This window comes from Triticum urartu, chromosome 1A (assembly GCF_056163025.1).
Source record: "Triticum urartu cultivar PI428250 chromosome 1A, HENAU_Tu73, whole genome shotgun sequence".
NCBI classification, from domain to species: Eukaryota; Viridiplantae; Streptophyta; class Magnoliopsida; order Poales; family Poaceae; genus Triticum; species Triticum urartu.
The window spans coordinates 117,782,620-117,854,420 of NC_141873.1; the positions used below are offsets into that span (position 1 = coordinate 117,782,620).

Here is a 71,801-nt window from a genome sequence, read left to right on the forward strand (position 1 = left end):
ATGAGGGCTATACGATTCAGTTCTATACAATGACTAGTAGGACCGGCTTATTCATGCTGATTAAACCGGCCCTTGGGGGCTACACATGCAAATTGAAATATTATCAGCATCCGATTTAGTTATAAACTGGACTTGGAGGGAGTCTAAGGCAGAAGCTTATAAATCTTTTAAGTCTATAGATCATTCAATTTTATCATAATCAGAAGACTTGGAGGCTGGCAGGGTATATAACTTGTATAAGCCGGAGAATGAACCTCGTATTTTTGGTGCATCTGTTTGACCATCTCAATTTCTGAATCACGGCTAGAATGCACTTGACTGAGATAACCAGATAGCACTTCACTAATACTCAGATGAGCATACTGGGCAATGTCAAACCTCACTTTCTACCTTTCCATAACTTCTTGTTTGACAGAGTGTCTTGCTAGAACAGTTGGATTCCCCGGTTCGACGAATCTGGTACCCATGATTAAAACATCATCGCCGTGAGTCTCTGGCGGGTTAGTTGAGCTTGACGGTTCAATAGTTGATGGATCTAGAATGGTTTTGTCAACAGATGGCTCAGGTAAATCCGGTCGAGCGTTGATAACAGGATCTTCCGGAGCTTCAGAGTGTTCGGGTACAAGGATTGGCTGCTCCGGTTCAGCAGTTTTTGGGTCCTCGGCCGGCTTTGTCACCTTTGCTTTTTTGGGCTTTGCTTGACCACTAAAGAAATTTGAATGAGTCAATATAGTGATGCGGATATAAAGGTACAGAAGAAGGATAATTATCTTTACCCGAGGGCGGTCTTGAAAGCCGATAATTGAGTTTGTGATGAATCACCAGAGGAGGAACGAGAAATCTCCTGCAAAGAGTGGAATCAAAATTGAGTGATTGATAAAAGTAACTCATTGGTAAATACAATGGGTTAAAGTCAAAAGGAACCTCATTTTGGCATTTCCGAGGAGTATTCGGTAAGCCGGAGGGTAAATCGTCATCTCCGCCGGTCTGGGTCTGGCGGAGGCTCTCATGTTGCTATCGTTTCAAAAGAAAATGAGGATCTAAATAAGCCAAGGGGTGTGAAAACCTTACTTTTGGGGTTACCCACCGAAGTTTCTGCCTTGGTAAAGGTTCTGAGTCGGAGGAAATAATAGTTACCTCTTCTTCGACTGCCTGGCTGGTCCCCGTGTCATCTTGGCAATAGTCAGTGTCAATAAGATTGTTAAAAAACAGGCCAAGAGAGTCAAGGGCTACCTCCGACTCAGAGTGTCATCCAGCTTGAGTAAATCAGAGGCAGTTGGTTTCTTCTTAGATTTTCTGACGGTTTTCTTGGCGGCTATCATAGCATCTCTAGCTTTTTTGGCAGCCTCATAGTCATATTTGACTTTCCAAAAGTCGGATTTAGCATGTGGAAGGATAACATGTTGAATTTCATGCAAATACTTAACTGATGAAGAAAAAGAAGTCAAAGGATTTACCTCTGGCGCTGGGTTAAGCTTGCAGAAAGGGTTCAAGCCCACTTGGCTGCAGTCTTCGTATTTGCTGTTAACAAGAGTAGTTGACATCTCAACGATGCCTTCTTCAGTCAGTCGTAGAGAGCTATGGCGTAGAGGGTCATCTATTCCTCCGGTATAATTACACATCAAGCCGGATCGGCGGCTCAGAGGGATGATTCGCCATGCGACCCAACAGCGGATTAAGTCAACTCCAGTTAAGCCATTTCCCAGCAAAGCTTGAACTTTTCTGATTGTGGGGACAAGTTTCTTGCGTTCGGCAACAATAAGTTTATCCGGGAGTTGATATTTTGCGTCAAGATGATCAGCGCGATAACCCGGCATCGGATTTTCATCAGACGACGAGGTGTCTTTGCAGTAGAACCATGTTTGATTCCAGTCCTTAGGATGGCTTGGCAATACTACTAGAGGGAAGATGGCATCTCGTCTGCATTGAATTGAAATCCCGCCAAGTTCCAAGCTGGGACCATTGGTATACTCGTTCTGGCGGTTCAGGTAGAAGTATTGTCTGAAGAGCTCAACAGTAGGTTCTTCTTGAAGATAAACCTCATAGAAAACTTGGAATTTATAGATGTTTGATATGTAATTGGGTCCGATATCTTCCGGATGAAGTTTGAAAAAATGCAGAACATCTCTAAAGAATTTTGAGCCGGGTGGCGAGAAGCCCCGGTTCATATGATCGGTGAAGACAATAATTTCACCGTCTCTCTTCAGCCGGGTCGGGAGCGTGGTAAGGCATGACACTTTTTTCCTGTAAGTATCCAACAGTGACAAAGTCTTTCAAGGTGCTCTCGGTGACTGTGGAAGGGACCCAGTTACAAGTTGTCATCGTCTTCGACGGCATGGTGGAAGAATAGTCTAAAAGGAAATAATTTGCCGGTTCAAGTTAGTTGGTGGGATTGCAAGTCAACAATTACAGTGCATGTATATAATGGCGGCTTCAGCGAGGGCTAATGATATATGAAATAAAGATAAGCCGGCGGAGTAAGCTGCCATGACTAAGGTATTCAAGAGTTATCGAAAACAGAATTTGCTAAGTATTGGGACAAACAGATTCCGCAGATTGAGGTTATAAATTTGGTTCTACCGCCATTTAAAAAAGGGGGATAAATTCATCTAAAAAGGTGACAGAGGAAGAGCAGAGGAGCCCTAGAGGAGATCTGTCATGGTGGGAATATGTTCTAGTATAAAAACAAGCATTGAAACTGCTACCGCGCAACATTCCTATAGCTTTTGGATCTAACCTATGGATCTAAACAAAGAAAAAGGAAGGACAGTGACGAACACCGATGAACACCGAAGAACACCAACAAACCCTAATGACAGATCCATGATGAGGAACGGAAGGCTTACCGATGCTATTCGGACAGCGGGGTGGCGCCACGGTTCTCGGGTCCAATCAGGGCGATGCCGCGGCCGGAGTTGAGGTCAAAGACGGAGGTCGACGATGGCAAGGTTCGTGCGGGACGATGCGTTGCGAGGAAGAAAGGAGAAGGAGAAGAACGAGAGATGACCTTATGGCCCTGTTTATAAGGAGACAGGAAAACAAGCAGGCGCGAAAGACGAGGAGACCGAATGATGGTTATCCAGCTAATTGAATGCCTCGATTTTTGGGAGGACATTAAGATAAAGATCCGTTAAAGATGACATCGTGGCGGGTTTCCGAAATTCTTGGAGATGACGTCATGGCGGGTTACAGAGTTTTTGCAACGGATATGGAAGGATTTTTCTAAGTCTTGGAGATTGACATGAACAAGTTCAAATCAACCTGGGGCCTAATGTTGGGGATATAACTATTAGGTATGACCCGCCGAGGAGGGGCCGGGTCATCCCTATGACAATTCATCTCAATAAAGCCCAAGAGCTTACGGCAGTTCATAGATAGGCTTAGTAGAGGACCCAGACCCGAAGGCGGCTTAAGGCCCATGAGTATAAACCGCCATGTATGTAAACTTGTATTGTAAGGCATATGAGAAAGGTCACCGAGCCGGATACGTTGTGTATAAACCGGCCGAGACTCTGAGGGCCGCAGGGCGTCAACCCGTGTATATAAGGGGACGACCTAGCGGTGGCTTAGGACAAGAAACAACAGATCGAGAGTCGGGTCAAGCGTATGTGCTCCCTGCTCATCGAAACCCTAGCAATACCAACTACAAACTGGACTAGGCTTTTACCTTCATCATAATGGGCCAAACCAGTATAAACTCCTCGTGTCCTTTGTCCTGATTAACCCCTTTAAGCTAACCTCAACACAATGGCTCCATGACTAAGTCCTCACACTAGGACATCTGCCGTGACAATTCCACGACAATAATGGTGTGTCCAAATGTCGTAACCGTACTTTATTATATATGATCCATGATGTCTCTTACCGATTTACCACTATCGTTTTGGGGTTATGCATTAGAGATAGCTGCATTCACGTTAAATAGGGCACCGTCTAAATCCGTTGAGACGACAACGTATGAACTATGGTTCGGCAAGAAACCTAAGCTGTCGTTTCTTAAAATTCGGGGTTGCAACACTTATGTCTAAAGGCTTCAGCCTGATAAGCTCGAACCCAGAGAAGTGCGTCTTCATAGTATACCCTAAGGAAACAATTGGGTACACCTTCTACCACAAATTCGAAGGCAAGATATTTGTTGCCAAGAATGGAAACTTTATAGAGAAGGAGTTTCTCTCGAAGAAGTGAGTGGGAGGAAAGTAGAACTTGATGAGGTAATTGTACCTTATCTCAAATTGGAAAGTAGCACATCAGTGAAATCCGTTCCTGTGATGCCAACACCAACTAGTGAGGAAGATAATGATGATGATCATAAAACTTCAGATCAAGTTACTACTGGACCTCGTAGGTCGAATAGAGCATGTTCCGCACCAGAGTGGTATGGTAATCCTGTCCTAGAAGTCATTGTCGGTGTCAAAACCGGCGGATCTTGGGTAGGGGGTCCCGAACTGTGTGTCTAAGGCAGATGGTAATAGGAGGCAGGGGACACGATGTTTACCCAGGTTCAGGCCCTCTTGATGGAGGTAAAACCCTACGTCCGGCTTTATTATTCTTGATGATATGAGTACTACAAGAGTTGATGTACCACGAGATCAGAGAGGCTAAACCCTAGAAGCTAGCCTATGGTATGATTGTATGTTGTCCTACGGACTAAAACCGTCCGGTTTATATAGACACCGGAGGGGGCTAGGGTTACACAAGGTCGGTTACAAAGGAGGAGATATACATATCCGTATTGCCTAGCTTGCCTTCCACGCCAAGTAGAGTCCCATCCGGACACGGGACGAAGTCTTCAATCTTGTATCTTCATAGTCCAACAGTCCGGCGAAAGGATATAGTCCGGCTGTCCGGAGACCCCCTAATCTAGGACTCCCTCAGTAGCCCCTGAACCAGGCTTAAATGACGATGAGTCCGGCGCGCAGTGTTGTTTTCGGCATTGCAAGGCGGGTTCCTCCTCCGAATACACCACGGAAGAGTTTGAATACAAGGATAGTGTCCGACCCTACAAAATAAGTTCCACATACCATCGTAGAGAGAATAATATTTCCACAAATCTAATCTGCTGACATATTTTGATAGCATGACATCGCGCCACGGCCCGGTCATTATTTAAATCGTTTTTCTTTAACCAGCCCCGCACATAACGCGAGGCAGTTTCTTGACACGTCTTGTCAAAGCAGAGATCGTGTTCCCCTTATCACGGGATTCTCATCAATACAAACGTGGGTAACCCAACCGTGCCTGTTGGTATGACTCCTAGATCTTAGGTAAGTCTCAAACGGCCACGAGCAGGATGCCTGATATTCACCCTCTTTATAAAGGGGACAAGGCTTTTTCTTTTTTCCCTCCCGCGCTCAATCGAATCCTTCCCCAGCCTCGAGTTCTAACACCCAAAGGTCAGGTTAGGTGCTTCCGACCTTCAATCATGTCCGGATCCAGCCTTCAAGGCCGGTGGATGCCTTCCTCCGTCACGGAGGAGGACATCAAGAAGTTGATGGAGGCCAGATATCTGACCATCGAAATTTCGCATAGGCTGCCCGCCCGAGGGCAGGTCGTCCCTACTCCCGGACCCAACGAGAGCGTTGTGTTCGTCTCCCACTTCCTCCAAGGACTAGGCCTCGCTCTGGATCCCTTTGTTAGGGGTCTTATGTTCTATTACGGGCTGGATTTTCATGATCTGGCCCCGGATTCCCTTCTTCACATCTCGTCATTCATTGTCGTATGTGAGGCCTTCCTCCGCATTACCCCTCACTTCGGCCTGTGGCTCAAGACCTTTGATGTGAAGCCGAAGACGATCGAGGGGCAGTACGCAGCGTGTGGAGGTGCTTTAATAAGCAAAATTGTTGACGCTCCATGGCCAAAAGGTTCCTTTCCAGAGGTGTCCGGATTGTGGCAGCGGGAGTGGTTTTACATCACAGCTCCCCGAAGTGCCAAATGGGTAGCTCCCCCACCTTTCGCTCGGCCCCCCCACCACAACTGATGTCATGGATCAGTCGGGGGCTGAGCTGGGGTCCAGCCAAGGACGTGCCAATACTGCAGAGCCGTATCCGAGATCTCTTCAAGGGAGATTTCAATCTGGTTATGGTAATGCAAGTTATGCTGGTTCGTCGAGTCCAGCCTTGCAAACGCCGACCCCTCCGCATGTGGGAATTCAACCCGGAAGGACCGCGCACTATTCAACATTTCCTCGGCATGACGCACGAGGAGATGTACAAATCGTTCTTTGGACCCCAAATAGAGTGTCTGGACACCACCGAGGACGTGGGCCTAAGCTGCAACCGCCCCGCTGCCTAAGTAAGTAATCCCATGGCCGAACACACTGTCCTTTTATTTATCATGACATCATTCTGAAGAATCGCTCTTGGACCAGGACTGGATAACAAAGGCGAAGATGATCCGGTGTTCGACCCCCCTTCCTGAGGGCTTGGACAATCCGGTGCTGGAAAAGATGCTCGAGCTAGCACCTTGTCTAGTGCCCTCAAAGGAAGATGAAGGGGGGGAATAAAGAGGGCGAAAGCGGGCCTCCTTTGCTACCTATTCCAACCGAGGGAATGAGTGCCTCCGCGAAGGAGGATAACACAGGGGAAGAATCTGACATTCTCGCCCCCGGGGAAGGAAGAGGACTACCTCTGAAGATCCAGAAACTAAGGTTTCCAAATGGGAGAAGAAATCTCCGCCAGAGGGTCCTGCCTCAGAGGGTATTCTTGCCGCACAATGTCTGCGCGGGGATCAGCCCGCTGCCGAGCTGTAAGTAATCAAAAAGTACTTAATGGTGAAGATATCCTACCTTACTTCTGAAGACAATAATCGATGCTTATAAATTGCAGTCCGGATCGCAGCCCTTCTCGACAGAGTTCATCTTCGAGGGATCTTCTTCTGGAGATGATGGAGAGCTAAACGCCTCCCCCGGACTCCCCAGCTCAAGAAGCGGGCGACCTTGAAGTGTCGTTGCGAAGGGTATCTCCGGATCCACTAGGGCCAGAGGAGAACCCTTTGGCTGCCCGGAATCCCCAGTATCCGGCTCCTAAGGAGAGCGACAGCAAGGGTCCGTACGGTGTGCGGTCGGACGCGCTGAAGGATCTTCTGGGGCAAGCTGCCGTCTCAGAAGCGCATCGTACGCTAATGGGTACAGTAATTGAAAGGATTTCATTCGTTGAAAGCGGTTTGCATGAAGCTTTTATGAGTCTGCTGAAAGGCTTCGAGGTACGTGAAATAATGTATGCTTTTAACAGTACCACATACGTTAGGTATGCCCATGCAGATAGTAGCCCCTGAGACTCTGGTTGTCGTCGAGAACGGCGGCAAACAGAGGATCATATTCCTAGGTAATAACCAGACCGCCTTTATGTGCAGGTGGTTGAAGCTCCGGTGGCTAGCCGGACTGATGGGTTTGCTGAACTAAAGCGGCAACTGGATGTGGCAGATGCCGACGTCATGCTTGTCAACAAGCGGCTTGACGAGGCACAGGGTGAGTGATTTTTCTGGTGATCGTCACATAATAAGAGCAGCATGATGCCAGTATCTTTAATATGTTGTGACTGCAGATGGAGCTGCCACCATGGAGACCCTTCAGGCGGAGCTTGCCCGAGCCAAGGAGCAAGCGAGGAGTAGCAATGCGGCCGCTTTAAAGGCGGCCGAAGAGTTAAGAGCCGAACAGGCTGCGCATTGCGAGAGTAAGGAAAAATAGCCAAGATGGCTGTAGAGTTAAAAGACGTTGTTGATCGTTACTAGCTTCTTGAAGAAGAAAACCGGGCGAACGTGATGGACCTAGAGAAGGCCCGGGTGGCTGCCAAGGAAGCCCGCTCCAAAATTAGAGCGACGAAGGAGGAGCTGAATCAAGCTGCAGATATCGTGTCTGGGAAGCCCTTCTTGTTGCGGATTAAGTTCGGAGTCCGAAGTATGCTCCTCTGGACCAGCTATGGAGTTCTGCGGACGCGTACATGGATTTGGCTGCAAGTGCTGCTAATGCAGCCGAGTACTTCAGGGATCAGAAAGGTCTCGAAGTGGAAAAGCTGTTCTGGTCATAGTTTCACGCTCCAGTCCGTCCGCCACCGCTGAATGAGCGATTGACCGGTTGGGCCGAGCTCCATAGGTTGTCTGGACTTGCCATGAGGTCCGTTGTGGATCACCTGTGGCCAGGAGGGCCAAGGCCGAATAGCTACTTTAGCTTAGTGCAACAATTCCTTGATGTTGTGCCACACATTGATGCTGTAAAGAGATCGGCATGCATAGAAGGTGCGCGGATGGCCCTTGCCCGTGTCAAAACATACTGGGTGGAGATGGAGGCCACCACTGTTGCGGCACAGGGTTCGGCCATAGGCCGAGTGGCTGCCGAGCACTACTTTGAAGAAGTCCTTGAAGGCGCTCATTCGATAGAGGCTCAGTGCTCGAAGAATATTATTTTCCAGTGACATGTAGTCCCATTGTACAAACAATGTTTTTCTGAATTGATTAAGGTTGTATTTATACTTTTCCCGAAAGTACTATGATGCCTCCTATGCGGCCGTTTATGTATATATGTATATAACCTGAAAGTTTGCAGTCGTCGGCTTCCGCCCCCACGCATATAATGCGGGGGTGTTCGCAAAAGATGCATATCCACACTTGATCCAACGTCTTGGTCCGTTAAGGAGGTGATAGCGTAGCGAACGAGGCAATCGAACTATATTGCTTTAACACTTTCACTTAGCCATAGGAGTTTGATAGTGGGGCTACTATATAGCCCCTGGTACTTCTGTGCTCATCCGAATACGGGGCGTGTACGTACATGATCGAGAAATGGCCCTTCGTTAATGCGGAGGAATCCCGAAGATTCCGATTAGTCATCGAGTAGTTGACCAGTCTCTCGCTATATCATGACAGTCAGTTTTCGGCTTTCTCTACTGAGGTGCTCATCCGGATAAACCAGGGCACAATCGCAGTAGTTCTCCCAGTGCTACCTTAGCCGATATAACGGAACGTAAGGTACCAAAATGTGGGAGCTGGGAAAACCCAACATTTGACCAAAGACATGATTCGGAGCTGATGCATATAGGGCCAAACTCACGACGCCGAACACTCCCTAAGGTGTTTGGTCTTTATAACATATATCGGGCTAAACAATGCCCTTTATAAGAAACCCCCTGTGTCCAGGTACGTGCGAAATCCTGGCATGGCCACATGCCAATAACGCCGGCATCCTTCTCGGTTGTGTGGAGTATCCGGAGGATGTGAGCAACAAGAGACAGTAAAAAAGGTTTACGCAGGGCCTTAATCTAAAAAGAAACCTTTGGGCGGGTCCCTGCTGCACGTCTGCGCCTGTGTCTCCGTTGTGCCGTGTCCTGGACGGGTGTAGCACGATTGTCACCTACAAAAGGAAAGAACTTAGGTGAAAGTTGCCGTGCCAAAAAGAAGAGTGAATTATCAAAATTCCAGAGAGGCCTAGTTGAGCCGGGCTGGCCCTGATTACACGCGGGAAGCCCCTGGTATCGTTTTATGAGGGTGCGAAAACCAATCTCATGCATGTATGATGGAACGACGGACTCGTCTAACGGTGTCCATGGTCTTGATGACCTGCCATTTTTCTGGTTGGTGAGGCCGTCTAGTGTGCGTCTGTTAGAGCCGCCGCGTCCTCTTCCGTTTGTAAAGAATGGTTGGTATTTCCGCTAACTGTAATGACGCCTCGTGGACCAGGCATCTTGAGCTTGAGAAAAGCATAATGCGGTATTGCGTTAAAACGAGCGAAAGCCGCCCTTCCGAGTAGTGCTTGAAAATCACTCCGGAATGGAGCGATGTGAAAAGTTAATGTTTCACTCCAGAAGTTATCGGGAGAACCGAATACCACCTCTAGTAGTAGAGAGCCCGTGCAGTGGGACTCTTGGCCTGGTATTACTCCCTTGAAGGTAGTATTACTGTGGCTTATTTGTGTTGAATCTATCCCCATTTTGCGGACTGTGTCCTGATATATCAGATTTAGATCACTGCCGCTATCCATGAGGACCCTTGTGAAATGGTACCCATTTATTATTGGGTCTAACACCAAGGCCGTTAGTCCTTCGTGCCGGATATGTGTATCGTGATCCCTGCGATCAAAAGTGATCGGGCAGGCCGACCAGGGGTTGGGCCTAGGGGTGATGGGCTCTATGGCGCGTGTGCATCGGAGTGCGTGATTGCTTCTCCTCTTTGTCACCTGGATCACGTTTACTATTTTAACCTCTGGTGGGAACTTTTTCTGTCCTCCGGCACTTTGCTAGCGAGGTTCATCCTCGTCTTCGCTTGGTGTCTCTTCCCCCTTTGTGTTCGGTGTTTAGCTTACCGGCCTGCTTGAACACCCAACATTATCTGTGGGTATGATTTGCAGGTTTGTCTGGGGTGCCGTGAATCTGACAGAGTTTGTCAAGAATTTTGTTTAGGCCAGATTGTCCTTCTCTGCTGCCTTTGAAAGGCTTTTTCCGCTGACCTGGTCGAGAGCCCCTGAATCCGGCGTTTATCGCCTTGTTATCTGGGCTACCGTCTTTATTTCGACGCTTGTGTTTTGTTGCGTCGTGGTTTACCATTGCCATCCCTAACTTCGGATGTGCTTGGGTCGCTGGTGCTGCTACGGGCCAACCAGCTGTCCTCACCCGCACAAAAGCGGGTCATGAGGCTTGTTAGGGCTACCATTGTTCTTGGTTTTTCTTGACCGAGGTGTCTGGCGAGCCATTCGTCTCGGACGCTGTGTTTGAATGCTGCTAAGGCTTCGGCATCCGAACAGTCGACAATTTGGTTCTTCTTGGTGAGGAACCTGTTCCAAAGCTTTTGGCCGGACTCTCCGGACTGTTGGATTATATGACTTAAATCGTCTGCATCCGGAGGTCGGACATAAGTCCCTTGAAAATTGGCCCGGAAAGCGTCCTCGAGCTCCTCCCAACTTCCAATTGAGTTTTCAGGGAGGCTTTTCAGCCAATGCCTAGCTGGCCCTTTAAGCTTGAGGGGCAAGTATTTAATGGCATGGAGATCGTCTCCACGAGCCATATGGGTGTGGAGGATGAAGTCCTCTATCCAGACTCCAGGGTCTGTGGTTCCGTCGTACGCCTCTATGTTCACCGGTTTGAATCCCTCTGGGAATTCGTGATCCAGCACCTCATCAGTGAAACATAAGGGATGTGCGGCACCCCTGTATTGGGATGCGCCATGGTGTTCGGACGGTTGTAGTATTCGATGGTGGTTGTGTACTGTAGCGCGCTTCCTAGATCCATAGATAGATCTGGTCGTGACGGATTTTTGACGCAAGTTCTCACGTAGATCGTGTGTTGACTTATGCGTGACTTTGTTAGCCGCTCTATTGCGTTCACAGGGTGGTGGATCCGGTCGGTTGGCCGTATCGCTTTTCGGCTGTATGGGCTCTAAGGCCTCATCGTCGAATTCCGGTAATAGCTTGCGCTTTGGATAGCTATTTAGATGGTAACTTCCACCATGCTTTGTTACTTTGTTCCACTTGCTGTTGAGCGTATTTTGTGCGACCTTGAGCCTTTGCTTCTGTTTCTTCAGGCTTCTCGCTATGGCAATAAGCCTTCTGCGGAGGTTCTCTTGTTCCAAGTGTGTTTCCGGGATGATGGGTGCATCTTCGTCCGGACTGTTTTCTTCCCTAGACGGGGATTGATGAGGCTTATCTTTGGCGTCATCGTGTTCGGATGTCGGATCCGTACTATGTTTGCAGTTTGCGTCTTGATCGTGTTCTGCCACTGGGGTGGTGTAGTTGTCGTCTCTTCCAAAGTCACGTGGACTATTATTATCGCTGTTCTTGCTGTGGCGGGACTTAGAGCGGCGTCGCTGACGTCGGCGCTTGGGTTGCTTCTTGGAGGTGTCATCCTCCGTTGTCTCATCGCCGTTGGCTTCTTTGGGGGTGTCCATCATGTATACGTCATGTGATGAAGTAGCGGTCCAGCGCCCTGTGGGCGGTGGTTCCTGTTCTTTTCCTTCATCGTCGTCCATACCGTTGATGTCTTCGGAGTCGAAGTCGAGCATGTCGGTTAAGTCATCGACAGTGGCTACTAAGTGGGTGGTGGGTGGGCAGCGAATTTCTTCGTCGTCCGCATCCCATTCTAGCCGGACATAGTCTGGCCAGGGTTCTCCTGACAGGGAGAGAGACCTTAATGAATTTAGCACATCTCCGAAAGGTGAGTGCTGAAAGATATCCGTGGAGGTGAACTCCATGATTGGTGCCCCGTCGGTTTCGACAGGCACAGATGTAGACGGCTCAGAGTCCGTGGCCGGGGATAAATCCAGTGGTTCGGCAACACGGCTCTCGTACGGGGTGAAGTCAGTATCCGGCTCTATCGCCACTGAGAGTGCAGCCTCCATGGCGGGGTCCATCCCCCCGCTATCGGATGGCGCGACTTGCTCCGGATTAAAGGCCGGAGTAGCTGCGGATGCAATCTCCCGAACACTGTCCGACGGTAGAGTTACGTCTTGCTCGTCGTGACTGCGCGGCGCGTCCGGCATGGGCTCGAATCCGTCGAAGATCAAGTCTCCACAGATATCGGCCGTGTAGTTCAAGTTTCCAAATCTGACCTGGTGGCCAGGGGCGTAGCTCTCAATCTGCTGCAGATGGCCAAGTGAATTGGCCCGCAGTGCAAAGCCGCCGAATATGAAGATCTGTCCGGGGAGGAAAGCCTCACCCTGGACCGCATCGCTAGCGATGATCGAAGGAGCCATCAAGCCTTATGGTGACGACACAATGGAACTCTCAATGAAAGCATCAATGTCGGTGTCAAAACCGGTGGATCTCGGGTAGGGGGTCCCGAACTGTGCGTCTAAGGCGGATGGTAACAGGAGGCAGGGGACACGATGTTCACCCAGGATTCGAGCCCTCTTGATGGAGGTAAGACCCTACGTCCTGCTTGATTATTCTTGATGATATGAGTATTACAAGAGTTGAACTACCACGAGATCAGAGAGGCTAAACCCTAGAAGCTAGCCTATGGTATGATTGTATGTTGTCCTACAGACTAAAACCCTCCGGTTTATATAGACACCGGAGGGGGCTAGGTTTACACAAGGTCGGTTACAAAGGAGGAGATATACATATCCGTATTGCCTAGCTTGCCTTCCACGCCAAGTAGAGTCCCATCCGGACACGGGACGAAGTCTTCAATCTTGTATCTTCATAGTCCAACAGTCCGGCCAAAGGATATAGTCCGGCTGTCCGGAGACCCCCTAATCCAGGACTCCCTCAGTCATGTTACTAGACCATGACGAACCTATGGACTATGAAGAAGCTATGATGAGCCCAGATTCTGACATATGGCGTGAGGCCATGAAATCTGAGATAGGATCCATGTATGAGAACAAAGTATGGACTTTGGTGGACTTGCCCGATGATCAGCAAGCCATAAAGAATAAATGGATTTTCAAGAAGAAGACTGATGCTGATGGTAATGTTACTGTCTACAAAGCTCGATTTGTCACAAAAGTGTTTTCGACAAGTTCAAGGAGTTGACTACGATGAGACTTTCTCACCCGTAGCGATGCTTAAGTCTGTCTGAATCATGTTAGCAATTGCCACATTTTATGAGTATGAAATTTGGCAAATGGATGTCAAAACTGGATTCCTTATGGAATTCTTAAAGAATAGTTATATATGATGCAGCCAGAAGGTTTTGTCGATCCTAAAGGTGCTAACAAAGTGTGCAAGCTCCAGCGATCCATCTATGGACTGGTGCAAGCATCTCAGAGTTGGAATATATGCTTTCATGAGGTGATCAAAACATATGGTTTTATACAGACTTACAGTGAAGGCTGTATTTACAAGAAAGTGAGTGGGAGCTTTGTAGCATTTCTGTTATATATGTAGATGACAGATTGCTGATTGGAAATGGTATAGAATTTCTGGATAGCATAAAAGGATACTTGAATAAGAATTTTTCAATGAAAGACCTTAGTGAAGCTACTTACATATTGGGCATCAAGATCTATAGGGATAGATCGAGACACTTAATAGGACTTTCACAAAGTATATACCTTGGCAAAATTTTGAAGAAGTTCAAAATAAATCAGTCAAAGAAAGGGTGCTTGTCTGTGTTGCAAGGTGTGAAGTTCAGTAATACTCAAAACCCGACCACAACAGAAGATAGAGAGAGAATGAAAGTCATTCCCTATGCCTTAGCCATAGGTTATATAAAGTATGCCATGCTGTGTACCAGACCTATTGTGTACCTTGCCGTGAGTTTGGCAAATGGGATGCAATAGTGATCCAGGAATAGATCACTGGACAGTAGTCAAAATTATCATTGGAGGACTAAGGAAATGTTTCTCGGTTATGGAGGTGACAAAGAGTTCGTCGTAAAGGGTCACGTCGATGCAAGCTTTGACACTGATCCGGATGACTCTGAGTCTCAATCTGGATACATATTGAAAGTGGGAGCAATTATCTAGAGTAGCTCTGTGCAGAGCATTGTAGACATAGAAATTTGCAAAATACATATGGATCTGAATGTGGCAGACCCGTTGACTAAACCTCTCTCACAAGCAAAACATGATCACACATTAGTACTCTTTTGGGTGTTAATCACATGGCGATGTGAACTAGATTATTGACTCTAGTAAACCCTTTGGGTGTTGGTCACATAAAGATGTGAACTATTGGTGTTAAATCACATGGCGATGTAAACTAGATTATTGACTCTAGTGCAAGTGAGAGACTGAAGAAAATATGCCCTAGAGGCAATAATAAAGTTGTTTTATATTTCCTTATATCATGATAGATGTTTATTATTCATGCTAGAATTGTATTAACCGGAAACTTGATACATGTGTGGATACATAGACAAATCACCGTGTCCCTCGTAAGCCTCTACTAGACTATCTCATCAATCAAAGATGGTCAAGATTCCTAACCATAGACATGTGTTGTCATTTGATGAACAGGATCACATCATTAGGAGAATGGTGTGATGGAAAAGACCCATCCATTAGCTTAGCATATTGATCGTTCATTTTTATTGCTATTGCTTTCTTCATGTCAAATACATATTCCTTCGATGAGATTATGCAACCCCCGGATACCGGAGGAATACCCTGTGTGCTATCAAACGTCACAACATAACTGGGTGATTATAAAGATGCTCTACAGGTATCTCCGAAGGTGTTTGTTGGGTTGGCATAGACTGAGATTAGGATTTGTCACTCCGAGTATCGGAGAGGTATCTCTGGGCCCTCTCGGTAATGCACATCATAAGAAGCCTTGCAAGAAAAGTGACTAATGAGTTAGTTACATGATGATGTATTATGGAACGAGTAAAGAGACTTGCCGCTAACGAGATTGAACTAGGTATGAAGATACCGACAATCGAATCTCGGGCAAGTAACATACCGATGGACAAAGGGAATAACGTATGTTGTCATAACGGTTCGACCGATAAAGATCTTCCTAGAGTATGTAGGAGCCAATATGAGCATCCAGGTTCTGCTATTGGTTATTGAATGGAGAAGTGTCTCGGTCATGTCTACATAGTTCTCGAACCCATAGGGGCCGCATGCTTAATGTTCGATGACGATTTTGTATTATATGAGTTATGTGATTTGGTGATCGAATGTTGTCCGGAGTCCCAGATGAGATCACAGACATGACAAGGAGTCTCGAAATGGTCGAGAGGTAAAGATTGATATATATAGGACGATAGTATTCGAACATCAAGAGTGTTCCGGAGGGTACTAGGTACATATCGGGTCACCGAAAGGGGTTCCGGGCACCCCGACAAAAAGATATGGGCCTAATGGGCCAAGAGGGGAAACGCAACAGCCAGCAGGGGCTGTTGCGCCTCCCATATGGGCTGCACCAGAGGAGAAGGAAAGAGGGGAAGAGAGAAGGAAGGGGAGGGATTCGGCCTCCCCCTTCCTCCCCTCCTCCCTCCTCCTTCCTTCCCCCTCCGGAACTTATGGAAGGGTGGAGGCCGAATTGGGGAGGCGCCTAAGTAGGATCCCTCCTACTTGGGGCGCCGCCTTGCTGCTCCCCTCCCTCTCCCACCTATATATACATGGGGAGGGGCGCTTAGAACACACAACAACATATGTTAGCTGTGTGCGGCGCGCCCCTCCACAGATTACACCCTCGGTCATATTCTCGCGGTGCTTAGGCGAAGCCTTGCGCGGATCACTTCACCATCACCGTCACCACGCCATCGTGCTGACGGAACTCATCTACTTCCTCGACACTTTGTTGGAAAAAGAGTTCGAGGGACGTCATCGAGCTGAACGTGTGCAGAACTCGGAGGTGTCGTACGTTCGGTACTTGATCGGTCGAAACGAGAAGAAGTTCGACTACATCAACTGTGTTGTCAAATGCTTCCGCTTTCAGTCTACAAGGGTACGTAGACACACTTTCCCCCTCTCGTTGCTATGCATATCCTAGATAGATCTTGCGTGAGCATAGGAATTTTTTTGAAATTGCATGCTACGTTCCCCAACAATACCTTGTGTGATCATGTATTTGATCACACTACGCTTAATGTGTGCTTGCATGACTATCTCTATGAACGTTTGTGTATGATCAATCACTTTATCTTTGGTGATGAGTGGATGTTATTTAACTCTTATCATTTTGTGCGCTCCACCAAGATGTATGTGACATGGAAGAGTGAACCATGATCCTAATCGATCGTGCATTTGCATTCAAACACAAATTTTTAAATAATGCACAAATTTAGGGGGAGCTCTTGTGTCGGTGTCAAAACCGGCGGATCTCGAGTAGGGGGTCCCGAACTGTGCGTCTAAGGCGGATGGTAACATGAGGCAGGGAACATGATGTTTTACCCAGGTTCGGGCCCTCTTGATGGAGGTAAAACCCTACGTCCTACTTGATTTATTCTTGATGATATGGGTATTACAAGAGTTGATCTACCACGAGATCGGAGAGGCTAAACCCTAGAAGCTAGCCTATGGTATGATTGTATGTTGTCCTACGGACTAAAACCCTCCGGTTTATATAGACATCGGAAAGGGCTAGGGTTACACAAGGTCGGTTACAAAGTAGGAGATATACATATCCGTATTGCCTAGCTTGCCTTCCACGCCAAGTAGAGTTCCATCCGAACACGAGACGAAGTCTTCAATCTTGTGTCTTCATAGTTTAACAGTCCGGCCAAAGGATATAGTTCGGCTGTTCGGAGACCCCCTAATCCAGGACTCCCTCAGTGGCCCCTGAACCAGGCTTCAATGACGATGAGTCTGGCGCGCAGTGTTGTCTTCGACATTGCAAGGCGGGTTCCTCCTTCGAACACATCACAGACAAGTTTGAATACCAGGATAGTGTCCGACCCTGCAAAATAAATTCCACATACCACCGTAGAGAGAATAATATTTCCACAAATCTTAATCTGCTGACACGCTTTGGCAACATGACATCAGGCCATGGCTCGGTGATTATTCGAACCGTTTTTCTTCAACCAGCTCCACACATAACGCGAGGCGGTTTCTTGACACGTCTTGTCAAAGCAGAGATCGTGTTCCCCTAATTACGAGATTCTCATCAATACGGTCGTGGGTAACCCAACCGTGCCTAGGACTCCTGGATTTTAGGCACGTCCCAAACGACCACTAGGAGGACGCTTGATATTCACCCTCTTTGTAAAGGGACAAGGCTTTTACTTTTTTCCCTCCTGTGCTCAATCGAATCCTCCCCCCGCCTCGAGTTCTAACACCCAAAGCCCAGGTCAGGTGCTTCGGACCTTCAATCATGTCCGGATCTAGCCTTCAAGGCCGGTGGATGCCCTCCTCCGTTATGGAAGAGGATATCAAGAAGTTGAGGGAGGCCAGATACCTGACCGCCGAGGTTTCGCATCGGCCGCCTGCCCGAGGGCAGGTCGTCCCTACTCCCGAACCCAACGAGAATGTTGTGTTCATCTCCCACTTCCTCCGAGGTCTAGGCCTCACTCTGGATCCCTTCGTTAGGGGTTTGATGTTCTATTACGGGCTAGATTTCCACGATCTAGCCCCGGACTCCTTTCTCCACATCTCGGCATTTATTGTCGTATGTGAGGCCTTCCTCCGCATTACCCCTCACTTCGGCCTGTGGCTCAAGACCTTTGACGTGAAGCCGAAGATGGTCGAGGGGCAGCATGTTGCGTGCGGAGGCGCATTAATAAGCAAGATCGCTGGAGCTCCATGGCCAAAGGGTTCCTTTCCAGAGGTGTCCGGATTATGGCAACGGGAGTGGTTTTACATCACAGCTCCCAGAAGTGCCAAGTGGGTGGCTGCCCCTGCCTTCTGCTCGGGCCCTCCACCACAACTGATGTCATGGATTAGCAGAGGGCTGAGCTGGGGTCCAGCCAAGGACGTGCCTATATTGCAGAGCCGTATTCAAGATCTCTTCGAAGGAGATTTTAGTCTGGTTATGGTGGTGCAAGTCATGCTGGTTCGTCGAGTCCAGCCTTGCAAACGCCGGCCCCTCCGCATGTGGGAGTTCAACCCAGAAGGACCGCACACTATTCAGAATTTCCTCGGCCTGACGCACAAGGAGATGTATAAATCATTCTTCGGACCCCAAATAGAGTGTCCGGATACTACCGAGGACGTGGGCCTGAGCAGCAACCGCACCGCCGACCAAGTAAGTAATCCTCTAGCCGAACACACCGTCTTTCATTTATCATAACATCATTCTGAGAAATTGCTCTTTGACCAGGACTGGCTAACAAAGGCGAAGATGATTCGGTGTTCGGCCCCCCTTCCTGAGGGTCTGGACAATCCGGTACTGGAAAAGATGCTCGAGCTAGCACCTTACCCGGAGCCCTCAAAGGAAGATAAAGGGGGAATAATGAGGGCGAAAGCGGGCCCCCCTTCGCTACCAATTCCAACCGAGGGAATGAGCGCCTCCGTGAAGGAGGATAACCAAGGGGAAGAATCTGACCTTCTCTCGCTTCGGGGAAGGAAGAGGACTGCCTCTGAAGATCCAGAAACCAAGGCTTCCAAACGGGAGAAGAAGTCTCCACCAAAGGGTCCTGCCTCAGAGGGTGCTTTTGTCGCACAAAGTCCGCGCGGGGATCAGCCCTCTAACGAGCCGTAAGTGATCAAAAAATACTTAATAGTAAAGATATTCTACCTTACTTACGAGGAAAATGACCGAAGCGTTTATCTTGCAGTTCGGATCTTAGCCCTTCTCAACAAAGCTCGTCTTCAGGGGATCTTCTTCCGGAGATGATGGAGAGCGAAACGCCTCCCCCAGACTCCCCCGCTCAAGAAGCGGGTGACCTTGAAGTGTCGTCACGAAGGGCCTCGCCGGATCAGGTGAGGCCAAAAGATAATCCTATGGTCGCCCGAAGTCCCCAGTATCCGGCTCTTGAAGAGAGCAACCAAAAGAATCCGACACCGTCTGGTATGCGGTCGGACGCACTGAGGGATCTGCTAGAGCGAGCAACTATCTCAGAAGAACACCGTACATTGATGGGTACGGTGATTGAAAGGATTTCATCCGCCGAAAGCGGGTTGCATGAAACCTTTATGAGTCTACTGACGGGTTTTGAGGTACGTGAAATGATATACATTTGTGATAGTACCACACATTTTTAGGTGTGCCCTGTGTAGATAGTAGCCCCTGAGACTCTGGTTGTCATCGAGAACGGCGGCAAACAGAGGATCGTAGTCCCAGGTAATAACCAGACCGCCTTCATGTGCAGGTGGTTGAAGCTCCGGTGGCTAGCCGGACTAATGAGTTTGCCGAACTAAAGCGGCAACTGGATGCGGCAGATGCCGACATCGAGCTTGTTAACAAGCGGCTTGATGAGGCACAGGGTAAGTAATGTTTTCTGGTGAATGTCACATAGTAAGAGCAGTGTGATGCCAGTATCTTTAATATGTTGTGACTTCAGATGGAGCTGCCACCGTGGAGACCCTTCAGGCGGAACTTGCCTGAGCCAAAGAACAAACAAGGATTAGTAATGCGGCCGCTTTGAAGGCGGCCGAAGAGTTAAGAGCCGAAAAGGCCGCACATTGTGAGAGCAAAGATAAAATGGCCAAGATGGTTGTAAAGTTAAAAGACACTGCCGACCGTTGCCAGCTTCTTGAAGAAGAAAACCGGGCGAAGGCGGCGGACCTGGGAAAGGCCACGATGGCGACCAAAGACACCCGCTCTGCAATGAGAGCGAAGAAGGAGGAACTGCGTGAAGCCGGGGATATTGCGGCGGGGAAGCCCTTTATGCTGCGAAGGAAGTTCAGAGATCTGTGGTATGCCCCTCTGGATCGGCTGTGGAGTTCGGCAGATGCATATATGGACTTGGCGGCGAGCGCTGTCAATGCGGCCGAATACTTCCGAGATCAAACAGATCATGAAGTGGACAAACTGTTCTGGTCGCAGTTTAACGTTCCAAAGCGTCCGCTTCCATTGACTGATCAGCTAGCCGAATGGGCCGAACTCAATAGGTTGTCCGGACTCGCCATGAGGTCTGTTGTAGATCATCTGTGGCCAGAAAGGACAAAGCCGAACAGTTATTTTAGCTTGGTGTAGCAGTTCCTTGATGCGGTGCCGCGCATTAATGCGATGAAGAGGTCGGCATGCATAGAAGGCTCGCGGATGGCCCTTACCCGTGTCAAGACATACTGGACGGAGATGGATGCCACCACTGTTGCGGCGCAGGGTTCGGCCATAGGCCGAGTGGCTGTCGAGCACTATTTTGAAGAAGTTCATGAGGGTGCTCGCTTGATAGAGGCCCATTGCTCGAAGAATATTATGTTTGAATGACATGTATTCCATTGTAAAAACAATGTTTTTATTGAATTTATCAAGGCTGTATTTATACTTGTGCCCGAAAGTATTGTGATACCTCCTGTGCGGCCGTTTATGTATACATGTGTATAACCTGAAAGATTGCAGTCGTCGGCTTCAACCCCCACACATATAATGCGGAGGTGTTCGCAGAAGACGTGTGTTCACACTTAATCCAACGTCTTGGTCCTATTAAGGAGGTGATAGCACAGTGAACGAGGAAACCGGACTATAATGCTTTAACACTTTCACTTAGCCATAGGAGTTTGACGGTGGGGCTACTATGTAGCCCCTGGTGGCTCCGCACTCTCCCGAATTCGGGGTGCGTACATGCCTGGCCGGGAAACGACCCTTCGTTAAGGCGGAGGAATTCTAACATTTCGATAGGTCATCGAGTGGTTGACCAGTCTCATGCTATATCATGACAGTCAGTTTTCGGCTTTCTCTACTGAGGTGCTCGTTCGGATGAACCGGGGCACAATCGCAGTAGTTCTCCTGGTGCCACCTTAGCCGATAGAGCGGAACGTAAGGCAGCAAAACACAGGAGCCGGGCAAACCCAACATTTGACCAAAGACATGATTCGGAGCTGATGCATATAAGGCCAAACTCGCAACGCCGAACACTCCCTAAGGTATTCGGTCTTTATGGTATAAACCGGGCCTAAACAGTGCCCTTTGTAAGAAGCCCCTGGTGTCCAGGTACGTGCATTATTCTGACGTGGCCACATGCCAAGACGTCAGCATCCTTCTCAATAGTACTGAGAATCCGAGGGATGTGTATCAACAAGACACATTAAGAAAGGTTTACGCAGGGTCTTAATCTAAAAAGAATCCTTGGAACGGGTCCCTGCTGCACGTCTGCGCCTGTGTCTCCGTTGTGCCGTATTCTGGACGGGTGTAGCACGATGGTCATCTGTAAAAGAGAGGAACTTAGGTGAAAAGTTGTCGTGCAAAAAGGTAGGTTTAAAGAACCATGTACAATTCAAGATGAGTAAAAATTGCCACTTGTTTGCGCGCGTTGAGCCCCTTGTATTTGTAATAGGGGTGTGGCCATCAAACCTGTATGAATTACATATAGCTGCGTCGGACTCGTCTAACCGTGTCCGTAGTCTTGACGACCTATCGAATGCTTTAGTTGGTGAGGCCGTGTTAGTGTGCGGCTGCCAAGGCAGCCGCACTCTCTTCGGCGCGCAGGGATCGCTCAATATTTCCATTTACTGTAATGATGCCACGTGGACCGGGCATCTTAAGCATGAGGGAAGCGTAATGCGGTATTGCATTAAAGCGAGTGAAAGCTTCGCGTCCAAGTAGTGCTTCATAGCCACTTTGGAACGGAGCAATGTGGAAGGTTAAATTTTCACTACGAAAGTTATCAGGGAAGCCGAATATAACCTCTAGTAGCAGGGAGCTCGTGCAATGAGCCCCTGGTCCTGGCGTTACTCCTTTAAAGGTAGTATTGATGTGGCAAATTTTCATTGGGTCTATCCCCATTTTGTGGACTGTGTCCTGATATATCAGGTTTAGACTGCTGCCACCGTCCATCAGGACTCGTGTGAAGAGGTATCCGTCAATTATTGGGTCTAATACCAAGGCAGCCCATCCTGCACGTCGGATACTTGCTGAGTAATCCCGATGGTCGAAAGTGATCGGTTGAGACGACCAGTGGCAGGACTCCGCGGTGATAGGCCTTTGGGCATATTTCTCTGGGAGTGCCGCTTTGTTTCTACCCTTGATCACGTGTAACACGTTTACTGTTTTGACTTCTGGTGGAAATTTCTTTTGTTCCCCAGTGTTTTGCTTGCGAGGCTCATCCTCGTCTTCGCTTGGTGTATCCTACCCCTTATGTTCGGCGTTGAGCTTGCCGGACTGCTTGAAGACCCAACATTCTCTGTGGGTATGATTTGCAGGTTTATCGGGGGTGCTAAGGATCTGACATATTTGGTCCAGAATTTTGTTTAGGCTGGACAGTTCATCTCTGGCGCCTTTAGAGGGCAGCTTTTGCTGACCTGGCCGAGAGCTTCTGAATCTGGCGTTTACCGCCGTGCTCTTCGGGCTGTCTTCTTTATTCCGGCGCTTATTATTTTTGCTGCGTCATGATTTCCCGTTTCCATCTCTAACTTCGGATGTACTTGGGTCGCTGGTGCTGCATCGGGCTAGCCAGCTGTCCTCGCCCGCGCAAAAGCGGGTCATGAGGTTTGTTAATGCTGCCATTGTTCTCGGCTTTTCTTGGCCGAGGTGTCTGGCAAGCCATTCGTCTCGGACACTGTGTTTAAAAGCTGCCAAGGCTTCGGCGTCCGGACAGTCAACTATTTGGTTCTTTTTAGTAAGAAACCTATTCCAAAGCTTTCGGGCTGACTCTCCGGGCTGTTGAGTTATATGACTCAAATCGTCTGCATCCGGTGGTCGGACATAAGTCCCTTGAAAATTTGCCCGAAAGGCGTCTTCGAGCTCTTCCCAACTTCCGATGGAGTTTTTGGGGAGGCTTTTAAGCCAGTGCCGAGCTGGCCCTTTGAGTATGAGGGGTAAATACTTAATGGCGTGGAGATCATCTCCTCGAGCCATATGGATATGGAGGATATAGTCCTCAATCCAGACCCCAGGGTCTGTTGTTCCGTCGTATGCCTCTATGTTTATGGGTTTGAATCCCTCTGGAAATTCATGGTCCAGCACCTCATCGGTGAAACATAGGGGGTGTGCGGCACCCCTGTATCTGGGTGTACCGCGTTGTTCGGATGTTTGTTGTGTTGCATCGTATGCTGGAGCGCACTTGCATGGTCCATAGATGGATCTGGTTGCGACGTCCTTTTGATGCGAGCCCTCGCGTGGATCGCGTATTGGCTTATGTGCGGCGTTGTTTGCCGCTCTATGTTGGCCGTGAGGTCGTCTATCCGGCCAGATGGCCGTTTTAATTTTTGGTTGCGGGGGATCTAGGGCCTCCTCATCGAATTCAGGTAGCAACTTCCGCTTCGAGTAGCTCTTGGTGGGGCGATTACCGCCGTACTTCGCTGCTGTGTTGAGTACTTTACTCCATCTGATTTTGAGTGTGTCTTGCGCAGCCTTGAGCCTTTGCTTCTGCTTTTTTAGACTCCTCGCGGTGGCAACAAGCCTTTGACAGGCATTCTGTTGCTCCGGGTGTCTGTCTGGTGTGATGTCGTCCGGACTATTATCTTTGACAGAGTCGGGTTGTTCGGTTTGATTCTCCGTGTTGCCGTGGTCTGGCGATGGTTCACCCTGCTCTAACGCTGGGTCTATATGATCGTTGTTTCTGCCGAGGCGGGATTTGGAGCGGCGCTTACGCCGCCGCTTTGACTGCTTCTCGAGGGGACAACCCTTTGTTGCGTCCTTCCGTTCCTCGTCGTCATTTTCTTTTGGTGTGTCCACCATGTATACGTCATGTGATGAAGTGGGCGTCCAGTGCCCTGTGGGCAGTGGTTCCAGTTCGTCTCCTGCATCGTCGTCCATATCGTCGATGTCTTCGGAGTCGAAGTAGAGCATGTCGGTTAAGTCATCGACAGTGGCTACTAAGTGGGTGGTGGGTGGGCGGCAAATTTCTTCGTCATCCGCATCCCAATCCTGCCAGACATAGTTCGGCCAGGACTCTCCTGACAAGGAGAGAGACTTTAATGAATTCAGTACGTCGCCGAAGGGCGAGTGCTGGAAGATATCCGCGGAGGTAGACTCCATGATCGGCGCCCAATCGGATTCGCTAGGAACGGGCGCAGGCAGTTCGGAGTCCGTGGCCGGAGAAGGATCCGGTAGTCTGACAACACGGCTCTCGTGCAGGGTAAGGTCGATGTTTGGCTCGATCGCCACTGAGGATACGGCCTCCGTGACGGGGTCTATCCACCCGTCCATGGATGGCGCAACTGGCTCCGAATTGAGGCTCGGAGCGGTTGCCGGTGCGATCTCCTGAATACGGTCCGATGGTAGAGCCAAATCGTACTCATCGTGACTGCGTGGCGCACAAGGCAGGGGCTCGAATCCGTCGAAGATCAAGTCTCCGCGGATATCGGCAGTGTAATTTAAGCTTCCAAACCTGACCTGGTGGCCAGGGGCGTAACTTTCGATCTGCTCCAGATGGCCAAGCGAGTTGGCCCGCAGTGTGAAGCCGCCGAACACAAAGATCTGTCCGGGGAGAAAAGTCTCACCCTGGACTGTATCGCTATCGATGATCGTAGGAGCCATCAAGCCTAACGGCGACGACACCGAGGAACTCTCAATGAAAGCACCAATGTCGGTGTCAAAACCGACGGATCTCGGGTAGGGGGTCCCGAACTGTGCGTCTAAGGCGGATGGTAACAGGAGGCAGGGAACACGGTGTTTTACCCAGGTTCGGGCCCTCTTGATGGAGGTAAAACCCTACGTCCTGCTTAATTTATTCTTGATGATATGGGTATTACAAGAGTTGATCTACCACGAGATCGGAGAGGCTAAACCCTAGAAGCTAGCCTATGGTATGATTGTATGTTGTCCTACGGATTAAAACCCTCCGGTTTATATAGACACCGGAAAGGGTTAGGGTTACACAAGGTCGGTTACAAAGGAGGAGATATACATATCCGTATTGCCTAGCTTGCCTTCCACGCCAAGTAGAGTCCCATCCAGACACGAGACAAAGTCTTCAATCTTGTATCTTCATAGTCTAACAGTCCGGCCAAAGGATATAGTCCGACTGTCCGGAGACCCCCTAATCCAGGACTCCCTCATCTTGCTTATCACATACTTCTCAAAGTGACGATGTATTTCATTCACATTATCATTTGTCGAAGCTTTGATCTATATGTTGTCATCAATTACCAAAAAGGGGAAGATTGAAAGTGCAACTAATCCCCAGATGGTTTTGGTAATTTATAACAACATATAGCTCATTGAACTAATATCCATTCAAGATTAATATTTCAGAAAGTTCAATGAATGGCATGGCATGGAGTAGAGATGTGGACCTCTCAAAATGCTAAGGACACATATTGGCTAAAGCTCAAAACTCTTCATTTTATTTTAAGTGATCCAAGATCACATTGAGAGCCAATACTATTAAAAGGGGATGCGGTGTTGCTTAATGGCTTGCTTGCTCAAATGCTTAGTGATATTGCTCCAAATATCCTCAACCACTTTCTCCATCCAAATATGTCAAAACCCTAGACTCCAACTCGGCCCCATGGATTCATCCTATCTGGAGCCACTGGGTTCATATGACATAGCCACAACTAGAAACCCTAACAAGTTGGTCACACCAATATGGATCTTGGTCTCACCGAGATGGCCTTGCCAACTCTTTGTTATCTGTTGCAATTATTTCGGTCTCACCAAAATAGCGATCGGTCTCATCAAGATGGCTTGACCAATTCTCTGTTGCCCTATTGCTTCACTTCTATCTCACCGAGTTGATGCAATCGGCTCCACCGAGATGAGGTTTACCCTAAGCCCTAGCACACCGGTCCCACCCAGTTGTTCCAGTCGGTCCCACCGAGATTCCTAATGTTCACATTTTAAACTAAAATGTGTGTAACGGTTGGATTTTATGTGGAGGCTATATATACCCCTCCACCCCTTCTCCATTTGTGAGAGAGCCATCAGAACGTGCCTACACTTTCAGCATATATTTTCCGAGAGAGAACCACCTACTCATGTGTTGAGACCAAGATATTCCAATCCTACCGCAAGATTCTTGATTTCTAGCCTTCCCCAAGTTGTTTTCCACTCAAATCATCTTTCCACCATATCCAAATCTGCGAGAGAGAGTTAAGTGCTGGGGAGACTATCATTTGAAGCACAAGAGCAAGGAGTTCATCATCAATACATCATATATTACCTTTTGGAGAGTGGTGTCTCCTAGATTGGTTATGTGTCGCTTAGGAGCCTCCGACAAGTTGTGGAGTTGAACCAAGAAGTTTGTAAGGGTAAGGAGATCGCCTACTTCGTGAAGATCTACCCGAGTGAGGCAAGTCCTTCGTGGGCGATGGCCATGGTGGGATAAACAAGGTTGCTTCTTTGTGGACCCTTCGTGGGTGGAGCCCTCCACGGACTCACGCAACCGTTACCCTTCGTGGGTTGAAGTCTCCATCAACGTGGATGTACGATAGTACCACCTATCGGAACCATGCCAAAAATCTCCGTGTCTCCATTGTGTTCGCACTCTTCAAACCCTTCCCTTTACCTTCATATGCAACATTTTACTTTCCGCTGCTACATTTATCGTTGAGGACTAGGCTCGGTGCGTAACTGAGATTAAAAATCCTATTACTCATACTTAAAAGGCCGTATGCATCCCTAGTTGGTGCAGAGGCGGGGAAGTAAAATTCTCCCCCAATTTTATAAGAACAACCAAGGCTGACCCCCGCGTCGCCCCCCCCCGCTAGGGCGACTCGGGCGCCGCCCAAAAACCTAGCCATCGCCGGCGCGCACTCCCTCCTCCCCTCCCTACGCCACCGCCGGGGGACGCCACCGGCCTAAGCCCGGGGGCCGCCGGCGGTGGCGGAGGACATCGCGTCTCCCCCGCATCTCTGGGGTTGTGTAGGGCCTCGAATCGTATGGTGGCGTGCCTGATCTGATCGGTACGACGAAGATGGCTGCGACGCGGCGGGGTCGGAGGCGGCGCGGGCTGCGGGTGTGGTGGCCAGCCCTGTTCGGGCGGCGGCGGCACACCATCTGCCTTTGGATCGGCGGCGGCGGAATGAAGGGCCTGGTGGTCGCGTCGGCGGCACCTCCGTTAGATCTGTTATGGCCGGTGTAGCCGGTAGTGGTGGTCACCTCTTTCGCCAGAGGTGGTCGGCCTACGGCTGGGTGGTCGGGTCTCGAGATTCGTCATCTAGTTCCGGCACGAGTCGGGGAGACACAGTTACCGGTGAAAACATAGTCGTTGGCGGGCGATGGCGGCATTTTGCGCCGTTACCTTGATGAGGGCATCGTTATGTAAATGCTGTCGACCCACTCGTGCTTCTTCGGGGGAAACCCTAGGATCTGGTCTTCCAGATCGGACGATGACAGTACTACGGTGCCGTTTCTCTCTTGGGAGCATTGTTTGTGGAGCAGCGCTGGAAGACAGAGGCAGGAGGTGAAGCGGCTTCGTCTTGCATGGAGCTTCGGTGAAGCTGTCAAGTCATGCCTGGTCGATAGGTGCTACGCTGAGTCATGCCTAGTTGGCAAGTGCTACGCACGGCAGATCGTCCAGTCTTCGAGTCTGGACGGATGAGCGCAGGGCGGTGGCGCGGTTGGGCGCCATGGTGGCGTCGACGGATGTCCGGACTTGCAAGAATGATGTGGATTTCTCTTCTGAATATGGCCAGTGGTCCGATGATGATGGCGGCTCCTAAAAACATGTGCATGTGGTGTGCGTTTTAGGTAGGCTGCACCGACTGTTGGTCTTAATCGTTATGTGGATGGATCGGTGATGACACCGTTTTTAGATATGAAGAGTGAGAGCATTTCACATTATTGAGTTTGTAGGTGTGACTGGTGGCTTCGGGTGAGTTGATGGCTTTGGGTGAGTTGATGTATGTTTTTGTCGGACCTTTGTGAAATAATTAATAAAGATAGCTGCATGCATCAATTGATGCAGAGGCCGTGGGTTTAACCTCTTTTAAAAAAAAATATGACGTCAGATTTTTTAGCGAAATCTGTTCAAAAATCTTAACCTGTTTGGCATATCCACACATAATAAGCCCCAAAGACTTGAAATTTATAGATTATAAAAGTCAAACGTAAGCAAATTTCGAGCGGAAACTGCCTTTGGCTCCATATCCACGCCCCAAAGAGGTCGAGACTTGACGGGCCCGATAAGGCGCACCGAAAACCCTCGCCTAGCCTTTCCCTGCACGCGGCGTGGGAGCGTATTTATTCGCGAACGAGGTCGAGATGCGGGCACTCGCGGCCGCAGCAGCAACTGCAGTAGTGGCGGCGCCTACCCCCGCGCGACTTCTCGTCTCCGCCCGCCGCGCTGCTCCACGATTCGGTGAGTCCTCGCTCCCGCGACTTCTCCTCCCCCCCCGACCCCATCCGGTTCCACCCCGCTCCGGCCGTTCATAGCGCCGCGCGGTCCCCGCGTCGCTCGGAGTTGCGAGGTCTGATTTGGCAGCAGAAATCCGAGGGGTCATGGGTTTGAGTTTGGTGCGGTTTTTGGTTTAGGGTCCGCGCCTGCGAGCTCCGAAGATTTTACAGGGAATGGCGGATTGTCTAGTGGACCTCTTGCGGGGTTTAGAGTGTACGGTGCTTGAGATGTTTGATTTGAATTTAGTTTCACATGGTTCCGGTTTATAGCACCCTAAAGTAAATTTGTTGTGCACGAATCTGCTAGTCGGCGTATGGGGGTCATGCGAATTTACCCACAGCTTTTGGAATTGGGGATGAAAAAGGCTGTCGTTCATTCTGCACTCTGCTCAAGTTAACCTATGACATGCTAGGTTTAAATTGTAGCTTGGTGGGGATTCGTGGCTGACGATATAACAAGTTTCACCTCATAGTTCTTTCTTTTTGGGGCCTAATTTCGGCCTTGTTGCTTATCTTTGTGCTGCCTATCTAGCTAGGTCATTGTAGGGCATCTCCCTTCGCAAGGTCACTAAGGAGCGCCTGCTACGCTTCCACCACCATGGGAGACGAGACCTCCACTTCTGCCTCAGGCTCGGCCCAGGAACCTGCGGCGCCGGTGAGTATTGGATTGCTGGTTCTGGAGATGATTGTGTTGTGTGTGTGTTTGCCCGTATCTACTTAATTGAGATGGTGACGACCCAAACTGCTAGGCCATGCAGGGAGCTGGGAGTGTCAAGCAGCAGATCTCCAATTTGGCGGCCCTGTCACTCCGTGCGACAGTGCCTGAAGTGGATGTAGAACCGATAGTTGAAGTTTGCACGGGAAAGTTTGGTGACTACCAGTGGTACGTCCCCCTATGTGTCTATTTTATTTGATGATCCGGACATGTGTGACTCCTGTTCATGTTAGCATCCCTTCAATGTGCTCATCAAGAAACTTTATCTAAACCGTATGCAGCAACAATGCAATGGGATTGTGGTCAAAAGTAAAGGGATCCGGGACAAGCTTCAAAAACCCCAATGCAATCGGACAGGTTAGAACTTTTTTTTTTGCGGGAAAAAAAGTTATTTCCTTGTTCATTCATTTCAACCTTTTTATACGTGCTGATTTTTTCACAGGCGATTGCTAAGAACCTGCCTGCCTGTGACGTTATTGAATCAGCCTCTGTTGCTGGTCCTGGTTTTGTGAATATTGTCTTATCCAAGAGCTGGGTTGCTAAGGTCTGCCTGAGATTGTTTTATCTGCAAGCTTTGCATGCATTCATTGATACTACAATTCCTTTCTGCTAAGCACCATTGAACTACATTGTTGCAGAGAATACAAGATATGCTTGTGAATGGTATCAAAACTTGGGCACCAATTCTGCCAGTTAAGAGGGTAGTGCTTGATTTCTCATCTCCTAATATTGCAAAGGAAATGCATGTTGGGCATCTAAGATCAACAATCATCGGAGACACCTTAGCACGCATGTTTGAATTCTCAAATGTTGAAGTTCTCCGACGCAATCATGTGGGAGACTGGGGTACACAGGTAATAGATTTGGTGCTATGACCTTTAGGTACTTTAAAATACTTGCTTTTTTTCTGGTGAAAAATACGGGTACAAACATATGACCTCTTAATCTTTTGAACCCTTTTGGTTCATAGAGAATGTTGTTATGCACATAAATTCATCCTTATTTTTTCCTGGGTGTGGTTATGATTTTTGGGCCTGCATCCATTTCCAGTTTCATGTACCTTTGACACATTGATGCATTAAAATGTTCATTTGGTGCGGTTCTTCTGTGCCACCAAATATTTGGCAGGTTCTGTTGATGGTATTTTCCATGAGATCTACTTACTACCTATTACACTATGATGTGCTCTATTCATTGCTGCAATGTGCACTACTTTCTGTACTTTGGTAGTTTGATAAACTAGAGCTTGTTTCCATTTCACAATGTAATTTGATCTAATTTGTTTATCCAAATGCTGCTGTGTTTTCCTTTAGCTCTTTGATTGCTCTTTAATTACATTTTGTAACCTTGTAATTATTAGATGTACTATTGATATCTAAGCTTTCTTACTACTCCCTCCGTCCAGAATTAGTTGATGCTCAAGCGGATGTATCTAGCACTGAAACACGTCTAGATACATCCGTTTGAGCGTCAACTAATTCCGGACGGAGGGAGTATTTTGTAACATACTAACAGTTGAAATTATACTTGATCGAACTATTTTGTACCGTGCTGGAGAAATTGGAGTTTTAGTATTATTGCATTGGCAGAGATATCTACTTCTGCTTGTTCTCTAGGCACTAGTAACTGTAAAATTTGCTTGCTTATATGGAGGCCTTCTAAGTTGAACGAATTTCTGCTTCGTGTACTAAACCATGTTGGTCTTTGTTCATGCAGTTTGGAATGCTCATAGAATTTCTATTTGAAAAGTTTCCGAATTGGGAGGAACTTGGCAGCCAGGCAATTGGTGACCTTCAGGTAAGGTGTTGTTCCATGCATTGTGCTTATATTGCCAAAGTCAAAAGAAGTGCTTATTTTACATTGTGTTAGAATTTCTGATTCATTAAACAAATAGTCATATATTAATTTGGTTATTTGCTGCAGGTTTTCTATAAAGCATCCAAACAAAGATTTGATGAAGATGCAGAATTTAAAGATAGGGCTCAACAAGCTGTTGTTCGGTTACAGGTAAGTTCACCTTGCATGTGGAGTCTGGGAAGATTGTGGTTTTTTCTTCTAACCTCAGCAACAACACACTGTAGGGAGGGGAGGAGAAGTATCGTGCTGCTTGGAAAAAGATATGTGAAATCAGCAGGAACGAATTTGACCAGGTTTACAAGCTCTTAGATGTACAACTTGAAGAAAAGGTAATGTTGCTTTTTTTACTGATCTGTAAAGTTTGCTCAATAAAGTATCGACGGAATGTAGCTGCAACCTGATTTTTTTAATGTTGAACCCAACACATCTGTTTCTTGAATGTTTGAACTTTGCCCTCATAATATCCTTGTTGTATGCAAACTGCAACATGAACTATTGTACTTTCTTGAACTGAAACTTGTGCAATGTTTGTTGATTAGCAGTTTTGCTCAAAGGTGTTTATTTTCTTTCTCCCACTTGAATCATAATGAAAGAACATGCCGGTAGTCAAATTAAATCTTAGTTTACTCACCCTGGCATATTTTCTCATTGTCATAGAATCCTCACAGATCGTAAATTAACAATTGCTGCCAAGTATTACAATCTGGCTTCACTTATTGGTTGTTATGGATCCTTTTGCTTTAGAAATTTAATAAACCTGTCTTTTTTTGCCAATTTCTTCCGCTTATCATATTACCAGCCAATATTTCTTGAGATATTTTCAAGACTTAAGAAATTCCTTTTTGTTGTGTATTTGTTGATGCCATTTTTCTGCAACACTTTATACTTTACTGTATCATCCAAAATCACTCTGATCAAAGCATCTGTGTCCCTTTGTGTTCATTCGCTTGAATGTCCAGTCTCTTCCCTGGAAGCAACCAAAAGGTTATTTTTTTATGTTAATCGGTGAGAAACGAAGCTCATCTACTCACTTTTCAGGGGGAGAGCTTTTATAATCCCTATATTCCGCAAGTCTTGGAGAAATTGAGTAGCCAAGGTTTGATCGAGGAAAGTGAGGGTGCTCGTGTAATATTCATTCAAGGTCATCAAATTCCTTTGATAGTGGTTAAAAGAGATGGTGGCTTCAACTATGCCTCGACAGACTTGGCTGCTCTTTGGTTAGTAGTTAAATAATGCATGCTTTTTCCTTCATATCTTTCTGAGTGCCTATTTAGCTGTTTTCTGTAGAAGCAAAGTGGATGTATATTCATAGTTGATGCAGTCTAGTTTGTGCAGTGATGGATTTTATGAACTTACACCTTTTCTTGGTCCTTGCTTTTCTCAAGGTACCGGCTTAATGTTGAGAAGGCGGAATGGATAATATATGTAACAGATGTTGGTCAGCAGCAGCACTTTGATATGTTTTTCAAGGCATGTACAAAGTGCCATTTATCTTTAGCAGAAACCTGTTATTGCAATATTGATGCTAGTAATTCTTCAGATCAAGAGAACCGTTTTTATCTTCATTCCATATTCTGCATGGGATTTCATTTTACATATTGTTTTTGTCTCAGGCTGCCAGGATGGCTGGTTGGCTTCCAGATCCAAAGGAAAAGAAGTTCCCAAAAACGAGTCATGTTGGGTTTGGCCTTGTTCTTGGAGCAGATGGCAAGCGCTTCCGAACTCGTAGTACTGAGGTTGTTCGGTTGGGAGACCTACTTGATGAGGCTAAATCTCGAAGTAAATCAGAACTTCTCCAGCGTCTCACTGAAAATGGTAAGCGGTACGCTTATACAACTTTGTTTTGTTTTCTTAATAGTCTTATATGATCATTCTTAATAGTCTTATATGATCATGGTTTTGTTCAGGTAAAATTGTTGACTGGACTGATGAGGAACTAGAGCAAACTTCAAAGGCAGTAGGATATGGCGCTGTCAAGTATGTACCAGTTTTTCTTCTTTTATGAGGACAAACTTGTTGGACTGAAGTTGAATAATTTAATGCTTTTAATCCTAAATCGATTTGTATACTCATGTTTTCTATCTTCAATGCAGGTATGCGGATCTGAAGAACAACCGACTGACTAATTACACGTTCAGCTTTGATCAGATGCTAAGTGACAAGGTATTTTCAAACCCCACGTTTTGTGGACGGATCAACGTCTTTACTCTATGGCTCTATGCTCTGTACCTTATACTGTATTTGTTGTGTGTGTTTCTGTTGCTGGCATTACTGTATCGTCTTTCCTTTGCATGAACGGAACTTCTATTCTGACCTCATCATCTTTTTGCTCACTCTCCCTAATTTTTATTTACATCCTTATTCCCTTTGTGAACAGGGAAATACCGCTGTCTATCTTCAGTATGCTCATGCTCGTATCTGCTCCATCATTCGAAAATCCAACATGGATGTAGAAGAGCTAAAAGTGGTAAACACTTGTTAGCTTTTCGTGTTTATGCTGTCAATTATATAAAATCACCATGAAATTCTTTCGGCCATTGGAAATGGATTAAATTGTTTACCTTTTGTTCTCAGAGTGGGAACATTTCTCTTGCTCATCCAGATGAGCGTGTCTTGGGACTGTATCTTATCCGTTATGCAGAGGTATGATTGTCGCCGCAACTAAATCTATTCATTTGATCCAGCGCTACAACTGTAGTCTGGTAATATTGTTGAACTGTGAGCAGGCACAGTGATTAGTAAACATTTGATTGTGCTAGTTTTTTTTTTTGGAGGAATTTTGTGCTAGTTGTTTTGGGTGGAATGTCATGTGGTGGGCCTTGGAGAAACACAAGGTCCCAGCAAAGTACATTACCCTCATCAAGGACATATACGATAATGTTGTGACAAGTGTCCGAACAAGTGATGTCGACACCGCTGACTTCCCGATTAAGATAGGACTGCATCAGGGGTCAGCTTTGAGCCCTTATCTTTTTGCATTGGTGATGGATGAGGTCACAAGGGATATACGAATATCCCATGGTGTATGCTCTTTGCGGATGATGTGGTGCTAGTTGACGATAGTCGGACGGGGGTAAATAGGAAGTTAGAGTTATGGAGACAAACCTTGGAATCGAAAGGGTTTAGGCTTAGTAGAAGTGTAGAACTAAAACCGAGTACATGATGTGCGGTTTCAGTGCTACTAGGTGTGAGGAGGAGGTTAGCCTTGATGGCTAGGTGGTACCTCGGAAGGACACCTTTCGGTATTTGGGGTCAATGCTACAGGAGGATGGGGGTATTTTTGAGGGTGGAGGATGGGGGTATTGATGAAGATGTGAACCATCGAATTAAAGCCGGATGGATGAAGTGGCGCCAGGCTTCCGGCATTCTCTGTGACAAGAGAGTGCCACAAAAGCTAAAAGGCAAGTTCTACAGGACGGCGGTTCGACCCGCAATGTTGTATGGCGCTGAGTGTTGGCCGACTAGAAGGCGACATGTTCAACAGTTAGGTGTGGCGGAGATGCGTATGTTGAGATGGATGTGTGGCCACACGAGGAAGGATCGAGTCCGGAATGATGATATACGAGATAGAGTTGGGGTAGCACCAATTGAAGAGAAGCTTGTCCAACATCGTCTGAGATGGTTTGGGCATATTCAGCGCAGGCCTCCAGAAGCTCCAGTGCATAGCGGACGGCTAAAGCGTGCGGAGAATGTCAAGAGAGGGCGGGGTAGACCGAATTTGACATGGGAGGAGTCCGTTAAGAGAGACCTGAAGGATTGGAGTATCACCAAAGAGCTAGCTATGGACGGGTGCGTGGAAGCTTGCTATCCATGTACCAGAGCCATGAGTTGGTTGCGAAATCTTATGGGTTTCACCTCTAGCCTACCCCAACTTGTTTGGGACTAAAGGCTTTGTTGTTTTGGGCGCAAATAAAGCGTGTTACACACAATGTGATCAATACATTTTACTTCAACCCCTTTTGCCCTAGGCTATGAGAAGGTAGTTTGCTGTATCGTATGACTGAAGTGCCAATTATGTGTAGACTCATGGGCAACTGTTTGGATGACTTGGCTGCGAGTCAACAAAAAGTTGTACATCTTCTTTCCTCCCCTAATGTTTTGTCCTTCTTCCCGTTCCTGATGGACCCCTCCCAGGCTAGGTCTCTGCCATAGTTCGATGTGGTTATATTCTGTAGATTCTTTAAGTACTCCCTCCGTATCAAACAGTGTAAAAAAACGTCTTATATTTTGATACAGAGGGAGTATGTTTGAAGGAAATCTGACTTGATATGCGTTAGGAAACTGGTTTTATAGATAATACTCCCTCCCTCCCATAATATAAGTGTTTTTGACACTAGTGTAGTGTCAAAAACTCTCTTGTATTATGGGACTTGCTAAATTCGACATGAAATCAGAACAACCTGGTTTATGGGCCATTGTGCTCTTGTGGGGTGGTTTTAGTAGGAGGTCATGAGTTTTTTTTTTTTGATCTGGAACACCATGCATTCCATCAGCTAGTGGGCTCGACTAAATCGTCGGCCACAGCACCCATTACATCAAGGGGGAGGTTCGTGATCCATACATGGTCACTACCAATGCCCATCCTAACACCTCGGCCAGCCAATAAATGTGCTGGTTTATTACAAGAGCGACGCACGTACAAGATTTTATACTCAATGAACCCCAATTGCAGCAAATACTTGGACTCGCGGAAGAGGCACCCGAGATGGTTTCGATCAGAGAAGTTGGTATCCAACGCTTGTTTCAATGGGAGACAGTCCGTCATGAACATTACCTGGCCCATACCAAAGCTTTCTGCCAGATTTATGGCTTTCATGAGGGCCAAAGCTTCAGCATGTGTGGCCGAAGTAAGGTTGGCGAGGGGCCCCGCTGCAGCGAACAAGACGTCCCCGAGCGTGTCCCTGGCAATACATCCCCAGCCTCCCTGTCTATTGGTAGCAAGAAAGGAGGCGTCCAGGTTGATTGTAATCCAATCCTGAGGTGGTGGGTTCCATCTACCATGGTCCACTGACGGTGATTTTTGTACTTTCGCGTGGAACTCACTCCATTCCGCAGCAATAATCATCAGCTGGCTGGCAAACGACTCTGCCGGGGTCCTCCGATCACCGTGTCTACTCCACCATTTCCACAGCAGGCCAACAACCCTCAGTTTCGTCATGTTTGGCAGGGCAAGAACTTTCTCGAGTACTTCCAGGGGTGAACAAGCTGTCATTAGATCCTGTCTGACATTGTCAAGGCCAGCTGCCCTCCACACCTGCTTGACCCATTTACATTTGAAGAATAAATGGCCTCCGTCTTCAAACAGCCGCCTGCACACCGCGCAACGAGTATCTAATTCAATTCCTCTCCTCGCGATGTTCATGTGGAGGGGGTGGCTATTGTGCCCGAACCGCCACAGGAAGTGGTGTACTTTGCCGGGGCAGCTGATTTTCCAAATGCTTCGCCAAACAGCATTCCGCCAACCTGCGCTTGATGCTCCTTCACCCTGCTGCACCCGGTTCTCGGTCCTCACCAAGCTTACATGCACTTTGTAGGCTGATCTGACAGAGAAAAGGCCCTTTGCATCAAAGTGCCAAGCAATGAAATCTTCGTGCTGATCAAAGACTGGTATGGACAGGATAGATTCGGCATCCTCTTGGTTGAAAGTTTGTCGCACAAGCGCCTCATCCCAAGAGTTTAGTGATGGGTCGATCAGCTCGCAAACCTTGGTCAGAATGTTCTGCCCACGTCCAGAGATTGGACATCTCGACAGATCGCGCGGGAGCCACGGGTCTTCCCAAATCCTTATATTTTCCCCCGATCCGACTCTCCAGATATACCCTTCTTTTACGATCTCCAACCCCTTGAGGATGCTGCGCCAAGTATAGCTCATGCCCATCGTCGGTAGAGCGGAAAGGATGCTTCCACCGGGGTAGTACTTTGCCTGCAGTACTCTAGCGCACAAGGAGTCCGGGGACTGCAGCAGGCGCCACACCTGTCTCGAGAGCATAGCCAGATTGAACGAATATAGGTCTTTGAAGCCCAGCCCTCCGTCCTCCTTGGGTAGTTTCATCTTTTCCCAACTCACCCAGTGCAACTTCCTCTCGTCTTTCTGCTGCGACCACCAGTACTTGCATATCATGTTGCTCAGTTCTTCACAAAGCCCCTTGGTCAGATCAAAGCAGCCCATAGCATACGTCGGGATCGCTTGTGCCACGGCTTTCTAGGATTTCCTTTCCTTGCATTGAGAAGAACCGTTCTAGCCACCCCTGGATCCTAGCCCAAAGCCGGTCTTTTATGTATTCGAAGCATTGCCTAACTGAGCGGCCCACATAAAGCGGGAGACCCAGAAACTTGCCATTTGTCGTTTCTTGCTGCAGACCCAGAATATCCATCACCGCACCCTTGACCGTGGCCTTTGTATTCCGGCTGAACATGATGGACGACTTATCCCGGTTAACCATTTGACCCGACCCAGCCTCATAGACCTGCAGGATACGATTTATTTCAGATGCTCCCTCCTCAGTGGCCTCGAACAGAAGTAGAGAGTCGTCGGCAAACAGTAAGTGTGACACCGTCGGAGCCGTCGGAGCCACCTGGATGCCTTTCAGCCTGCCATCCCTCTCGGCTTGTTGAAGCAACGCCGAGAATCCCTCCGCACAAATGAGGAAGAGATAGGGGGAGATGGGGTCTCCCTGACGGAGCCCCTTGCCTGGCACAATTGGGTCGGTGTAAAGCGAATTTATCTTGAATCTGTACGAGACCGATCTGATGCACTTTGATATTAGCTTCACAAAGCCCTCACAGAAACCTAGCCGGGACATGATTCTCTCCAAAAACTCCAGTCGACACGGTCGTAGGCTTTGCTCATGTCCAGCTTCAGAGCCGCAGAGTTATAGAATCAAGGAGAAATACTAGGCTCCTCGCACTGGCACGGTGTCTGCCATGTAAAGCTGTAAATCCCCTTGAGCTCCTTTGCCTACCTCCCCATTCCTGTCCGTGCTAAAAAATTACTCCCTCTGTTCCTAAATAAAGTCCTTTTAAAGATTTCAATACGGACTACATACGGAGCAAAATGAGTGAATCTACACTCTAAAATATGTCTATATACATCCGTATGTAGTCCGTGTTGAAATCTCTAAAAGGACTTATATTTAGAAACGGAGGGAGTAGATTGGTGGTTAAGTGGCGACTGAGCCACGTGCGCTGGTGAAGGCGTCTATATAAGGATGGTACTGTCTGCACGATGTGCCTCCACATCAAGTGCGTGGAGTGCCGCACCAAGTATGTTGCTTGCTGGTGTGTGGCTTGTTCCGACCAGTCACCTAGTAAAGCATTGTGGCACTTCTATTTTCAAGTTATTCCTGTATGGCTTAATTAAGTGTGATCTTGTCCCCCTTTTGTATTGATAAACGTGCTTCTATCTGTCAGATTGTTGAAGAGGCATGCACCAATCTCCTTCCCAGTGTTCTGTGTGAATACCTATACAACTTATCCGAAATGTTCACAAGGTTCTACACAAACTGCCAGGTATACTTTTATCTATTTCCATGGTTTAATTTATTCCAAGTGAAAAAATTGCAGCAGCTTCCACCTACTAGGTGCTAAAAGCGCCAGCCTCCCATTTTTCAGCACATGAGATGTAACCGTTATCTTTGTCAACTCACAGGTTGTTGGGTCACCGGAGGAGCCAAGCCGGCTGCTGCTTTGCGAAGCGACGGCGGTCGTCATGCGACAATGCTTCCAGCTGCTTGGGATCACACCGGTTTACAAGCTGTGATTGGCCAGTGTCTGATCCTTCACATCATACATTTGTTTCCACACAAGCCCGTCTCCATGGTTACAGTTTTCGTCCTTGTAACCTATTACCTCTGTTCTGAAATATAATTCGCTGGGGGAGTTCAGTTTACACTCCCCCAAAGACATATATTTAGGTACGGAGGGAGTAGTAGTTGGCACCACTAACATACTCTGAGTCAGATTGCCCCATTTGAGAACTGAAGCATCTGGTATTCTGGTTGAAACTACTATGTAGCAAAGGATAGTCGAAACATGTTTGTTTTTTGCCCTGTCCTTTTTGTGTCATCTGCTATCGTGCCTTGCCGTCAACTGTGTCCAACCAGGCTTTGATTGAGTCCGAGCGCAACACGGGTTGTGTTTGCAGGCCTCCACTAGCTCGGACGGGGCCAGTAGCGTGTCGATGCAGTGAGAACATCTCACAAGCATGGGCCACAACTGCGTTGCTTGACGCTCACTGGCAAAACCATCACCCTGGGAGAAGAGTCTTGTGAGTTGTGACACCATTGACAACGTCAAAGCCAAGATTACCGATGCATCTCTGTGTACAACTATGCAAGGCTTGCAGGCCCCTGAGCTGCAATAGCTTTTTCCTGTGGGTGCTGCTCCAACAAAGCCCCCCTCCATGTCTCGACAAGACTTGCCGAGCCTTCTTGCAGCGGCGCAGCACAGCTACTGCCCCTCCCATGGCCTTAGGGGGCGGAGGGTTAGCTGTCACGTGGGGGATGCAGATGACTCACACCCCTCTTTTACCAGGAGAGTGACTCTTTACCCCAACGTCATGGTAAAAGGAGTGCGCTGCAAGGACGAGACAGACATCTATGCCTCGGCAACGGGATGTAGCGCCACATACCCCCTGCATTTAATGCGGTAGGTACTTCCTCTGTTCCGAATTACTTGTCTTGAATTTGTCTAGATACGGATGTATCTAGACTCATTTTAATGCTAGATACCTCTGTATCTAGACAAATCTAAGACAAGTAATTTGGAACGGAGGGAGTATATATCACTGCGGTATTGTATAGCCATTGTGGTGACCTCTTGTGTGACTATAAAAGGAGGCCTAGGCTATGTAGTAAGGGGTTTGATTCTTAGAGAATTCACGCTTGCATATAGCAGGACGTAAGGTTTTACTCGAGCAGCCTGAACTTGGGTAAAACCACCATGTCATAGAGTAGACCTCGAGCGTGTTAACGCCCTCAACAGGCAATAGGGAACCAAAAAGGGGGCGTCTCTTGTCCTCAATGTTCTGTTTTGCACACACAACATAGCGCATGACAGCCGAGCGCAACGCAGGCTGTGTAGACCTTGAGGTTAACATGAGCCAGCGCTTGACCGCAACACTGGCAAGCAATGCAAGACAGCCGAGCACACAGCTAACAGCACACCGCAACAGTCAGAAGATGCTGGGACGGCCGGGAGGTGTTTGCAACACGAGCTGAACATGGATGTTGCAACCCCCCATGTTGCAATTGCAAATGTGGGGCAGCTCCTTTGTCGAATGTCGATGCTGGTTAGCGAAGCAGCAGCTTATATTTTTTAGAACAACGAAGCAGCAGTCTTGTCGTGTTGACGTGTTGTGGTACTCGCGGTCGTGCGGCTATTTTTGTGATGCATCTGCTCTGTTGGGTTCCGCTTGCTGGGTTGTTTCGAGGCAACGAGCTGCTGCGTGCTCAAGTTCGGCCTATATAGTTACGCGCCCTCGGTCGGCGTAACCACGGCTGCCGAGCTGCGAGACTGCAGGCATACCGGAAGGGAAGGCGAGCTGGAACTATGTAAGCCGTGTCCTTCTTTCGGACACGTGCGGCTAATCCCCGCGTGCCACATTGGGCACGTGTGTTCTTGCTGTGGCCTGGTCGAAAGACACGGCGCATGCACGTGCCCCACGCCTCACACGGCTTGGGTTCTCGCCTGTCCGGTGCTCGACGGACCAGTACATATACGCGAGCGCTCCTAGCCACCTCAGTTCATCACACTTCACTGCAGTGCAAGGCATCAGCTCTCGACAGACTCCTCACCGCCGCTTCCGCTACCGAAAAGAGAGGGTTTTTTCAGCGCTGCTCCTGAAAGAGAGATAGAGAGAAGAAGACGATGGCAACAATGGTCAGAGGCGTAAGGATGCCTGCTGCTGCACGGTCGTCGGCGGCGGGGAGGAACAAGAAGCTCCGGAAGCCGTACACGATCACGAGGCCGCGGGAGAGGTGGACCGACGAGGAGCACGAGCGATTCCTCCACGCCCTGCACATGTGAGCGATCCCTCGATCAGCTGCTCTTTCCTCTCTGCCTGTACTTGGAGCTCTGAACTGACGAGAAGCTTTCCATTTTGTTTTCCTCTTGCGGGACTGCAGATTCGGCCGTGACTGGAAGAGCATCGAGGCCTTGGTGGCGACCAAGACGAGCGTGCAGATCCGCAGCCACGCCCAGAAGCACTTCCTCAAGGCCCAGAAGCTCGGCCTCGGGGCGTGTCTGCCGCCGCCACTTCACCCTCGCCGCGGCGCGGCCCTCGGCCAGCAGCCGCCGGCCCACCCTGACGCCGACATGCTGGTGCCGAGCATGGACTGGGCATGCGCCGCGCCTGAATCCCGCTGGCCGGACCTCGACGCACCGGGCGCCGAAGAGTGGCCGTCCGCCGGTGCCCTGCACCTGCAGGACGAAACCGTTGAGCTCCCACTGTCTCCCCACGACCTGCGCTTCGCTCTGGTCTACCGGTTCGTCGGCGACGTCTTCGCCTCCGACGCGGCTGTCCCCGTCGATGCGCAACTCCACAGGCTTCAACTGCAGGGCGTCGACCCCGTCGTCGTGGACACGGTGAGCACTTCACATGCACATTGCCACATTCTGACATCACCTAGCTGGCCCAATGTGTCCCATCTCCTCTAACTTATCCTTTCTCGTGCCTAATTTGAGCAGATCTTGCTGGTATTAAGGAATCTGGAAGCGAACCTGTGTGCCTAGGACTCTGCGAACGGCATGGTTTCTTTCCTCATCGACAGAGAATTCGAAGCACGTTCGGTCACATGGATGGACGGACAGTTTTAGTTTCTTGGAGTCGGTTAATTTTGTGCAGAAAACTAATTGATGTGTAGAAAGAGAAATGTGAAAAAAGAGTTCGTTTGAATTAGTCTTATTCACTCACTTAGGCTATGTACAGTGTTTTTTTTGCGGGGAGGCCATGTACAGTGTTTGATACGATATGTTTTCTTATTCATAGGGTTAAAATCAGACTTCACTCTATTTCATTACCATGCAGAGAAGATAAAAAAAACATGTTATACGATAGATTATCTCTTGCATTATCTGCATCACCCAGACAATCATTCAGTGATTAAAATTGAACTTTTTTGTGAATGATTGAAATTAAATTAAGAAACATGTGACTAAGGAAAAAAAATCTCTTTTCGCAAAAAATGGAAAAAAAAATCTCGCACAATGGTTAAAAATGCCATTTTTCATATAAAGAGATTGTCTCTTCACTAAGCAAGACCAATTTTTTTTTCTCTCTTCTAGCTCAAACATTATGCAACAGTTTCGTCTCCTTTTTCATCCCTAACCCTAGGCGGCTAGGGCAAACCCCCTACCCCCCCGACTTCATTGGCGAGTCTGTGATTCACCTCCCCTCTGCTTGCCGCTCTAGGGGTTGGTGACGGGGAGGGGAATGTCAGGCCCCTAACTGAAGAATTCGACACTTCAAACACTTCACCAGTTAAGCACCCCATACCGGTTCAAGGGAATTCAAATGCAGCTGCAAGATATTCATCTGACGGCCGGGACACTCACTCACCGCTTCACACCAGGAGGAGCTCGTGTCCGACGTCGATCTTAGATCGGACGACTGATAGTCTTCATCATGTCGCTGTTTACTTTCCGGTAAGGGAACTATTCATTTTCTTCTTTCCGGTAAGTTGTCATGGCTTATAAGAAAGAGATCGGTCGAGAGAAGGCAACTAATCTGTAATAGGGTTGAACCCTAGGCCGTCGTGTTCTGGCTGGCTCTGTATTGCCCGCCTTCTGAAGGAAATATGCCCTAGAGGCAATAATAAAGTTGTTATTTATATTTCCTTATATCATGATAAATGTTTATTATTCATGCTAGAATTGTATTAACCGGAAACTTAGTACATGTGTGAATACATAGACAAACAGACTGTCCCTAGTATGCCTCTACTTGACTAGCTCGTTAATCAAAGATGGTTAAGTTTCCTGACCATAGACATGTGTTGTCATTTGATGAACGGGATCACATCATTAGAGAATGATGTGATGGACAAGACCCATCCGTTAGCTTAGCATAATGATCGTTTAGTTTTATTGCTATTGCTTTCATCATGACTTATACATGTTCCTCTGACTATGAGATTATGCAACTCCCGAATACCGGAGGAACACTTTGTGTGCTATCAAACGTCACAATGTAATTGGGATGATTATAAAGATGCTCTACAGGTGTCTCCGATGGTGTTTGTTGAGTTGGCATAGATCAAGATTAGGATTTGTCACTCCGTGTATCAGAGAGGTATCTCTGGGCCCTCTCGGTAATGCACATCACTATAAGCCTTGCAAGCAATGTGACTAATGAGTTAGTTACAGGATGATGCATTACGAAATGAGTAAAGAGACTTGCCGGTAACGAGATTGAACTAGGCATGAAGATACCGACGATCAAATCTCGGGCAAGTAACATATCGATGACAATGGGAATGACATATGTTGTTATGCGGTTTGACCGATAAAGATCTTCGTAGAATATGTAGTAGCCAATATGAGCATCCATGTTCCGCTATTGTTTATTGACCGGAGATGTGTCTCGGTCATGTCTACATAGTTCTCGAACCCGTAGGGTCCGCACACTTAACGTTCGATGACAATTTGTATTATGAGTTATGTGTTTTTTGATGACCGAAGTTTGTTCGGAGTCCCGGATGAGATCACGGACATGACGAGGAGTCTCGAAATGGTCGAGACATAAAGAATGATATATTGGACGATGTTATTCGGACACCGGAAGAGTTTCGAGAGGTACCGGGTAAAAACAGAGTGCCGGAGGGGTTACCGGAACCCCCCGGGGAAGTAATGGGCCAACATGGGCCTTAGGGGAGAGAGAGGGCAGGCCACAAGGAGGTGGCGCGCCCCCCCATGGGGAGTCTGAATAGGACTAGGGGAGGGGGCGCGACCCCCCTTTCCCTACTCCCTCTCCCTTCCTTCTTCCCCCTTCCACCAAGTGGAATCCTACTAGGACTTGGAGTCCTAGTAGGACTCTTCTCTACTGGCGCGCCGTACAGGGGCCGGTTGGCCTGCCCCTCTCCTCCTTTATATACGGAGGCAGGGGCACCCTAGAACACACAAGATCAATCGTCTTAGCTGTGTGCGGTGCCCTCCTCCACAGTTTACCACCTCGGCCATATTGTCATAGTGTTTAGGCGAAGCCCTGCGCGGATCACATCATCAACGCCGTCACCACGCCGTCATGCTGACGGAACTCTCCCTCGTCTTAAACTGGATCAAGAGCTCAAGGGACGTCATCGTGCTGAACATGCGCTGAACATGGAGGTTCCGTATGTTCGGTGCTTGGATCGGTCTACAAGGGTATGTGGACACACTCACCCCTCTCATTGCTATGCATCTCCTAGTTAGATCTTGCGTGATCGTAGGAAAATTTTGAATTACTACGTTCCCCAACAGTGGCATCCGAGCCAGGTCTATGCGTAGATGTTATATGCACGAGTAGAACACAAAGAGTTGTGGGCGATAATAGTCATACTGCTTACCACCAACGTCTTACTTTGATTCGGAGGTATTGTTGGATGAAGCGGCCCAGACCGACATTACATGACCGCGTTCATGAGACTGGTTCTACCGATGTGCTTCGCACACAGGTGGCTGGCGGGTGTCTGTTTCTCCAACTTTAGTTGAATCGAGTTTGACTACGGCCGGTCCTTGTTGAAGGTTAAAACAACACACTTGACGAAAAATCATTGTGGTTTTGATGCGTAGGTAAGAACGGTTCTTGCTAGAAGCCCGTAGCAACCACGTAAAACTTGCAACAACAAAGTAGAGGACGTCTAACTTGTTTTTGCAGGGCATGTTGTGATGTGATATGGTCAAGACGTGATGAGATATAAATTGTTGTATGATATGATCATGTTTTGTAAAAGTTATCGACAACTGGCAGGAACCTTATAGTTGTCGCTTTATTGTATGAAATGCAATCACCATGTAATTGCTTTACTTTATCACTAAGCGGTAGCGATAGTCGTAGAAGCAATAGTTGGCGAGACGACAACGATGCTACGATGGAGATCAAGGTGTCAAGCCGATGACGATGGAGATCATGACGGTGCTTTGGAGATGGAGATCAAAGGCACACGATGATGATGGCCATATCATGTCACATATTTTTGATTGCATGTGACGTCTATCCTTTATGCATCTTATTTTGCTTAGTACGGTGGTAGAATTATAAGATGACCCCTCACTAAATTTCAAGGTACAAGTGTTCTCTCTGAGTATGCAGCGTTGCTACAGTTCGTCGTGCCGAGACACCACGTGATGATCGGGTGTGATAAGCTCTACGTTCACATACAACAGGTGAAAGCCAGTTTTGCACGTGCAGAATACTCGGGTTAAACTTGACGAACCTAGCATATGCAGATATGGCCTCAAAACACTGAGACCGAAAGGTCGAACGTGAATCATATAGTAGATATGATCAACATAGTGATGTTCACCATTGAAAACTACTCCATCTCACGTGATGATCGGACATGGTTTAGTTGATATGGATCATGTGATAATTTATATGACTAGAGGGATGCCTATCTAAGTGGGAGTTATTAAGTAATATGATTAATTGAACTTTAATTTATCATGAACTTAATACCTGATAGTATTTGCATGTCTATGTTGTTGTAGATCAATGGCCCGTGCTACCGTTCCCTTGAATTTTAATGCGTTCCTAGAGAAAGCTAAGTTGAAAGATGATGGTAGCAACTACACGGACCGGGTCTGTAACTTGAGGATTATGCTCATTGCTGCACAGAAGAATTACGTCCTGGAAGCACCGCTAGGTGCAAGACCCTCTGCAGGAGCAACTCCGGACGTTATGAACGTCTGGCAGAGGAAAGCTGATGACTACTCGATTGTTCAGTGTGCCATGCTTTACGGCTTAGAATCGGGACTTCAAAGAAGTTTTGAACGTCATGGAGCATATGATATGTTCCAAGAGTTGAAGTTAATATTTCAAGCAAATGCCCGAGTTGAGAGATATGAAGTCTCCAACAAGTTCTATAGCTGCAAAATGGAGGAGAATAGTTCTGTCAGTGAACACATACTCAGAATATCTGGGTACCACAACCACTTGACTCAGCTGGGAGTTAATTTTCCTGGTGATAGTGTCATTGACAGAGTTCTTCAATCACTGCCACCAAGCTATAAAGGCTTCATGATGAACTATAATATGCAAGGGATGGAAAAGACTATTCTCGAGCTCTTCGCAATGCTAAAGGCTGCGGAGGTAGAAATCAAGAAGGAGCATCAAGTGTTGATGGTTAACAAGACCACTAGTTTCAAGAAAAGGGCAAAGGTAAGAAGGAGAACTTCAAGAAGAACAGCAAGCCAGTTGCTACTCAAGGGAAGAAGCCCAAGTCTGGACCTAAGCCTGAGACTGAGTGCTTCTACTTCAAAGGGACTGGCCACTGGAAGCAGAACTACCCCAAGTATTTGGCGGATAAGAAGGATGACAAAGTGAAAGGTATATTTGATATACATGTTATTGATGTGTACCTTACTAATGCTCGTAGTAGCGCCTGGGCATTTGATACTGGTTCTGTTGCTCATATTTGCAACTCGAAATAGGGGCTACGGATTAAACAAAGATTGGCTAAGGACGAGGTGACGATGCGCGTGGGAAATGGTTCCAAAGTCGATGTGATCACCGTCGGCACGCTACCTCTACATCTACCGTCGGGATTAGTTTTAGACCTAAATAATTGTTATTTGGTGCCAGCGTTGAGCATGAACATTATATCTGGATCTTGTTTGATGCGAGACGATTATTCATTTAAATCAGAGAATAATGGTTGTTCTATTTATATGAGTAATATCTTTTATGGTCATGCACCCTTGATGAGTGGTCTATTTTTGTTGAATCTCAATTGTAGTGATACACATATTCATAATATTGAAGCCAAAAGATGCAAGGTTAATAATGATAGTCTAACTTATTTATGGCACTACCGTTTAGGTCATATTGGTATAAAGTGCATGAAGAAACTCCATGCTGATGGGCTTTTGGAATCACTTGATGCTTGCGAACCATGCCTCATGGGCAAGATGACTAAGACTCAGTTCTCCGGAACAATGGAGCGAGCAACTGACTTATTGGAAATAATACATACTGATGTATGCGGTCCAATGAGTGTTGAGGCTCGCGGCGGATATCGTTATTTTCTGACCTTCACAGATGATTTGAGCAGATATGGGTATATCGACTTAATTAAACATAAGTCTGAAACATTTGAAAAGTTCAAAGAATTTCAGAGTGAAGTGGAAAATCATCGTAACAAGAAAATAAAGTTTCTACGATCTGATCGTGGAGGTGAATATTTGAGTTACGAGTTTGGTCTTCATTTGAAACAATGTGGAACAGTTTCGCAACTCACACCGCCTGGAACACCATAGCATAATGGTGTGTCCGAATGTTGTAACTATACTTTATTAGATATTGTGCGACCTATGATGTCTCTTACTGATTTACCACTATCGTTTTGGGGTTATGCTCTAGAGACGGCTCCATTCACGTTAAATAGGGCACCATCTAAATCCATTGAGACGACACCATATGAACTGTGGTTTGGCAAGAAACCTAAGCTGTCGTTTCTTAAAGTTTGGGGCTGCGATGCTTATGTGAAAAAGCTTCAATCATATAAGCTCAGACCCAAATCGGAGAAATATGTCTTCATAGGATACCCAAAGGAGACTGTTGGGTACACCTTCTATCACAGATCCGAAGGCAAGATATTCGTTGCTAAGAATGGATCCTTTCTAGAGAAGGAGTTTCTCTTGAAAGAAGTGAGTGGGAGGAAAGTAGAACTTGATGAGGTAATTGTACCTTCTCCCTAATTGGAAAGTACTTCATCACATAAATTAGTTCCGGTGATTCCTACACCAATTAGTGAAGAAGCTAATGATGATGATCATGAAACTTCTGATCAAGTTACTACCGAACCTCGTAGGTCAACCAGAGTACGATCCGCACCAGAGTGGTATGGTAATCCTGTTCTAGAGGTCATGTTACTTGACCATGACGAACCTACGAACTATGAGGAAGCGATGATGAGCCCAGATTCCATGAAATGGCTTGAGGCCATGAAATCTGAGATGGGATCCATGTATGAGAACAAAGTATGGACTTTGGTTGACTTGTCCGATGATCGGCAAGCAATAGAGAATAATTGGATCTTCAAGAAGAAGACCGACACTGACGGTAATGTTACTGTCTACAAAGATCGAGTTGTTGCGAAAGGTTTTTGACAAGTTCAAGGAGTTGACTATGATGAGACCTTCTCACCCGTGGCGATGCTTAAGTCTGTCTGAATCATGTTAGCAATTGCCGCATTTTATGATTATGAAATTTGGCAAATGGATGTCAAAACTGCATTCCTCAATGGATATCTGAATGAAGAGTTGTATATGATGCAACCAGAAGGTTTTGTCGATCCAAAAGGTGCTAACAAAGTGTGCAAGTTCCAGCGATCCATTTATGGACTGGTGCAAGCCTTCTCGGAGTTGGAATATACGCTTTGATAGTGTGATGAAAGCATATGGTTTTATACAGACGTTTGGAGAAGCCTGTATTTACAAGAAAGTGAGTGGGAGCTCTGTGGCATTTCTAATATTATATGTGGATGACATATTGTTGATTGGAAATAATACGGAATTTCTGTATAGCATAAAAGGATAATTGAATAAGAGTTTTTCAATGGAAGACCTCAATGAAGCTGCTTATATATTGGGCATCAAGATCTATAGAGATAGATCAAGACACTTAATTGGACTTTCACAAAACACATACCTTGATAAAGTTTTGAAGAAGTTCAAAATAGATCAATAAAAGAAAGGGTTCTTGCCTATGTTACAAGGTGTGAAGTTGAGTCAGACTCAATGCCCGACCACAACAGAAGATAGAGAGAAAATGAAAATCATTCCCTATGCCTCATCCATAGGTTCTATCATGTATGCAATGCTGTGTACCGGGCCTAATGTGTGCCTTGCTATAAGTTTACCAGGGAGGTACCAAAGTAATCCAGGAGTGGATCACTTGACAGCGGTCAAGAACATCCTAAAATACCTGAAAAGGACTAAGGATATGTTTCTCGTTTATGGAGGTGACAAAGAGCTCGTCATAAATGGTTACGTCGATGCAAGCTTTGACACTGATCTGGATGACTCTAAGTCACAATCCGGATACGTATTTATATTGAATGGTAGAGCTGTCAGTTGGTGCAGTTCCAAGCAGAGCATCGTGGCAGGATCTACGTGTGAAGCGGAGTACATAGCTGCTTCAGAAGCAGCAAATGAAGGAGTCTGGATGAAGGAGTTCATATCCAATCTAGGTGTAATACCTAGTGCATCGGGTCCAATGAAAATCTTTTGTGACAATACCGGAGCAATTGCCTTGGTGAAGGAATCCAGATTTCATAAGAGAACCAAACACATCAAGAGACGCTTAAATTCCATCCACGATCAAGTCAAGGATGGAGACATAGAGATTTGCAACATACATACAGATCTGAATGTTGCAGACCCGTCGACTTAGCCTCTCTCACGAGTAAAACATGATCATCACCAAGACTCCATGGGTGTTAGAATCATTACTATGTAATCTAGATTATTGTCTCTAGTGCAAGTGGGAGACTGAAGGAAATATGCCCTAGAGGCAATAATAAAGTTGTTATTTATATTTCCTTATATCATGATAAATGTTTATTATTCATGCTAGAATTGTATTAACCGGAAACTTAGTACATGTGTGAATATATAGACAAACAGAGCGTCCCTAGTATGACTCTACTTGACTAGCTCGTTAATCAAAGATGGTTAAGTTTCCTAACCATAGACATATGTTGTCATTTGATGAATGTGATCACATCATTAGAGAATGATGTGATGGACATGACCCATCCATTAGCTTAGCATAATGATCATTTAGTTTTATTGCTATTGCTTTCATCATGACTAATACATGTTCCTCTGACTATGAGATTATGCAACTCCCAAATACCGGAGGAACACCTTATGTGCTATCAAATGTCACAACGTAACTGGGTGATTATAAAGATGCTCTACAGGTGTCTCCGATGTTGTTTGTTGAGTTTGCATATATCAAGATTAGGATTTGTCACTCCGTGTATCGGAGAGGTATCTCTGGGCCCTCTCGGTAATGCACATCACTATGAGCCTTGCAAGCAATGTGACTAATGAGTTAGTTACGGGATGATGCATTACGAAACGAGTAAAGAGACTTGCCGGTAACCATATTGAACTAGGTATGAAGATACCGACGATCGAATCTCGGGCAAGTAACATACCAATGACAAAGGGAATGACGTATGTTGTTATGCGGTTTGACCAATAAAGATCTTCGTAGAATATGTAGGATCCAATATGAGCATCCAGGTTCCGCTATTGGTTATTGACCAGAGATGTGTCTCGGTCATGTCTACATAATTCTCGAACCCGTAGGGTCCGCACGCTTAACGTTCGATGACGATTTTTATTATGAGTTATGTGTCTTTTGATGACCGAAGTTTGTTCGGAGTCCCAGATGAGATCACAGACATGACGAGGAGTCTCAAAATGGTTGAGATATAAAGAATGATATATTGGATGATATTATTCGGACACCGGAAGAGTTCTGAGAGGTACCGGGTAAAAACGGAGTGCCGGAGGGGTTACCGAAACCCCCCGGGAAGTAATGAGCCAACATGGGCCTTAGGGGAGAGAGAGGGCAGGCCACAAGGAGGTGGAGCCCCCCCCATGGGGAGTCCGAATAGTACTAGGGGAGTGGGCGCGGCCCCCCTTTCCCTTCTCCCTCTTCCTCTCCCTTCTTCCCCCTTCCACCAAGTGGAATCCTACTAGGACTTGGAGCGCCCTACAGAGGCCGGTCGGCCTCCCCCTCTCCTCCTTTATATACGGAGGTAGGGGGCACCCTAGAACACACAAGATCAATTGTCTTAGCCGTGTGCGGTGCCCCCTCCACAGTTTACCACCTCGGTCATATTGTCGTAGTGCTTAGGAGAAGCCCTGCGCGGATCACATCATCAACACCGTCACCACATCGTCATGCTGACGGAACTCTCCCTCGTCCTCAATTGGATCAAGAGCTCGAGGGACGTCATCATGCTAAACGTGTGCTGAACACAGAGGTGTCGTATGTTCGCTGCTTGGATTGGTTGGATCGTGAAGACGTTTGACTACATTAACCGCGTTACTAAACATTTCCGCTTTCGGTCTACGAGGGTACGTGGACACATTCTCCCCTCTCGTTGCTATGAATCTTCTAGTTAGATCTTGCGTGATCGAAGAAATTTTTTGAATTACTACGTTCCCAAGACCCTCGCGGTGCAAAACCTAGTACAAATCCCCCAAGTTTTGCCCCCGAATTCACTTTTGTGTAATTGGAGAAGTGCTTAAACTTCAGGCGGTAGTTTGGGCTTAACAAAGTGGTATCTTGAGCGATTGGCTCATGGAGGTGCACGAGATCTGGAGGCGAGCAAGGTTGGGGTTTTCCCTGGTAAAATTCCTCCTCTGTCTAGATCTTCGGCAGCCGTGCAGTTCTGGAGGTGCTAGTGACATTAGACAATTCAGGTGTTGGAAGTGGTCGGGTTGTGGTTGTTGGAGAACATTTCTCCAGTCTAAAATCCCACCCACCCTCCCTTCTTGTAACACCCCAAGAATCATGCTACAGTAATCTCCCCCTAATGATGGCCATGTCATCATGGTTACTATGCAAATTGCCACTTGTCCAAAAATCAAATTCAAAATCCCATTTGAAATGCAAGTCAAATATTTACTTCTTCAAATAGTAAAATAAAATAGTTCATAATATTACAAATAATTCATAAGTAATTATGTTAAAGACAACAACATCACTAAAATTCCCAAAATGCCCCTAGGAATTAATTAAGTGGGTCAGCAGCAAAATAAATGACCTTTTCTATTTCTAAAAATATTTAAACTTTTTTTAAATGCTCTGAAACTTTTTGTGCAATACCAAAATATTGTGCTTGATTTATGTGCAAAGTTTCACATTTGACAATAATCATTTAGTAGCTAAATTAAATAGAAGACAAAGAATGAATAAAAGAACAGAAAAACAAAAGAAAAAGGGAAAGGACTAGTCGGGGCACTGTGCACTTAGGCCCTAGCGGCCAGAGTGCAGGCCCAACCGATTCCCCCTTCTTCCTACTGCTCAGAGGGGCTCAGTGGGCGCGCGCACCACGTCCACGCCGCAGATGTGCCACGTGCTGAGCATCCACCGCCTCCCCGCCCTCGCCAACGCCTACTAGACCACCCCGACAGCTCCTTGGTGAACCCTAGCACCCACTTCCTCCTCTCCCTTGCTCGCCTCCTTCTCCACAGAAGCTGCATCCACCACCATCGCCATGACCAAGCTCGTTCCCGCGGCCACCGTCGTCCCTGCAATGCTGAGCCAGTGCCGAGAACTCCGCTTGCCACCTCTACTTCGACTACATGGAGCAGATCACGCTGGGAAGACCCTCCTACGCTGGATCGAGGCCTTCTTCCTCCTGCCTGCCGCTGGTGTTCCTCATCGAATCTATCGCCACCTGCAGCTCCTAGCCCTCACGGAGCCTTTCTTGCGCTCCCCGGTGAGCTCCCGCTCGAATCCCCTCTCTGCCCTGCCTGGCTCACCTCCAGCCGCCCCGCAAGCGCTGCATCGGTGGTCGCCGACCATCACCGCTGGTGCGCCATCGCGAAAACACTGGCCAGGCCCACTCGTCTTGTCATTAGCCACTAAAACTGGCCCTAAACACCCACTGACATGTGGGCCTATTGTAACTACTTAGGATTAGTCTCAATAAATCTATAAATTATAATATATCACTGACGTGTAGGCCCCACATGCTAATTAGTCAAATTAAATTAAGCTAACCTACCATTAACTCTACACATTACTGACAGGCGGGTCCCGCTGGACCCTGTTGTCCTAGTCAAATGCTGATTGGGCTGCTCTAGTCAATCACATGTGGGCACCAGTTGACCCTGTTGACCAGTCAACTGGTTAACAATTGACCTGCTGACTCAACTGACTGGCCCCACATGTCAGCCACACGTGCACATCTCTGGGTACACTTCTGTGTACCCATAGCTTTTAATATTTAATATAATTTCGAATTAAATTAAATCTAGTAAATTTAGAAAATCTTTTAAACTTTGAAAAATCATATAAAATAAATCGTAACTCAGATGAACATAATTTATATATGAAAGTTGCTCAGAAAAATAAGACCAATCCGTTTATGCCCTACACATACCTGTCACATGCCTCTAACACTGCAAACATAGAACCTTCCCCTCCGGTTTGTCTGTCCAATAACTACGGAAAGCTGGGAAACTATCCCCAGATAATTTCCTGCTCCGTCTATAACGCTTAGCGTTGCAATAGGTCACCCCTAGCACATCATATTGCCATGTCATGCATCATGATGCATTTGTTTGCTTTTATATTTATTGTTTCTTCCCCCTCTTCTCTTCGGTACACCCCAAGACCGACGCTGCTCCCGACTACTACACTCCTGACGACCAGCCCCTTTCAATAGAGCTTCTAGGCAAGCAAAACCCCCTTGATCATTCCTACATCGGCCATTCTTTCTCTCTCATGCTTGCATTAGATTTTGCTACTGTTGTTCGATAGTTCCTATTCTGATGCATAGTTTGCTTTTGTAACCTGTTGTTGTTACTTTACTTGTTATCCTATATGCTTAGTATAGGTTGGTTAGTGATCCATCAGTGACCCCGATGTCGGTGTCAAAACCGGCAAATCTCGGGTAGGGGGTCCCGAACTGTGCGTCTAAGGATCGAAGGTAACAGGAGGCAGGGGACATGATGTTTACCTAGGTTCGGGCCCTCTTGATGGAGGTAAAACCCTACATCCTTCTTGATTGACTTTGATGAGTATAGGGTTTACATGAGTTGATCTACCATGAGATCGTAATGCTAAACCCTAGATGTCTATCATGTATGATTATGACTGCCTCTACGGACTAAACCCTCTGGTTTATATAGACACCGGAGGGGCCTAGGGTTGTACAGAGTCGGTTTATAGAGAAAGGAATCTTCATATCCGAGCGCCAAGCTTGCCTTCCACGCCAAGGAGAGTCCCATTCGGACATGGGGGAAGGTCCTAGATCTTGTATCTTCACGACCCATCAAGCTGGCCCATGCCGCATAGCCCGGCCATTCGAGGACCCCATAATCCAGGATTCCCTCAGTAGCCCCCGAACTCGCCTTCAATGACGACGTATTCTCCGGTCTTGTATTTTCGGCTTTGAAAGGTGGGTTCTTCATTTCAATCCGGACTATCGATAATACGACGACAACCTTAACGTTTTTTTACAATTCCCCCTGACGGCGCTTCGACTTTCGTGCGCAGGATGAATATGAACGGTCCATGTCCTTTTTGTAAATATGTCCTTTACCACGTTCAGAAGGCATCTATATAAGGTGATATAGACCTCCAAATGACATCCCCCATCACGCAGAAAGGAAACCACCAAATCTAGCCTCGAGCAAAGATTTCGACCATGGCCCGCTCCAGGCTCCTCGCGACCCCATGGCCCTCAAGAGGGCAAGTGGCAGAGTTGCTCCGTGCCTTATCTTCAGTTAAGTCGACTCCAGACGCAAGGCTACCTCCCTCCCGCGGATCTAGTCTCCGCTCGAGTGGGATTGTACTCAACAGGCAATGATGTGATGGCCGAGATTTTCCCCAACCCCAATAAGGAGGATAGGGTGTGCTTCGTACCATTCTTGCTGCGGGGCCTAGGATTTCCAATCCATCCCTTTCTTAGGGGGTTATTGGAATTTTACGGTATCCAACTACACAACCTCACCCCAGGTTCAATTTTGCACATCTCAGGCTTTGTTGCCCTCTGCGAGCTATTTTTGGGTATCGAAGCCCACTTTAAATTATGGAGGAAGTTCTTTTGTCTCATTCCTCGCCACCAAGGAGGCTCTATTTTCAAGGTGGGTGGTGCCGAAGTATGGCGTATAGCCGGGTCCGGATACCTTGTAGGAATACCTAAAGAGGTTTACCAGCAATGGACTTAAAAATGGTTTTATGTGGATGACATTCCACTGCCGGACCTGATTCGTAGTGGCCTCCCTGAATTATCTAGTGCCCCTTTAAGGAAGCGCCTCAACTAGCGTCCTCGACGTCCCAAAGAAAAGGAAAACACAGAGATACAATGATTGGTCAGCAAGGTCAGGCTGCCGGCCCACTCTGAACTCTCAATAGTCGAAGTCATGGCGATCGCGGTAAAGAGGTGCGTGCAGCCCCTCCAATCCAGAGTAACTCCTTTATGGTGTTACAACGGAGAAGACAATGAGTCCCCTTATAGAAGGCAGGGTACGGATACCCCAGCCGAACTGTCCTCTACTTTGGCCGATCTATATAAGGGCGAAAAAGAAGATTTTCTTCGTTTAAACTGTCAGGAGGCCTATTCCATGTACACTCCTATTGAATGGGTAAGATCTCGATTCATCTGTGATTATTTTACTGCATCACAAATGCTAATCAAATGTACCTTTCATTGCCACTGACTTTAGTCATGGAAGAGGATGATCGAGGACGTCCACTGTCCTACTCCTCAGCCGGAGGATCACAATCGCGATAAGGATCCTGGCTTTTGTGAGGATCTGGATATGTATATAGAATTTATTTGACGATGGGGTATTCTATTAGGCGAGCCTTGACGGTTCGAAAGTGGCCATTATCGCTAACTACCCTCGCCTTTACCCATTCTGCATCGTGAGTATCCAGACGCTTCCTAAGAAGAGGTCCTCATTTGTATCCTTTCCTGTTGTACTAATCCGAATTTCATCAGGACCGGCGTTCCAAGGACCGTAACTCCTCGAGGGCGTCCCCCGCGCAAGGCCGTCGTTCAAAACGAAAAGGAGCCGGGAGTACTGCGGAGGCTTCACAGTCTTCCAAGAGGTATTTGTACTTAATGCATGCCTAGGCATGAGTCTGGAACATTTAAAGGTCTCCCATTTTTATCTTTTAGGAGGAGTATACGGCAAACGGTGGGAAAGCACCTAGTTAGCCAAATGCCCACTAATCCGGTGCCAAACTCACCTATTGGGACGCGAGCAAAAGCCGCGCCCGTTCCGCCTCCTCAAGAGGATTCGGATGACGTGTCGGTCACAAATTCCAAAGTGGATAGTGTGATGAACCACCGTCGCTTGAAGGAGGCCATGCGTACGCCGGACTTGTCCGAACAAGAATTCACCGCACTGAATTCGACGGATGCCTATATCCGGGCAGCTTGAGATGGCCTTGCCGGAATTATTCAGCTATTCTCAAAGAAAATACAGGTGAAATTTGGCACAATTTAACATGGTCATATGCCCGTAGCCCCCAAGACTTGAAGCAGTTGGCCCAAATGATTGAAGGATTGTTATATCGGCAGACACTCATAGAGAATAATAACACATTGTCCAAGGAGCTTGAAGGGTGTCAGACCAAACTAGCTGTTGTCACCGCCGAACTAGAGAATTTGAAGAATTCCAGAAAGGCATCAGATGGTAATCACAATAGTGTCCAGGAAATACGATTCTGCGCCGACAATGATTTTAAAATATGCAATGTTTTGGTTTCAGCGGCAGGATCGTCGGAGCAGTTGGAGGAAAAGCTAAAGGCTGCTCAGGCGGATAAGGAGCATGCCGAAGGGCAAGAAGCCACTGGTCAACGTATACTAACGCAGACCAGGGATGAGAAGAACAAGCTGCAAGATGCCAACATCAAGCAGGTAGAGGAGCTGAAGGACATACTAGCCCAACTGGCGGATGCCTTGAAAGAGAACAGAAAGCTGAAAGGCAGCATATTCAGTATCCCTTTTAACCTTATTTCCATACAGTCCCCTAATGGGAAGTTTTGACAACTTTTATTTCTGTAGGCGTGCTGACTGGGCGGCCCGAAGAAGAGGTGTCTGGATTTCAAGGCGATCTGCTACAAGAGCTGTCCAAAGTGCATGAACGAGCCCGGACGACAATGAGGAACATTGCTAAAGCTCTATGGCCAGCCGATTCTCCTCCAGGACGTATGGAGGAGCTCGTGAATTTATTCAAAGGAGCTCGTTGCCGCTTTGGACTATGGAAGATATCAGCATGTCGAGAAGGTGCACGAGAGGCCTGGGCCATGACGAAAACACGGTACAACAGACTTGACCCGAATCATATGGCCCGGGCCGGGCCTCGGGGACCAGACGGGCAGGAAATTCCTGTTTGCTTAGTATATGACCAAGTAAAGATAGCTGCCAAGTTTTCTCAGCAGGATTGTAAGCTAGACAACTTATTAGATGGTCTAGAGGAGGAGGAATTTTTCGAGTCCAAGTAGTAATGTACTTTTATTGACAAACGTATCTCCAGCCAAATTTTAAAACGATTGTCATGGCAGACCTTTCGCTTTAACCTCCTAAATCCAAAGTTTGGAGTGTTTCCGAATACTGTACTGGCGGTAAACACCGAAGTATGTTCGGAAATCATGCGGTCCGGTCATAGTTGCTTGAACAGACAAGTTGTATTCGGGGAGTTATGTTATATTACATTTGATCGTAAGAAACATCTTCCAGAGAGAATAGTTCCGTTAAGGGTTCCTTTCCCTGGGCCAGCATGCGTTGTTGCGCACGCCTGAGTTGTGATGCTAAAAATCATAGTGCATTATATTTTGGGGGTGAGGGAGTCCTGGATTAGGAGGTCTCCGGACAGCCGGACTATATCCTTTGGTCGGACTGTTAGACTATGAAGATACAAGATTGAAGACTTCGTCCCGTGTCTGGATGGGACTCTCCTTGGCGTGGAAGGCAAGCTTGGCAATACGGATATGTAGATCTCCTCCCTTGTAACCGACTTTGTGTAACCCTAGCCCCCTCCGATGTCTATATAAACCGGAGGGTTTAGTCCATAGGACAACAAACAATCATACCATAGGCTAGCTTCTAGGGTTTAGCCTCTATGATCTCGTGGTAGATCTACTCTTGTAATACTCATATCATCAAGATCAATCAAGCAGGACGTAGGGTATTACCTCCATCTAGAGGGCCCGAACCTGGGTAAACATCGTGTCCCCCGCCTCATGTTACCATCTGCCTTAGACGCACAGTTTGGGACCCCCTACCCGAGATCCGCCGGTTTTGACACCGACATTGGTGCTTTCATTGAGAGTTCCACTATGCCGTCACCGTAAGGCTTGATGGCTCCTTCGATCGTCGGTAACGATGCGGTCCATGGCGAGGTTTTCCTCCCCGGACAGATCTTCGTATTCGGCGGCTTCGCACTGTGGGGCAACTAGCTTGGCCATCTGGAGAAGATCAAGAGCTATGCCCCTGGCCATCAGGTCAGGTTCAGAAACTTAAACTACACTGCCGACATCTGCGGAGACTTGATCTTTGACGGATTCGAGCCCAAGTCAGGTGCGCCGTAGGATCACGACGAGCATAATTTAGCTCTGCCGTCAGACAGTGTTCGGGAGATCACACCTGCAACTACTCCGGCCTTCAATCCGGAGCAAATTGCGCCATCCGAGGACGGGTGGATAGACCCCGCCATGGAGGCCGCACTCTCAGTGGCGATAGAGCCGGATACTGACTTCACCCCTTACGAGAGCCGTGTTGCCGAACCATTGGATTCGTCCTTGGCCACGGGCTCCGAACCGCCTGCATCCATGCCCATCGAATCCGATTGGGCACCGATCATGGAGTTTACCTCCGCGGAAATCTTTCAGCACTCGCCTTGCAGCGATGTGCTAAATTCATTAAGGTCCCTCTCTTTGTCAGGAGAACCTTGGCCGAACTATGTCCGGCTAGGATGGGATGCAGACGACGAAGAAATTCGCTACCCACCCACCACCCACTTAGTAGCCTCTGTCGACGAATTAACCGACATGCTCGATTTCGACTCCGAAGACATCGACGGCATGGACGACGATGCAGGAGAGGAACAGGAACCAGTGCCCACAGAGCGCTGGACAGCCACCCCATCATATGATATATACATGGTGGACACCCACAAAGAAGGCAATGGCAATGAGACAGTGGAGGATGACCCCTCCAAGCAGCAATCCAAGCGCTGTCGTCAGCGGCGCCGCTCTAAGTCCCGCCATAGCAAAAACAGCGATAAGAGTGTAAGAGAAAATAACACCCCAGTCGACTCCAGAGGAAACGACGACCATATTGACCCAGTGGCAGAGCACGACGAAACTGCAAACGTCAAACATAGTACGAATCCGATATCCGAACACGGCGACGCCGAGGATAAAGCTCATCAACCTCTCTCTGGGGAGGAAAACAGTTCGGACGAAGATGCACACATCATCCCGGAAAGGCACTTGGAACAAGAGAACCCCCGCAGAAGGATAATTTCCACAGCGAGGAGTCTAAAGAAGCAGAAGCAAAGGCTTAAGGACGCACAAAATACGCTCAGCTGCAGATGGAACAAAGTGCTCGACAACAAAGAAAAGTACGATGGAAGTTACCACACAAAGAGCTATCCAAAGCGCAAGCTACTGCCTGAATTCGATGATGAGGCCTCAAAGCCCACACAGCCAAAAAATAAAACGGCCAACTGGCCGGATCAACCACCTTGTGGCCACGATAGAGCAGCTAACAAGGCCGTGCATAAGTCAACACACGATCTACGTGAAGACTTGCGCCAAAAATCTAGTATGACCATATCCATCTATGGATCTAGGAAGCGCGCTCCGGCACAAAATCAAAACCGAATACTACAACCGTCCGAACGCCATGATACATCCAAATACAGGGGTGCCGCACACCCCCTATGTTTCACCGATGAGGTGCTGGACCGCGAATTTCCAGAAGGATTCAAACCAGTGAACATAGAGGCCTACGACGGGACCATAGACCCTGGGGTCTAGATTGAGGACTTTATCCTCCATATCCATATGGCTCGCGGAGACGATCTCCACGCCATCAAGTACTTGCCCCTCAAGCTTAAAGGACCAGCTCAGCACTGGCTGAAAAGCCTCCCCGAAAATTCAATTGGAAGTTGGGAGGAGCTCGAGGATGCTTTCCGGGCTAATTTTCAAGGGACCTATGTCCGACCTTCGGATGCAGACGATTTAAGTCATATAATTCAACAGACTGGAGAGTCAGCCCGAAAGCTTTGGAACAGGTTTCTCACTAAGAAGAACCAAATCATCGACTGCCCAGATGCTGAAGCCTTAGCAGCTTTCAAGCACAGCGTTCGAGACGAATGGCTCGCCAGACACCTCGGCCCAGAAAAACTGAGAACAATGGCAGCCCTGACAAGCCTCATGACCTGCTTTTGCGCGGGCGAAGATAGCTGGTTAGCTCGCAGTAGCACCAGCGATCCAAGCACATCCGAAGTCAGGGATGGCAATGGAAAACCACGACACAGTAAAAGCAAGCGTCGAAATAAAGAAGATAGCCCAGATAATACGGCGGTAAACGTCAGATTCAAGGGCTCTCGACCAGGTCAGCGGAAAAAGCCTTTCAAAGGCAGCAGAGATTGACCGTCCAGCCTAAACAAGATTCTAGACAAACTATGTCAGATTCATGGCACCCCCGATAAACATGCAAATCACACCCACAGAGAATGCTGGGTCTTCAAGCAGGCCGGTAAGCTAAATGCCGAACACAAGGGGAGGGAGACACCAAGCGAAGACGAGGATGAACCTCGCCAGCAAAGCACTGGAGGACAAAAAAAATTCCCACCAGAGGTTAAAACAGTAAACATGATCCACGTGACGAAGAGGAGAAGCAAACATGCACTCCGAGACATACGCGCCGTAGAGCCCGTCACCCCTAAGTTCAACCCCTGGCTGGCCTGCCCGATCACTTTTGATCGCAGGGATCACCCGACAAGCATCCGACATGAAGGATTGGCTCCCTTGGTGTTAGACCGAATAGTAAACGGATACCATCTCACACGAGTCCTTATGGACATCGACAGTAGTCTTAATCTGATATATCAGGACATAGTCCACGAAATGGGGATAGACCCGACAAAAATCAGCCACAGTAATACTACCTTCAAGGGAGTAATACTAGGCCCAGAGGACCGCTCCACGGGCTCTCTAATACTAGAGGTTGTATTCGGTTCATCCGACAACTACCGAAGTGAGAAGTTAGACTTCGACATTGCTCCATTCCAAAGCGGATATCAAGCACTACTCGGAAGAACAGCTTTCGCTCATTTTAATGCGGTACCACATTACACTTCTCTTAAGCTTAAGATGCCGGGTCCACGTGGCACCATCATAGTTAGTGGAAATATTGAGCGTTCTCTACGCGCGGAAGAACGTGCGGCGGCTTTAACAGCCGAGCACTAGACGGCCTCACCAACCAGAATAAATGACAGGTCGTAAAGACCGTGGACACGGTTAGGCGAGTCTGGCGCATCACTAGATATACCTGAGATTGGTTTGATGGTTAAACCCTCATAGACGGTACAAGGGGCTTCCCGCGTGTAATCAGGGCTAGTTCGGCTCAACTTGACTTATCTTGAATTTTAATGGTTTATCAAGAATAACCAATTTTATTTATTTATTTTTTGGCACGACAACTTTCACCTAAGTTCTTCTCTTTTACAGATGACAATCGTGCTACACCCGTCCAGGACACGGCACAACGGAGACACAGACGCAGACGTGCAGCAGGGACCCGCTCAAAGGTTTCTTTTCAGATTAAGACCCTGCGTAAACCTTTTTTACTGTCTCTTGTTGACCACATCCTCCGAATAATCAATACAACCGAGAAGGATGCTGGCGTTATTGGCATTTCACCACGTCAGAATATTGCACGTACCTGGACACGCGGTGTTTATTATTAAGGACATTGTTCAGCCCGAAATATGTTATAAAGACTGAATACCTTAGGGAGTGTTCGGCGTCATGAGTTTGGCCTTATATGCATCAGCTCCGAATCATGTCTTTGGTCAAATGTTGGGTTTGCCCGGCTCCCGTGTTTTGCTACCTTACGTTCCGCTCTATCGGCTAAGGCGGCACCGGGAGAACTACTGCGATTGTGCCCTGATTCATCCAGATGAGCACCTCAGTAGAGAAAGCCGAAAATTGACTGCCATGATAAAGCGTGAGACTGGTCAACCACTCGATGACTTAGCGGAACCTTCGAGATTCCTCCGCATTAACGAAGGGCCGTTTCCTGGTCATGTACGTACGCGCACCGTATTCGGACGAGCAAGGAGGTACCAGGGGCTATATAGTAGTCCCACCGTCAAACTCCTATGGCTAAGTGAAAGTGTTAAAGCAATATAGTCCGATTGCCTCGTTCGCTGCGCTACCACCTCCTTAATGGACCAAGACGTTGGATCAAGTGTGAATACGCGTTTTTTGCGAACACCCCCGCATTATATGCATGGGGGCTGAAGCCGACGACTGTAAACTTTCAGGTTATATACATATATGCATAAACGGCCACACAGGAGGCATCATAATACTTTCAGGCAAAAGTATAAACACAGCCTTTATAATTCAATAAAACATTGTTTTTACAATGGGAATACATGTCACTAGAACATAATATTCTTCGAGCACTGAGCCTCTATTGAATGAGCGCCTTCAAGGACTTCTTCAAAGTAGTGTTCGGCAGGTACTCAGCCTACTGCAAAACTCTGGGTTGCAATTGCGGTGGCCTCCATCTCTGCCCAGTATGTCTTGACACGGGTAAGTGCCTGTTGGAAATATGCCCTAGAGGCAATAATAAATTAGTTATTATTATATTTCCTTGTTCATGATAATCGTTTATTATCCATGCTATAATTGTATTGATAGGAAACTCAGATACATGTGTGGATACATAGACAACACCATGTCCCTAGTAAGCCTCTAGTTGACTAGCTCGTTGATCAATAGATGGTTACGGTTTCTTGACCATGGACATTGGATGTCATTGATAACGGGATCACATCATTAGGAGAATGATGTGATGGACAAGACCCAATCCTAAGCCTAGCACAAAGATCGTGTAGTTCGTATGCTAAAGCTTTTCTAATGTCAAGTATCATTTCCTTAGACCATGAGATTGTGCAACTCCCGGATACCGTAGGAATGCTTTGGGTGTACCAAACGTCACAACGTAACTGGGTGACTATAAATGTGCACTACAGGTATCTCTGAAAGTGTCTGTTGGGTTGGCACGAATCGAGACTGGGATTTGTCACTCCGTGTAAACGGAGAGGTATCTCTGGGCCCACTCGGTAGGACATCATCATAATGTGCACAATGTGATCAAGGAGTTGATCACGGGATGATGTGTTACGGAACGAGTAAAGAGACTTGCCGGTAACGAGATTGAACAAGGTATAGGGATACCGACGATCGAATCTCGGGCAAGTACAATACCGCTAGACAAAGGGAATTGTATACGGGATTGATTAAGTCCTTGACATCGTGGTTCATCCGATGAGATCATCGTGGAACATGTGGGAGCCAACATGGGTATCCAGATCCCGCTGTTGGTTATTGACCGGAGAACGTCTCGGTCATGTCTGCATGCTTCCCGAACCCGTAGGGTCTACACACTTAAGGTTCGGTGACGCTAGGGTTATAGAGATATTAGTATGCGGTAATCCGAAAGTTGTTCGGAGTCCCGGATGAGATCCCGGACGTCACGAGGAGTTCCGGAATGGTCCGGAGGTAAAGAATTATATATAGGAAGTGCTATTTCGGCCATCGGGACAAGTTTCGGGGTCACCGGTATTGTACCGGGACCACCGGAAGGGTCCCGGGGGTCCACCGGGTGGGGCCACCTGCCCCGGGGGGCCACATGGACTGTAGGGGGTGTGCCTTGGCCTATATGGGCCAAGGGAACCAGCCCCAAGAGGCCCATGCGCCAAGAGAGAGAAAAAAGGGGAGAGTCCTAAAGGGGGAAGGCACCTTCGAGGTGCCTTGGGGAGGATGGACTCCTCCCCCCCTTGGCCGCACCCTTCCTTGGAGGAAGGGGCAAGGGCTGCGCCTCCCCCCTCTCCCTTGGCCCTATATATAGTGGGGAAAAGGAGGAGCAACCATACCTAAGGCCTGGCGCCTCCCTCTCCCTCCCGTGACACATCTCCCTCCTCCCGCAGCGCTTAGCGAAGCCCTGTTGGAATCCCGCTACTTCCACCATGCCGTCGTGCTGCTGGATCTCCATCAACCTCTCCCTCCTCCTTGCTGGATCAAGGCGTGGGAGACGTCTACGTTCCGTACGTGTGTTGAACGCGGAGGTGCCGTCCGTTCGGCGCTAGGATCATCGGTGATTTGAATCACGACGAGTACGACTCCATCAACCCCGTTCTCTTGAACGCTTCCGCGCGCGATCTACAAGGGTATGTAGATCCACTCCTCCCTCGTTGCTAGATGACACCATAGATTGATCTTGGTGACACGTAGGAAAATTTGAATTATTGCTACGTTCCCCAACAGTGGCATCATGAGCTAGGTCTATGCGTAGTTTCTATGCACGAGTAGAACACAAAGTAGTTGTGGGCGTTGATTTTGTTCAATATGCTTGCCGTTACTAGTCTTATCTTGATTCGGCGGCATCGTGGGATGAAGCGGCCCGGACCGACCTTACACGTACTCTTACGTGATACTGGTTCCACCGACTGACATGCACTAGTTGCATAAGGTGGCTAGCGGGTGTCTGTCTCTCCCACTTTAGTCGGATCGGATTCGATGAAAAGGGTCCTTATGAAGGGTAAATAGCAATTGGCATATCACGTTGTGGTTTTGCGTAGGTAAGAAACGTTCTTGCTAGAAACCCATAGCAGCCACGTAAAACATGCAAACAACAATTAGAGGACGTCTAACTTGTTTTTGCAGGGTATGCTATGTGATGTGATATGGCCAAAAGGATGTGATGAATGATATATGTGATGTATGAGATTGATCATGTTCTTGTAATAGATGATCATGGAGCCCCAAGATGGAGATCAAAGGAGCTATATGATATTGGCCATATCATGTCACTATTATTTGATTGCATGTGATGTTGATCATGTTTATACATCTTATTTGCTTAGAACGACGGTAGTAAATAAGATGATCCCTCATTAAAATTTCAAGAAGTGTTCTCCCCTAACTGTGCACCGTTGCTACAGTTCGTCGTTTCGAAGCACCACGTGATGATCGGGTGTGATAGATCCTTACGTTCACATACAACGGGTGTAAGACAGTTTTACACATGCAAAAACACTTAGGGTTAACTTGACGAGCCTAGCATGTGCATAGACATGGTCTCGGAACACAGAAGACCGAAAGGTCGAGCATGAGTCGTATGGTAGATACGATCAACATGAAGATGTTCACCGATGATGACTAGTCCGTCTCACGTGATGATCGGACACGGCCTAGTTGACTCGGATCATGTAATCACTTAGATGACTAGAGGGATGTCTATCTGAGTGGGAGTTCATAAGATGAACTTAATTATCCTGAACATAGTCAAAAGATCTTTGCAAATTATGTCGTAGCTCGCGCTTCAGTTCTACTGTTTAGATATGTTCCTAGAGAAAATTTAGTTGAAAGTTGATAGTAGCAATTATGCGGACTAGGTCCGTAAATTGAGGATTGTCCTCATTGCGTCATAGAAGGCTTATGTCCTTAATGCACCGCTCAGTGTGCTGAACCTCGAACGTTGTCTGTGGATGTTGCGAACATCTGACATACACATTTTGATAACTACATGATAGTTCAGTGCGTAATGCTAAATGGTTTAGAATTGAGGCGCCAAAGATGTTTTTTGAAACGTCGCGGAACATATGAGATGTTTCGAGAGCTGAAATTGGGATTTCAGGCTCGTGCCCATGTCAAGAGGTATAAGACCTCCGACGATTTTCTTAGCCTGCAAACTAAGGGAGAAAAGCTCAATTGTTGAGCTTGTGCTCAGATTGTCTGAGTACAACAATCATTTGAATCGAGTGGGAGTTGATCTCCCAGATAAGATAGTGATGTTTCTCCGAAGTCATTACCACCAAGCTGCTAGAGCTTCGTGATGAACTATAATATATCAGGGACATATATGATGATCCTTGAGATATTCGCGATGTTTGACACCACAAAAGTAGAAATCAAGAAGGAGCATCAATCGTTGATGGTTGGTGAAACCACTAGTTTCAAGAAGGGCAAGGGAACAAAGGGATACTTCATGAAACGGCAATTCAGCTGCTGCTCTAGTGAAGAAACCAAAGGTTGAACCCAAACCCGAGATTGAGTGCTTCTGTAATAAGGGGAACAGCCACTAGAGCAGAATTACCCTAGATACTTGGTAGATGAGAAGGCTGGCAAAGTCGATAGTAGTATATTGGATATACATTGTGTTGATGTGTACTTTACTAGTACTCCTAGTAGCACCAGGGTATTAGATACTGGTTCGGTTGCTAAGTGTTAGTAACTCGAAATAAAAGCTACGGAATAAACGGAGACTAGCTAAAGGTGAGCTGACGATATGTGTTGGAAGTGTTTCCAATGTTGATATGATCAAGCATCGCACGCTCCCTCTACCATCGAGTTTGGTGTTTGCGTTGAGCATAGACATGATTGGATTATGTCTATCGCAATACGGTTATTCATTTAAGGAGAATAACGGTTACTCTGTTTATTTGAATAATACCTTCAATGGTCTTGCACCTAAAATGAATGGTTTATTGAATCTCGATCGTAGTGATACACATGTTCATGCCAAAAGATAGTAATGATAGTACCACCTACTTGTGGCACTGCCACGTAAGTCATATCGGTATAAAACGCATGAAGAAGCTCCATGTTGATGGATCTTTGGGCTCACTCATTTTTGAAAGGTTTGAGACATGCGAACCATGTCTATTGGTGTATATGCATGAAGAAACTCCATGCAAATGGACCGTTTGGACTCACTTGATTTTGAATCACTTGAGACATGCAAATCATACCACATGGGCAAGATGACTGAAAGCCTCATTTTCAGTAAAATGGAACTAGAAAGCAACTTGTTGGAAGTAATACATTTTGATGTGTGCGGTCCAATGAGTGCCGAGGCATGTAGTGGATATCGTTATGTTCTTACTTCACAGATGATTTGAGTAGATGTTGAGTATAGTTACTTGATGAATCACGAGTCTGAATTATTGAAAGGTTCAAGTAATTTCAGGGTGAAGTTGAAAGATCGTCGTGACAAGAGGATAAAAGATCTATGATATGATCATAGAGATGAATATCTGAATTACGAGTTTGGCACAGAATTAAGACATTGTGGAAATTGTTTCACAACTAATACAGCCTGGAACACCATAGTGTGATGGTGTGTCCGAACATCATAACTGCACCCTATTTGGATATGATGCATACCATGATGTCTCTTATCGAATTACCACGATAGTTTATGGGTTAGGCATTAGAGACAACCACATTCACTTTAAATAGGGCACCACGTAATTCCGATGAGATGACACCGTATGAACTATGGTTTAGAGAAACCTAAGCTGTCATTTCTTAAAAGTTTGGGGCTGCGACGCTTATGTGAAAAAGTTTGAGGTTGATAAGCTCGAACCCAAAGCGGATAAATGCATCTTCATAGGATACCCAAAACAGTTGGGTATACCTCCTGTCTCAGATCCGAAAGCAATAAGGGATTGTTTCTGGAATCGGGTCCTTTCTCGAGGAAAAGTTTCTCTCGAAAGAATTGAGTGGGAGGATGGTGGAGACTTGATGAGGTTATTGAACCGTCTCTTCAACTAGTGTGTGGCAGGGCACAGGAAGTTGTTCCTGTGGCACCTACACCAATTGAAGTGGAAGCTTATGATAGTGATCATGAGACTTCAGATCAAGTCACTACCAAACCTCGTAGGATGACAAGGATGCGTACTACTTTAGAGTGGTACGTAATCCTGTCTTGGAAGTCATGTTGCTAGACAACAATGAACCTACGAGCTATGGAGAAGCGATGGTGGGCCCGGATTCCGATAAATGGCTCGAGGCCATGAAATCCGAGAGAGGATCCATGTATGGAAACGAAGTGTAGACTTTGACAGAACAGCTCGATGGTCATAAGGCTGTTGAGTGCAGATGGATTTTAAAAGGAAGACGGACAATGATGGTAAATGTCACCATTAAGAAAGCTCGACTTGTCGTTAAGATGTTTTCCGACAAGTTCAAGGAGTTGACTATGATGAGACTTTCTCACTCGTAGCGATGCTAAGAGTCTGTTGGAATTATATTAGCGATTACTGCATTATTTATGAAATCTTGCAGATAGGATGTCAAAACATTGTTTCCTCGACGGTTTTTGAGGAAAGATTGTATGTGATACAACCGAAAGGTTTTGTCAATCCTGAAAAGATGCTAATAAGGATGCAAAGCTCCAGCAATCCTTCTGAGGACTGGAGTGAGCATCTCGGAGTTGGAATGTACACTTTGATGAGATGATCAAAGATTTTGGGTTTATACAAAGTTTATGAGAAACTTGTATTTCCAAAGAAGTGAGTGGGAGCACTATAGAATTTCTGATGAGTATATGTTTTAACATATTGTTGATCAGAAATGACGTAGAATTTCTGGAAAGCATATAGGGTTATTTGGAAAGTGTTTTCAATGGAAAACCTGGATTAAGCTACTTGAGCATTGAGCATCAAGATCTATAAGGATAGATCAAAACACTTAATGGTACTTTCAAATGAGCACATACCTTGACATGATCTTGAAGGTGTTCAAGATGGATCAGTCAAAGAAGGAGTTCTTGCCTGAGTTGTAAGGTATGAAGTTAAGACTTAAAGCTCGACCACGGCAGAATAGAGAGAAAGGACGAAGGTCGTCCCCTATGCTTAAGACATAGGCTCTATAGTATGCTATGCTGTGTACCGCACCTGAAGTGTGCCTTGCCATGAGTCAGTCAAGGGGTACAAGTGTGATCCAAGAATGGATCACAGGACAATGGTCAAAGTTATCCTTAGTAACTAGTGGACTAAGGAATTTTCTCGATTATGGAGGTGATAAAGAGTTTGACGTAAAGAGTTACGTCGATGCAAGCTTAACACCTATCCGGATAGCTCTGAGTAGAGATGTCGGATACGTATAATGGAGCAACAATTTAGAATAGCTCCAAGTAGAACAGTTATTTGGAATAGCTCCAAATAGAACGTGGTAGCTACATCTAGGAGATGACATAGAGATTTGTAAAGGACACACGGATCTGAAAGATTCAGACCCGTTGACTAAAACCTCTCTCACAAGCAACATGATCAAACCCAGAACTCATTGAGTCTTAATCACATGATGATGTGAACTAGTTTAGTGACACTAGTAAACTCTTTGGATGTTTGTCACATGGCGATGTGACCTGTGAGTGTTAATCACATGGCAATGTGAACTAGATTATTGACTCTAGTGCAAGTGGGAGACTGTTGGAAATATGCCCTAGAGGCAATAATAAATTAGTTATTATTATATTTCCTTGTTCATGATAATCGTTTATTATCCATGCTATAATTGTATTGATAGGAAACTCAGATACATGTGTGGATACATAGACAACACCATGTCCCTAGTAAGCCTCTAGTTGACTAGCTCGTTGATCAATAGATGGTTACGGTTTCCTGACCATGGACATTGGATGTCATTGATAACGGGATCACATCATTAGGAGAATGATGTGATGGACAAGACCCAATCCTAAGCCTAGCACAAAGATCGTGTAGTTCGTATGCTAAAGCTTTTCTAATGTCAAGTATCATTTCCTTAGACCATGAGATTGTGCAACTCCCGGATACCGTAGGAATGCTTTGGGTGTACCAAACGTCACAACGTAACTGGGTGACTATAAAGGTGCACTACAGGTATCTCTGAAAGTGTCTGTTGGGTTGGCACGAATCGAGACTAGGATTTTTCACTCCGTGTAAACGGAGAGGTATCTCTGGGCCCACTCGGTAGGACATCATCATAATGTGCACAATGTGATCAAGGAGTTGATCACGGGATGATGTGTTACGGAACGAGTAAAGAGACTTGCCGGTAACGAGATTGAACAAGGTATAGGGATACCGACGATCGAATCTCGGGCAAGTACAATACCGCTAGACAAAGGGAATTGTATACGGGATTGATTAAGTCCTTGACATCGTGGTTCATCCGATGAGATCATCGTGGAACATGTGGGAGCCAACATGGGTATCCAGACCCCGCTGTTGGTTATTGACCGGAGAACGTCTCGGTCATGTCTGCATGCTTCCCGAACCCGTAGGGTCTACACACTTAAGGTTCGGTGACGCTAGGGTTATAGAGATATTAGTATGCGGTAATCCGAAAGTTGTTCAGAGTCCCGGATGAGATCCCGGACGTCACGAGGAGTTCCAGAATGGTCCGGAGGTAAAGAATTATATATAGGAAGTGCTATTTCGGCCATCGGGACAAGTTTCGGGGTCACCGGTATTGTACCGGGACCACCGAAAGGGTCCCGGGGGTCCACCGGGTGGGGCCACCTGCCCCGGGGGGCCACATGGGCTGTAGGGGGTGTGCCTTGGCCTATATGGGCCAAGGGCACCAGCCCCAAGAGGCCCATGCGCCAAGAGAGAGAAAAAAGGGGAGAGTCCTAAAGGGGGAAGGCACCTCCGAGGTGCCTTGGGGAGGATGGACTCCTCCCCCCCTTGGCCGCACCCTTCCTTGGAGGAAGGGGCAAGGGCTGCGCCTCCCCCCTCTCCCTTGGCCCTATATATAGTGGGGAAAAGGAGGAGCAACCATACCTAAGGCCTGGCGCCTCCCTCTCCCTCCCGTGACACATCTCCCTCCTCCCGCAGCGCTTAGCGAAGCCCTGTTGGAATCCCGCTACTTCCACCATGCCGTCGTGCTGCTGGATCTCCATCAACCTCTCCCTCCTCCTTGCTGGATCAAGGCGTGGGAGACGTCTCCGTTCCGTACGTGTGTTGAACGCGGAGGTGCCGTCCGTTCGGCGCTAGGATCATCGGTGATTTGAATCACGACGAGTACGACTCCATCAACCCCGTTCTCTTGAACGCTTCCGCGCGCGATCTACAAGGGTATGTAGATCCACTCCTCCCTCGTTGCTAGATGACACCATAGATTGATCTTGGTGACACGTAGGAAAATTTGAATTATTGCTACGTTCCCCAACAGTGCCATACGCGCACCCTCTATGCACGCCGACCTCTTCATAGCATCGATATGCGACACAACACCAAGGAACTGTTGCACTAGACTAAAATAACTATTCGGCCTTGGCCCCTCCAGCCACAGATGATCCACAATAGACCTCATGGCAAGCCCGGACAACCTATGGAGGTCGGCCCACTCGGTCATTCGCTCATTCAACAGCAGCGGACGCACTGGAACATGGAACTGTGACCAGAATAGCCTTTCCACTTCACGATCTTTGTGATCTTTGAAGTACTCGGCCGCATTAGCAGCACTGGCTACCAAATCCACGCATGCGTCTGCAGAACTCCATAGTTGATCAAGAGGGGCATACTTCGGATCTCTGAACTTCGTCCACAACAAAA

The 71,801-nt window shown here is 47.2% G+C and overlaps 2 protein-coding genes across 6 annotated transcripts; both read left to right on the forward strand.

Moving 5' to 3' along the window:
* The first annotated feature begins 28,442 nt into the window (after positions 1-28,442).
* LOC125550462 (arginine--tRNA ligase, cytoplasmic) lies at positions 28,443-39,316 on the forward strand. Of its 4 annotated transcripts, none has more exons than XM_048713464.2 (18): positions 28,443-28,661; positions 29,233-29,351; positions 29,446-29,579; positions 29,693-29,768; positions 29,854-29,955; positions 30,050-30,265; positions 31,128-31,208; positions 31,335-31,418; positions 31,493-31,597; positions 32,307-32,485; positions 32,654-32,738; positions 32,882-33,083; positions 33,176-33,245; positions 33,362-33,431; positions 33,646-33,735; positions 33,843-33,911; positions 38,679-38,777; positions 38,917-39,316. In XM_048713464.2, the coding sequence occupies exons 1-18, from the start codon at positions 28,565-28,567 to the stop codon at positions 39,025-39,027; spliced, it is 1,989 nt and encodes a 662-aa protein (XP_048569421.1). In that variant the 5' UTR covers positions 28,443-28,564; the 3' UTR covers positions 39,028-39,316. The 4 variants fall into 4 exon arrangements, with proteins under 4 accessions (XP_048569421.1, XP_048569428.1, XP_048569437.1 ...); XM_048713471.2 differs by having other exon boundaries at positions 29,455-29,579; XM_048713480.2 differs by having other exon boundaries at positions 28,495-28,661; positions 29,229-29,351.
* Positions 39,317-39,460: 144 nt separating this feature from the next.
* Positions 39,461-42,271, forward strand: LOC125550489 (protein REVEILLE 6-like). Of its 2 annotated transcripts, XM_048713500.2 has the most exons (3): positions 39,461-41,290; positions 41,393-41,852; positions 41,955-42,271. In XM_048713500.2, exons 1-3 carry the CDS (start codon positions 41,136-41,138, stop codon positions 41,997-41,999), a joined length of 660 nt encoding a protein of 219 aa, XP_048569457.1. In that variant the 5' UTR covers positions 39,461-41,135; the 3' UTR covers positions 42,000-42,271. The 2 variants fall into 2 exon arrangements, with proteins under 2 accessions (XP_048569457.1, XP_087371429.1); XM_087515303.1 differs by lacking the exon at positions 41,955-42,271 and having other exon boundaries at positions 41,393-41,947.
* Positions 42,272-71,801: the final 29,530 nt, after the last annotated feature.

Coding starts and splice junctions, on each gene's coding strand:
- LOC125550462 (XM_048713464.2), top strand. CDS start 28,565: ATGCGGGCACTCGCGGCCGCAGCAGCAACTGCAGTAGTGGCGGCGCCT. Junction 30,266..31,127: donor TGGGAGACTGGGGTACACAG/GTAATAGATTTG, acceptor TTGTTCATGCAG/TTTGGAATGCTCATAGAATT. Junction 33,432..33,645: donor ATCAGATGCTAAGTGACAAG/GTATTTTCAAAC, acceptor CTTTGTGAACAG/GGAAATACCGCTGTCTATCT.
- LOC125550489 (XM_087515303.1), top strand. CDS start 41,136: ATGGCAACAATGGTCAGAGGCGTAAGGATGCCTGCTGCTGCACGGTCG. Junction 41,291..41,392: donor TTCCTCCACGCCCTGCACAT/GTGAGCGATCCC, acceptor GCGGGACTGCAG/ATTCGGCCGTGACTGGAAGA.